The 72,089-nt window shown below is 43.0% G+C and overlaps 3 protein-coding genes and 2 pseudogenes across 3 annotated transcripts; 3 read left to right on the forward strand and 2 right to left on the reverse strand.

Annotated features, from left to right (window-relative positions):
* The first annotated feature begins 63 nt into the window (after positions 1-63).
* On the forward strand, positions 64-1,002 carry LOC115637870 (olfactory receptor 6A2-like). Its single transcript, XM_030539469.1, has one exon. It carries the CDS (start codon positions 64-66, stop codon positions 1,000-1,002), a length of 939 nt encoding a protein of 312 aa, XP_030395329.1.
* A 7,228-nt stretch (positions 1,003-8,230) lies between these two features.
* Positions 8,231-8,803, forward strand: LOC115637871 (putative olfactory receptor 13C6). Its single transcript, XM_030539470.1, has one exon. The coding sequence runs from the start codon at positions 8,231-8,233 to the stop codon at positions 8,801-8,803; it is 573 nt and encodes a 190-aa protein (XP_030395330.1).
* A 5,284-nt stretch (positions 8,804-14,087) lies between these two features.
* Positions 14,088-15,395, forward strand: LOC115637872 (uncharacterized protein F54H12.2-like). The gene is made up of 2 exons (XM_030539471.1): positions 14,088-14,862; positions 14,959-15,395. Exons 1-2 carry the CDS (start codon positions 14,088-14,090, stop codon positions 15,393-15,395), a joined length of 1,212 nt encoding a protein of 403 aa, XP_030395331.1.
* Positions 15,396-31,973: 16,578 nt separating this feature from the next.
* Positions 31,974-32,917, reverse strand: LOC115637874 (annotated as a pseudogene).
* A 10,232-nt stretch (positions 32,918-43,149) lies between these two features.
* Positions 43,150-44,078, reverse strand: LOC115637966 (annotated as a pseudogene).
* Positions 44,079-72,089: the final 28,011 nt, after the last annotated feature.

Here is a 72,089-nt window from a genome sequence, read left to right on the forward strand (position 1 = left end):
TCGTATTTCCAACACCTCTGTCTCTTCTCCAGACTGAATAATAACAGTGCCAAGACCTCCAGCATGCACTGGGACAACCAAAGTCATGTGACCGAGTTCATTCTGGTGGGTTTCCTTGGCATCCTGGAGCTGCAGCTCCTGCTCTTCTTGGTATTCCTTCTGGCCTATGCACTGACTGTGATAGAGAATACGGTGATCATCATGCTAATCTGGGCCAACGTCTCACTCCACAAGCCAATGTACCTCTTCCTGGGGAATCTCTCTTTCCTGGAGATCTGGTATGTCTCAGTCATGGTGCCCAAGATGCTATTGAGTTTTGTAACAAAAAGGAAAGGCATCTCCTTTGTTGGGTGCATGGCCCAACTCTACTTCTTCCTGGCCTTGGCCTGCACTGAGTGTGTCCTCCTGGCCGTAATAGCCTATGACCGCTATGTGGCTATCTGTTACCCGCTGCTCTACTCAGCTATCATGAGCCAGACTCTCTGCATCCGCCTGGTGGCTGGATCCTGGCTGAGTGGCTTTCTCATCTCCGTGTGGAAGGTCATCTTCATCTCGTTTCTGACCTTCTGTGGGGTTAACATCATCAACCACTTCTTCTGTAATGTGTCACCACTGCTCAACCTGGCCTGCACTGACATGTCACTGGCAGCACTTGTGGACTTCCTGCTGGCCCTGCTCATTCTCCTGGGGCATCTCTCCATTACTGTGGGCTCTTACATCTGCATCATCTCTACGGTTGTGTGCATGCCCTCAGCCAAAGGGTGTCTTAAGACCTTTTCTCCATGTGCCCCCCACTTGCTGGTGGTCACCATCTTCTATGCCTCCTCTCTCTTCATCTATAACAGACCTCAAGCCATAAGTTCCTTTGACTCCAACAAGCTGGTGTCCATCATTTACACAGTTCTGAGACCCCTCCTCAACCCAGTCATCTATTGCCTGAGGAACAAGGTGTTCAAGGACACCCTGAGGAAAACAGTGCATGGCATAAAAGTCTTCTTCTAGATATCTTGTATGGGACTTTTCAAGATGGCCTAAGGGATTCCCATTCTTTAACTCACTAATATCCTGTGGCAATGAGTTCCAAAGATCAGAATGATTTTTATCCACTAAACTTACATCAGACCACGTTAATTCCTTTTTATGGGCCTATTAGATCATTCTTGAGGGCTAGGATGGTCTGGGATTTCAAAGAGGGGCTAAGGTAATTAGGTGTCTAATGCTCATTCTTTAACTCAGTACTAGTACAGATAAATTTAACCTGCACTGAAATATTATGGTTTGTTGAACTGAACTGAAATTATTTGTTTCATGTCTGGTGGGCCAGATTTTTAAAGGTGACATGGTATTTTCAAAATCCATTGAAATTAGTGTGAATCGGGAGCACAGATGCTTTTGAAATTTTCCTTACTTGTCTTAATACCTTTAAAATACTTACCTTTTGACATGAAACATCATCTGCCTCAGGTCTAACGGTGCCTCATCGTAGTTGTAGTTCGGGTCTTTCAGTCGTAATTCTTCTCTATGCGCCAGGTTTCTCGGCTGAATTACATCTCCAGACCAGTGGGATGCTTCATAGCAGTGACATGACTGTGTTGCATCATGAGAGATGTAATCCAGTCACCAGGCCTAGTTCTAGGCACCAGGAAAACAAGCAGGTGCTTGGGGCAGCATATTTCCGGGGGTGGGATTTTGGCTATCACTTTTCTTTTTCTTTTACTCACTTCCTCCCCTCTCATAACCCTGCAGAAACAGAGCCAAAGAGCAGCTGGGGATCCAGCATGGAGCTGAGGACCCACGGGAAGCTGTAGTTCCTTGCTTAGCTACCTGCCTATAGAGCCAGCCCTGGATCAAGGAAAGAACTACATTTCCCAGCAGTCCCTTGGTAGCTATAACCAGGAAAGGGAGGGGGAAGGAGTGATGTAGCTGATCCATGCTGCAGCTTGCTGTGAGTCGAAAGGGGCAGCACTGTGAATAGGGAAAAGTGTGCCCAAGGAGTAGGCAGCTTTTCCCCAGATATCCCCTTCAGAAGACATCCCCATACTGGATTAGGTATACTGGAGTGACCTTACCTTGCAGCCCCCAAAGAAGGAATTGGGTGGACTAAATGGACAGTGCCCCTCTCTATCTGAAGCCTAGCAAGGGAGGTACGTGGATCCCATTAGAATTTAAAATGAAAAGGAAGGGAGGGGAGGCTCTGGACCTGGGCAGCTTTAGATACAATACCAGGCATGTAGGAGGATTTCCACTCCTGAGCCATGGAAGCAGAAATTGACTTTTCCTTTCCAGATATGGCTAATACTCAGAAAGAGAATCTAGCACCTGCCTTCCAGATTTGAACACCTCAAAATTCAGGAGTGCTCAAGTTCAGTTTGGGCAGCTGTTACTTCATTTCTCCCAGATCAAATATACTGATCCACTGTAATTTGCTGTAGAAAAAGTAGTAGAAAATTAAGCAAGAAATGCTTCCCAGTGGTTATTAGGACTGGGATTGCTATTTTCAACAGCAATTGCTTTTTTTTTTCTCCAGTTTGTTTAAAAGGACAGTGATAGTGCATTGCAAATTTCCCATAGAAACACAGAGTGAAACAAAAGAATAATAAAGACGCCTCAACTTTTCCTCATTTATGTAGGACAGTCTTATAATATGCATCCAGATATCCTCCAGTCACACAAGCTGAAAATTGGTCCACTTTACTGCAATTCTGTAACCATATGGGAACCAATCCTATTTGTGTTATGTGGACGTCCAAAATTCCTGCTGAATGACCTGCCCTGGGAGTGAGTTACCAGTGACCCTGGGACAGCAGGAGGGTGCAGACTGGGGGGAGAGGCCAGGGCTGGGGCGGCAGGGGGATGGGAGGAGGTCACTGAGTGGGGGGAAAGAGGGAAGCCCAGCGTTGGGGTGGCAGGTGTGTGGGTGTGGGTATAGGGAGAGAGCCCAGGGCTGGAGCAGCAAGGGAGTGCGGGGCAGGCGGAGCCCAGGGCTGGGACGGGGGGCAGCCAAAAAATTTTTTTTGCTTGGGACAGCAAAAAACCTAGAGCCAGTCCTTCCAGTCAGGAAGCATGAAGTGACAGCTCGAGAGACGGCTCGAGGCTGTAGTTTATTGTCCAACTAACCCAAAGACCATTTCCCAAACTGATTTTTTTCCTGCATTTTTCAGTTCACAAAAAATATGAATCATTCAATCCCTTGCTCAAAGCAGGATCAATTCCCAACTAAATCATTCCAGCCAGGGCTTTGTCAAGCCTGACTTTAAGAACCTCTAAGAAAGGAGATTCCACCACCTCCCTAGGTAACCCATTCCAGTGCTTCACCATCCTCCTAGTGAAAAAGTTTTTCCTAATATCCAACCTAAACCTCCCTCATTGCAGTTTGAGACCATTACTCCTTGTTCTGTCATCTGGTACCACTAAGAACAGTCCAGATCCATCCTCTTTGGAATCCCCTTTCAGGTACTTGAAAGCAGCTATCAAATCCCCCCTCATTATTCTCTTCTGCAGACTAAACAATCCCAGTTCCCTCAGCCTCTCCTCATAAGTCACGTGCTCCAGCCCCTTAATCATTTTTGTTGCCCTCTGCTGGACTCTTTCCACTTTTTCCACCTCATTCTTTGTTCTGTGGGGCCTAAAACTGGGCACAGTACTCTAGATGAGGCCTCACCAATGTCGAACAGAGGGGAATGATCACATCCCTCAATCTGCTGGCAATGCCCCTGCTTATACAGCCCAAAATGATGTTAGCCTTCTTGGCAACAAAGGCCACTGTTGACTCATATCCAGCTTCTCGTCCACTGCAACCCCTAGGTCCTTTTCTGCAGAACTGCTGGCTAGCCATTCTGCCCCTAGTTTGTAGCAGTGCATGGGATTCTTCCATCCTAAGTGCAGGACTCTGCACTTGTCCTTGTTGAGCCTCATCAGGTTTCTTTTGGCCCAGTCCTCTAATTTGTCTAGGCCCCTCTGTATCCTATCCCTACCTCCAGCATATCTACCACTCCTCCCGGTTTAGTGTCATCTGCAAACTTGCTGAGAGTGCAGTTCATGCCATCCTCCAGATCATTAATGAAGATATTGAACAAAATCAGCCCCAGGACCAATCCTTGTGACACTCCGCTTGATACTGGCTGTCAACTAGACATGGAACCATTGATCATTACCTGTTGAGCCCGACGATCTAGCCAACTTTCTATCCACCTTATATTATAATCCATTCATCCAGCCCATACTTCTTTAACTTGCCAGCAAGAATACTGTGGGAGACTGTATCAAAAGCTTTTCTAAAGTCAGTAAAGTCACATCCAATGCTTTCCCCTCATCCACAGACCTAGTTATCTCCTCATAGAAGGCAATTAGGTTAGTCAGGTATGACTTGTCCTTGGTGAATCCATGCTAACTGTTCCTGATCACTTTCCTCTCCTCTAAGTTCTTCAGAATTGATTCCTTGAGGACCTGCTCCATGATTTTTCCAGGGACTGGGGTGAGGCCGACTTGCCTATTGTTACCCAGGTCCTCTTTCTTCCCTTTTTTTAAAAATGGACATTACATTAGACTTTTTCCAGTCATCCAGGACCTCCCCCGATTGCCATGAGTTTTCAAAGATAATGGACAAGGGCTCTGCAATCACATCTGCCAACTCCTTTAGCACTCTCAGATGTAGTGCATCCAGCCCCATGGATTTGTGCTCATCCAGCTTTTCTAAATAGTCCTGAACCATTTCTTTCTCCACAGAGGGCTGGTCACCTCCTCCCCATGCTGTGCTGCCCAGTGCAGTAGTCTGGGAGCTGACCTTGTTCGTGAAGACAGAGGCAAAAAAAGCATTGAGTACATGAGTTTTTTCCACATCCTCTGTGACTAGGTTGCCTCCCTCATTCAGTAAGGGGCCCACACTTTCCTTGACTTTCTTCTTGTTGCTAACATACCTGAAGAAACCCTTCTTGTTACTCTTAACATCTCTTGCTAGCTGCAACTCCAAGTGCGATTTGGCCTTCCTTATTTCACTCCTGCATGCCTGAGCAATATTTTTATACTCCTCCCTGGTCATTTGTCTAATCTTTCACTTCTTTTAAGCTTCTATTTTGTGTTTAAGATCAGCAAGGATTTCACTGTTAAGCCAAGCTGGTCAACTGCCATATTTACTATTCTTTCTACACATTGGGATGGTTTGTTCCTGCAACCTCAATAAGAATTCTTTAAAATCCAGCCAGCTCTCCTGGACTCCTTTCCCCCTCATGTTATTTTCCCAGGGGATCCTGCCCATTAGTTCCCTGAGGGAGTCAAAGTCTGCTTTTCTGAAGTCCAGGGTCTGTATTCTGCTGCTTTCCTTTCTTCCTTGTCAGGATCCTGAACGCGACCATCTCATGGACACTGCCTCCCAGGTTCCCATCCACCTTTGCTTCCCCTACTAATTCTTCCCTGTTTGTGAGCAGCAGGTCTAGAAGAGCTCTGTCCCTAGTTAGTTCCTCCAGCACTTGCACCAGGAAATTGTCCCCTACACTTTCCAAAAACTTCCTGGATTCTCTGTGCACCGCTGTATTGCTCTCCCTGCAGATATCAGGGTGATTAAAGTCTCCCATGAGAACCAGGGCCTGTGATCTAGTAACTTCTGCTAGTTGCCAGAAGAAAGCCTTGTCCACCTCATCCTCCTGGTCTGGTGGTCTATAGCAGACTCCCCTACAACATCACCCTTGTTGCTCACACTTCTAAACTTAATCCAGACACTCTCAGGTTTTTATGCAGTTTCATACCAGAGCTCTGAGCAGTCATACTGCTCTCTTACGTACAAGGCAACTCCCTCACCTACTCTGCCCTGCCTGTCCTTCCTGAATACTTTATATCCATCCATGACAGTACTCCAGTCTTCTGAGTTATTCCACCAAGTCTCTGTTATTCCAATCACATCATAGTTCCTTGACTGTGTCAGGACTTCCAGTTCTCCCTGCTTGTTTCCCATGCTTCTTGCATTTGTGTATGGGCACTTAAGATAACTCACTGATCATCCCACTTTCTCAGTATGAAACAGGAGTCCTCTATGAATGTTTTCCGGGTAGGCCAGAAATTCTGATATTGACAGAGCTCTAATTCAGACCATGGTGGATACCCCCACCCACAAACATGTACACTCCTAATTCAGATGAGATATTACACTACTGCAGATAGCCCTCCCTGAGGTAGTCTGGTGACCAGGCTATGCAGTGGCTGTCTCAAGGCTAGGGATTTTCAAAACTGAACTAAATCATGGTAAATAAATGAGGTAAATAAAAACTTGTCATCAAAATTTTTCAGAGGGAAAAAAACTTCACCTCTCGTTCAGCTCTTTGAATTAATCAGAGTGAAGCCTGCATAGCCACTGTTCTGTTTTTTTTTAAATTAGGGCTGGCCCACAGGTAGTACATAGTCGGGAGTACACAGGAGACCTCCACACCACCAGGGGCACTAGATAACCCACATTGTGGAACTTTGGGAGGACTGTGATCTCACCCTCATGTCTATTCCTTCGCAGGTGAAACTCAGCAGTCTGCTCAGGAGGGAAGTGCATAGAGACCCTCCAAAGCAGAGGCCTAGGGGGCACATCTGAGCACTGTCTGAAAAGGAAATCTGCCTTCCCATACACTAAGCTGGTGCATTGCTTTCTAGCACGGGTGTTGATCATGCATATTTAAGTAATACTGGCCCATCATAGCTGTGCCTTGTAAAGCCAAGAGTCTGCAATTTATTCAGCCCCCTCCCCTGTGATGGTAAATGACTTTATCTCCATTGCACAGCTGGGTAAACTGAGGCATAGATCAGGAAAGCGACCTAGCTAAGGACACACAGCCACGAGTGCTCATCATTGACAAGTGGCCTATATGTAGGCTTGAAAGCATATAAGCGTACATGTTTATTTTTTATATTCATCAATTCAGATGTCCACAGCTGTGCACATATATAATGTTTGAGCATTTTTTAATTCTTGCATTGGTTTAAATATTCAGTTGCAAGGGGCTTTTCACTGAAGAGGGGAAATTTAGGTTAGATAGGAAGAAAACATTCTGACTATAAGGGTAGTGAAGCTCTGGAACAGGATTCCAAGGGAGGTTGGGGAATCTCCATCACTGGAGTCTTTTAAGATCACCTTGGACAAACACCTGTCAGGGATGGTCTATGTTTGTTTGCTCCTGCCTCAGTGGACATGAGTTGATGACATCTCAGGATCCCTTCCGGTTTGACATTATGGTGGGACCCACAATAATTTTTTATTGACAGTAGATGCAGAGATTCAAAAATTGTATAACTGTTAAAACACTCCTTGTCAACATCACGTCAAAATATAGAAAATAAATATCTTTCAATAAAACACAAATAAGTTTTCAAGCAGCATTTTTCTTACTTCGCTGATCTCTAAATTGCGATTATTATCAATTTAGATATCTGTAGGTCAGTTTGTGTGTGTATACAGTAAAACAGACATTTAACGAAACAATAAAAATCCAGTCCTTCCTAGCCTGATTACATGAACTGAACTGCTGCACTTCTGGCCACTCCTTTGGTGGCAAAGGGCTAACAACACAATTAGCATTTTGGGAGCTTGCTCACTCATGCCAATATCAATCCAAAGTAACTCTCACACATTAAACATAAGTCTTCGTTTTCAAGGCCCTCTGTGGCCTCTCTCCATCGAACTGATCATCTCTCATTCACTGTCAGAAGGTTGACCCCCTCCTCTGATTGGCTCACCATGCCTGCCTCCATAACCCACTTGTTACATTTTCATTCTTCCCCCCTTGCTGCCCCTCATGTGGGAGGAGCTCCCCACAAATATCCATAAACCTACCACATTAGCCTACTCTCCATCCCCGAACACTCATTGAAATCAGGCCCCAACTCCCTTAGGCTTCTTTGAAAATCTCAGCATTAAATATGCTTCATATTTGGTAAGAGAAAGTTGCATGTTCCAGTGGAGGTATTTCCTGATCTTATATCACAATTCATTGCTCTTAAACCTCTTTGTCCTCTGTTTTATGATCTTTTCTGCCTTTGGCTTCTTCTTATGCTGCTTATTCCCCTTCTCTTTCTCCTCTTTCTTCCCATTCCTTCACCTCCTCCTCCTCCCTCTTCTGCCTATCTTTTTTTCTATTAGTGCTTCCTTTTCTTTTTTCATCTTCATTTACTTTGTTCCCCCTCTGTAGCTCCCTCACCTTCTCCCTCTTCCCCATCCTTTCCACCCTTATCTCCACAGCTGCGAAAGGATGAAGACATGGAAGCCAACAACCGTAGCGTGGTAAAGGCCTTCATCATCCTGGGCTTCTCCAGCATGCCACATCTCCAGGCCTTGTTCTTCATCTTGATCCTGGCTACCTATGTCCTGACAGTGACTGCCAATCTGGTCATTATTTCAGTGGTGAAGGCCAACCAACACGTGCACCACCCCCTGTATTATTTCCTGTGCAGCTTCTCCTTTCTGGAAATCTTATTTACCACCTCCAGTGCACCCAAGATGCTGGAGAGCTTAGTGGAAATTAGGAGCACTATCTCTGTGGCTGGTTGCATAGCCCATCTCTACCTTTTCTTCGCCCTGGGCTCCACCCAGTGTTTCCTCCTGGCCATCATGGCCTACGACTGCTACTTAGCCATCTGTCATCCACTGCGGTACCCAGCCATCATGACCATGTGGATCTGCACTCGACTGATAGGGGTGGTCTTGCTGGGCGGCTTCCTAGCCCCCTTGCTGCCCATTATCTTCATCTCCCAGCTCTCATTCTGTGGGCCCAAGGAAATCCAACACTACTTCTTCGATGCAGGGCCCTTGCTGAGGCTAGCATCATGCTGAATGTGCTGACATGTAATACAGCACTTCACCTTCCTCTCAATATCTTTATTGAACCTTCATCACAAGACATGACTCTGGGTGGCCTTCATTCATACAATGCCAAAATGTCCTTCTTGCAGAGCTTCCAAAACCTGAGATTGGAGGGTGTAATGTTGTTGGTACTCACCACCGCAGTGCCTCTTGCTCGTTGTCCTTGGAAATTAACTCAGTCCAGTGGAGCACCCTCTCTTGGTGGTGTCCCACCCATTGTCTCACCCTTAGTTGGCATCTGAGCCCGCATCACTCTCCAGCTCACGGCGTCCTCTTCCAGACCACTGCCCTCTGGCAGTGCCCCTTAGTCCATCCACACTCCCTTCCGGGGAGGTGTCAATCAGCTGTCTCTTTGTGCCCCAGCCAATGTGGGCAACTGCACCCCCAAAGTCACAGCCCTCTTGGCAGGGGGTTAGTGCAGCTCTAGACGGCCACTCCCGTCAGCTAGGTGTAAAGCAAGGGAGAAGGGGTGGGGGACCCAGGCCCGCCCACTACTCTGAGTCCCAACCTAGGGACACTCTAGTGGCAGCCATCCTACCCTCCTTCTCTCCCTCCATCTGTCCATGCCCCTGGGCCGCTTCCCCTTCAGCCCCTCACACTGGCTAGCCCTTCTCCTCATGGCCTGAAGCCTAGCAGACACCGAGCTGGAGTTTCCTTCTGCTCCTCTGGGCCTGCCCAGCACTGCGCTGTCCCAGGTGCTAGTTTCCCAGCTCTGGAGACAGACCTTTCCCTCTCAAAGGCCTGGGACAGACTGCCTCTCCTCTCCCTGAGCAGCCTTTTTATAGGACTGAGCCTGGCCCTGATTGACTCCCTCCAATCTGGGCCCTGATTGACTCCCAATAAGTCCTTCTTCAATTGGCTGCCCATCTACGCAGGCGCACTGGCCTGCTGCAGTCTAAATTCTCAGGGAGTGGGGCAGCTGCTCCATTACAGAGGGATTATAGATTGATCATTCACATCTCCATAAAATGCAACCACGATTCACAGATAATTCAGATTGATGTGACACAAAGTGTGCAAACTGGGGATTCTTTGGATTCTACACTCTCTTCACAATAGAAAGTACATCATACTGAGATATTTCTTTGTCAATGTCTGTGCTAGTGATGGGTAAAATATCCATCAAATTCAAATAGAACACTTTGTCTGAACTTTCTTCGAGTTGATGAGAACTTGGACATGGCAGATGTAACAGTCCATCAGCATTGCTGTGCAGAGTCCCTTTTGGAAACTGAATAGCATAGTAATGAGCTGAAAGTAACTATGCCCATCTTTGTATATGAGCAGCAGCTAATGACTGAAACCCAAGTTTAGGTCAAAAAATTCACCAATGTGATGCAGCTATGAAAAAAGGCTAAGCAGTCCTAGGATGCATCAGGAGAGAGATTTCCAGTAAAGACAGGAAAGTGTTAGTATATTATATAAGGCACTGAGCAAACCTCATCTGGAATATTGAGCGATTCTGGTCTCCCATGTTGGGAAAGATGAATTCAAACTGGAACAGGTGCAGAGAAGGGCTACTAGGATGATGTGAGGAATGGAAAACCTACCTTGTGAGAGGAGACTCAAAGAGCTTGGCTTGTTTAGCCAAACGGAAAGAGGATTGAGGGGAGATATGAGTAGTATAAGGGCCCTACCATTAATCAAACCCTAACCCCGCCCCTAACCCCGCCCCTTGACCCCTCTAGTCCCTCCCACCTGTCACCGGAAGTCCCACCCTATGGGGGTATTACTTCCGGGGTCAAGATGGCCACATGACCGGAAGCAAAGTGGGTCATGTGACCCCTCTAAGAACTCCTCCCACCACCCTCTACCAATCAGGAGGGGTTTCCTCCCGAAAGGACCACCCCAAGAGGAGATTTGACCAATCAGGGCAACTTCCGGGGGCGGGTGACCTATCTAGAAGTGGGTCATGTGACCCCTCTAAGAACTCCTCCCACCACCCTCTACCAATCAGGAGGGGTTTCCTCCCGAAAGGACTACCCCGAGAGGAGATTTTGACCACCCGGGGTGACCCCTCTAAGAACTCCTCCCAAGGCCCTCCGCCAACCCGAGTGCAGCACCAATACCCCATAAGTACCAGCGCCGAACAGAGGAGGCCATTCTTCTTACCAAGGACACGTGTTTTAGAAAGCGTGGAAAGGCTGCTCAGAGGAAAACATGGACTCCTTTACCACCCCCGTTAGAACTTCGGACTTTGTTTTGGACCCAAGCACCATACTTATGTGGCGCAGGACCTACACCAGCGACAGTTCTGAGGAGGAGGAGGGAACGACCGAGAGGAGCCCTTTGGCCGACCAGTTGATGGATACGTCGGAAACCGACCAGAAACCCCTCGTGAGGCACCCTGAGGAGCCTGATGACCTCTCTTTGTCCACCCCCTCAGATCGCCGCTTGGGAGAGTCACCGGTGGACAAGGCAAATGGAAAAGATGGCGCTCAGGTAAATGAACGATTAAGAAATGGCGGTAGAGGAGGAGGTGGGTAATGAAGCTAGGAACCGGGGGTTTGCATAAATTAAAAAAAAAACCCAGCAGCTGGGGTACTTACTCTGTTTCTTTTTCTGAAAATTTTTCAGGAGCTCGACGATGCCTTTCTGGAGGCCTTTAAGAACTTGCGCGTCAGCTGTTTTTACTGCTATCCGAGAGACAGATCTGAAGCCGAAAATCACAAAATGGAAGAATGAAACAGCTCAGACTCCCTTATGGAAGCAGTTATGGCGTCCATTTTACAGGCGGCTGTAAAAGATCATGTTAAACCAGGCAATTAATAAAATGTATTTAAATGTGTCAATATGAGCGTGTCCCCTTTTATACTTGTGGTAGTAAAAGACGGTACCAGTAACAGTCATGTCTACACCGACAGCTCTGTTAAAGAAAATATATTACAATCCGAGGGAAGTTGGGAGCTTTGGCGGAGTGAACCCTCTTTTTCAAGTGGCCAGAAAGCATAGTAAAACTTTAAATAGAAGACAGGTAACAGCTTGGCTTTCAGACCAGGATGCTTACACTTTACACAAACCAGCTCGAATACATTTTAAAAGAAACAAGACTATTGTTTCAGATGTGGATGCACAGTGGCAGGCAGATTTGGTGGATATGCATCAGTTCTCCAAACACAACAATGGCTTTAAGTACATCTTAACAGTGATAGACATTTTATCCAAATATGCCTGGGCCTTATGCCTAAAAGACAAGACAAGTGGTGAGGTATCCAAGGCCTTTAAAGCTATTTTCAGCGAAGGTCACGTGCCTCAAAAATTACAAACCGATCGGGGGAAAGAATTTTTAAACAAACCTTTAAGTGGACTGTTAAAGCAGCATGGGGTTCACCATTTTCTTACTAATAATGAAGTCAAAGCAGGGGTTGTGGAGCGGTTTAACAGAACTTTAAAAACTAGGATGTGGAGATATTTTACAGCCCATAACACCTTTCGCTACATTGACGTCTTACCTGACTTTATAAAGAGTTATAACCAGAGCTTTCACAGGACTATACGTACCAGACCCATAGATGTTAACCCTTCAAATTCTCTGAAGGTGTGGAAAACGGTTTACGGAGACAGTTTTAAAATAAAACAGGTTGTTCCCCCTTTTAGAAAAGGCGATCACGTGAGACTATCTAAAACCAAAGGCGCTTTTGAAAAAGGTTATGAACAGACGTTTACCGATGAGATATTCATAGTGGATGAAGCCTTAACCAGGGGCCGAAGACCTGTATACCGATTAAAAGATTACGAAGGTGAGGCAGTTACTGGATCTTTTTACCCTGAAGAATTACAAAAAGTAAACCCCAAACGAGACAGGATTTACAGGATTGAAAAAATTCTAGCAGAGAAAGGAAAAGGGAGAAAAAAACACTTACTGGTAAAATGGTTGGGTTGGCCTGATAAGTTTAACAGCTGGGTGGAAGCTTCTCAACTCTGTGACATTTAGAGACAAACCAAAGAGAGGGAAAAAAAAACAAAAAACCAATTCCTCCTGCAAAGACAGATAGAAGAAAAAATAATAATGAGCGACGGAGGGTTTTACATCACTTTGCCCAGCAATGCCAGCTCTGCAGTTTTTCCCCAAAACACCATCTCGAACTTTACAATACGGCTAATTAAGCCCTTGGATCTCCCGGGTGCCTGGGAGGTGGGGTTAGTGGAAATACAATACCCGCACAGCTGGAATACTATCAATGAAGACACCCCTTTTGAAATTACCTTTGAAGATACGAAGTGGAATTTCATCCTACGACGAGGTTATTACTCGACCATACCTGAATTACTAGAGCATATGAACAGCACCATGGCTCGTCACCAAGGACCGCCTGAGATGGTCATGAACTACGACCCTGTAGGTAGAAAAGTGAGACTTAAATCTACCAATTTTAACTATGGGTTTTCTACTGGCGGGGAACTAGCTAACATTTTGGGTTTGGGCCCAAAACGCAACGTCCAAAAATTTTCCTTCTCGGCAGACATTACAGGGGGTTTTAACTCCTTGTATCTGTACACGGATATTGTAGAACACCAGTTTGTGGGGGACTTTTCTGTTCCCCTGTTACGCTGCGTCCCTGTCCAAGGAAGGAACAATGAGTTTGTTACCATCACCTATGATAAACCTCATTACGTTCCTGTTAGTAAACACCACATCGACACCATTACCATTGAAATAAAGACAGATCAGAACAGACATGTCTCATTTCGCTTCGGCAAGGTGATCATCAAGCTGCATTTGCGACCACGGAGAGAGCGAGGTTTCTAAAAAGCCAAAAAAAAACACTATTATGGCAATCCTAAAAAATTATGGCGACCCCACCATCTACAGGAACTATTACAAAGCCCAGGCTGGATACGCCCTTCCTGGATATCATGGGGCCCCCGTGATGTACGGGGCTGGTGTGGGTGGAATATTTCGTAGCCTCTTTCGAAAAGCTGTACCGCTTTTGAGGAGGGGGCTAGAGATTATTAAGCCCCACGTAAAAACCGCCGCTCAAAACATAGCTAAAGATGTGGTAGGTCATGTCTCCCGTGCTGTTCTGGAGAAGGTGGGGAATACAGCTTCACAGGAAGGATCGGGGCTGATGTACATTAAAAGGAGGAAGAAAAGAAAGAGAAATACGTCATACCCGAGACACACAGGTCCCCCAAAACCTTTTAAAAGAAGGGCTTTGACACGCAGAGCCGGCCATAAACGAAAGTCCAAGAAGCAGCCTGGGCAAAAGAGGAGACGCGCTCTGCCTGGTAAAAGAGACATATTTTAATCAATATGGCTTTTGTTCACTGCGGGTCTGAAGAGTGCACCAAATCCGAACTAGATTTGTTTCAAATAGCCCCTACGCAGACCAGCATCGAGAAAAGCATTTACATCGAGGTGCCACCTCTATCGGCCGTTACGGAGTCTGCCCCCATTGACTTTTTTATAGCAGGGAATGGCATAGATTATATGGATTTAAACAACACGCTGCTTTACCTGTGTTGCAAGATTGTAAAAGGAGACGGAACTGAACTTGCTGCGGACGCCGAAGTGGGCCTGGTGAATTACCCCGTGGCCTCTATTTTCAGTCAGTTGGATGTTACACTGGGAGACCGCCTTGTAAGCCAAAGCAACAACTGTTACCCTTACAGGGCCTTTATAGAATCAGTGCTCAATTACAGCGATGATACCCTCGCCACGCAATTTTCTGCCGGCCTGTTTTACAAAGACACTGCTGGACAACATGAAAAAACAGAGTTGGATGGAGAGAATCTAGGGTTTGTGAAGCGTGCAAAGCTGACAGCCCAGAGCAGAACGGTAGAGCTGCTGGGCCATCTACACAGTGACCTGTTTTTTCAAGAAAAACTTTTGTTAAATGGAGTGGATGTGAAAATTAAACTGACACGCAGTAAAGACGCCTTCTGTTTAATGGGCAGTGCGGCTGAAGGCTTTAAACTGCGCATTGTATCAGCGTCCCTTTTTGTGAAGAAAGTACGGGTGGCCCCGGGTGTCCGTTTGGGGCATGCAGAGGCCCTGCTTGCCGCTAATGCTAAATACCCCGTGGACCGTGTGGGAATGAAAGTGTTTAGCATCCCTGCAGGCAGCAGGGTCAGTAACCAGGAAAACCTGTTCTTGGGACAGTTACCCAAAATGCTTGTCCTAGGATTTGTGGATAACGATGCCTTTAGCGGCAGTTACACTAAAAATCCCTTTCATTTTAAACATTACGATATTAATTTTGTGGCCCTGTATGTGGATGGTGAACAGGTACCGACCAAGCCTCTGCAACCGGACTTCGAGGCAGGACGCTGCGTGAGAGAATACATGAATCTGGTACAGACAGCTGGTAAACACATGAAAGATCGTTCTCTGTTAATCGACCGTGAGGAGTTTGCACAGGGTTACACCTTGTTTGCCTTTGACCTGTCTCCCGACCAGGAATGCGCAGATCACTATTCCCTGATTAAAACTGGGAACCTGAGAGCAGAAATACGGTTTGGAAAGGCTTTAACGGTTACCGTCAATATGATTGTGTATGGAGTTTTTGACAATGTCATAGAAATAAATCAGAGAAGAAACGTTCTGTTTGACTACATGTGAACATGGACACCGTGCAGCTCTCACGTGTCTTATCAACGGATCCTTACACAAAAAAGAATTTTTTAGATGTGTTCCCTTGTGATTGGCTCCCTGGAAGCAAGCTGTCTCAGAGGCCCGTAGGTTTGGTGGTGAACACACATCCACACAACCAACCGGGTGAACACTGGCTCGCCCTGTATCTGGCGGAGCATAACCGTGGAGAGTTTTTTGACTCATATGGGCAACCCCCGAACAGCGTGTTGTTTCCTAAAAGCATTATGAAATTTTTAAACAAAATGCCACAGACATGGTGTTTCACAATAGACAATTACAAGACCCCCGCTCCGTCGCCTGTGGCTATCACTGCGTGTTTTTTTTTACATCATCGTAGCAAGGGTTTATCTTTTGACCGGATTTTAAAATTGTATTCTGACGACTTAGTGCAAAATGACCGGATGGTGATAAATTTTGTAAAAAATAAATTTAAATTTTTGGGCATGCCTAGCCTTGCTCAAAACATGTTTCAACAAGCCCAGACATGTGTATCTTGTAATGATTTTTATAGCCAGGTTACCCAATAAAGCACCCCAGGTTAGGGGTTTAAAGAAATTGATGTTTGTCTGTTTTTTTAAATGACCAATTGAAAAAATTACACAGATTTTTTTTAAAAAAATCTAGAAATGTTTTATATAAAGCAAAACATTACAAGTTTTAAAATTTTTAGAATGTGAAAAACGTTACACACTGAGCCATTGGGCTCTTTTAGCCAATCTTTTTTTTTTTTTATAGGGCAAAAAAGGGGTCACGGATTCCTGATCCACCCCAGTGTCAGCAGTCGAGGCCTTGAGGCGTTCCAAAAGGTCTCTGTTGGCTGCATTGCCCATGACAGAAGATGGTACGTTCAGTTCCGCCATGGCATTCATAAACACATCCCATCCTTTAGGTACACATTTGCTAGGTACAGAGCGAGTTTGGGTGACAGCCCTGACTAAGTCAAGCATGTTAGAACCATTAACCACAGAGCCTTTGTACACAAAAGACCCTTTATCATTCCATGAAGAGAGATTTTTATCCTGCCCCAGTTTATTTAGCAATACTATTGCATTTTTTTTATAACGCTTATTCACATTATCCAGCACCTCCTGAGCAACAGAGTCTGAGTTCTTTGGTGTTTCTGGGGGTTTGGCAGTTACGCTTTGTTCCTGTTCCGGTAGAAACAGACTTATTTTCCCTTTATCCGCATCACTTTGCTTCACGTACGTTAGGTACCTTTGAAGCACGGCGCTGTAAAGTTTAGCCTTTTCATATTCGGCCAGGTCAGTTCTTTGAAGAACAGACTTCATTTCAGCGTCCAGTAAGCGAGTTGCTGTTGTTCTGATATTTTCCTCTGCTGGAGGGGGAGCCCTTAATTGCTCCAACTGGTGGCTGGGCACCAGGTACATTTTTTCTGCATACTCCATTATCGATTAGTTAAAAGCCCTGTTATCAGAGGGATAGCAAAACTTAACAGAGGCCCAATAAACCCCCCAGACTGCTTTACCAGATGCTTTTTTCTTTTAAGTGAAACGCTCTTATTACACAAAGTTTTTATAAGCGTGCGTTTCTTTTTCAACACACGTACTTGATTTTGTGTTAAAGGTATGTTTCCTTTTAAGGTATTGAGCGCTATTTCTGAGATGGCCACTACTAGATCGTCAGAGGCCGAACACAGAATAGCCTTCCTTTGCTGCGGGGACGATTTGCTAAGTAATTTTAAAAGGCCCAGGTTTCTCTTCACGCAGCTAGACATGTTTTCAGTCAGCAGTCCCAGCTGTTAAAAAGGGACCTGCCGATAAGTCATTTCTTTTTATATCCAGCTGTTTTTTTTAAAGTATAAACCACTGGCCAGTCTGGAGGGAAAAGACCGGTTCTTAGTCTATAAGCTTCCGGTGTGGAAGCATTTAAATCCACCACCAGGTAGCCATAAGGTCTTTTGGTAGCATCCTCAAAAGCTTCTAGAAAGAATTGAGCTTTGCCAGGGTACATTTGCCGAGCGAGCGTAGCGATTTGTAATTTATCCCTGGGGTTTTTGAACAGAACCATGTACTTTGTGTTTAGGTTAATTGTGCGACTCTTTTTTCCCTGACAAAACACGTTCTGAACTATATACATAATGCTCCGGTTTCTGTGATGCACGTACTTGGTAAAAGCTTTCTCGATTTCATCGCTTTCACAAGCAGAGTTCATCAGATCGTCTATGATAACCATATTTACTTTATTAGTAGGAAACAAACTGTCATCATCCAAAGCATCAGGCAACCCCTCCATAAAATTGATAAAGGGATATTTGCAGAGCAGTTCTTTATACAGAGGTTGCCAACAACTATAACACCACACGATATTCTCAGGCATAACAGATAGTGTTTGTTTGGCATTATTCAACACATTTTTTATAAAGTAACTTTTTCCGCAGTTGCTAGGCCCCGCAAGAATTGCGGAAAAGGGGTGTTTCCACCTCGTATCCATTTTTTTCAAAAGCCGTAGGGCAGGGTTTTAAAACCTTTTCCTAGGACCCTCTTGTTATAAACCACTTTTTGTGTTTTTTTAAGGGTTTTTGTTTCTATTTGCCACTGGTTTTTGTTTCTTACGATAGAGGGCTGCTGCACCTCTATCTTTTTTGAGGTGTTTTCGTTATCTCGCAGGCCCGTGCAGTAGTCCAGGACTAGATCTTTTAAACTTTCAAAGTTGATTTTTTCACAGTTTGCTACGTTTAGGGTAATACCTTTGACTTTTATACAGGCCTTTCCTCCAGACAATTTATACCCATATGTTTTTGGGCCTGCCGACACAAACTCGGTGATGTGTTGATCTGGCGGGAGCTCACTTGTGAGCTCCCCTAAATAATCCCCCAGAGGTGGATTCCAGGCACCCTCCCTTTTCACAAATATCACCGAGTCAGTGTCGTGGTACAGGCACCGCTCTTGCAAACCGTCTAGCAGACTGTATAATTCTAAGCGGGCATAAGCGGTGGTGAAACAGGCTATGACAACATTGGTATTGCCAGAGACAGAGTACCGTTCTTTTGCATGCTTCCAAGACACGCACGCTGTTTCATCATCGATAAACTCGCAGGATGAAACCTTGTAATTGGGGGAAAATAGGTACTGCAAGAGTTCGTCAGGGTCTCTCACGATGCTGGTGTTGGGTAGGTTGGTTCTTTGGCCGAATTTACCCCACAGAGAATTTAAAAACAGTTTAGCGATTTGGCATTTAGCAGGGTTTGATACGATCTCATGTTGGCGTAAACGCACGCCTTCTTTCTGGTAGAAATCGCTAATGTACTTATTTTGTTTTTCCTCGTTGGTGCACCAACTGGGATACCCTGAAGCCTCTTGTTTCTGGCGGAGGTGTAATTTTATGTACTCTGAAAAGAGTTTATTAGATTTTTCATTAAAATGCCAGATTTCATAGATTTTAGCCACCAAGTACCCCTTCGCTATAGCCGCGTTCAATTCCACTGTGCACCAAGTCCCCAGGATGGCCCGCTCCTCGTCAGTATGGGTGCATGTCTCCTGCTGCTCGGTTTCCGCACAGGTTTGGCATAGCGGGAACATAAGCTTGCCACCCACTCTGACAGGTAACAATGGAAAAAAAAGAGACCTCGTGGGGGGTAAACTTTAACTTTTGCAATTCGAAAATAATTTGCCAGGGGTCCAAATTTGTCATAAAGTATATCGGGGTGTCCGATAGGGTATTCTTTGGTTTTGTTTACGAAAGGGTACAGGCTGGTAAAATCATAATAGTGGATTTCTTCCCCAGGGTTAGGCTTGTAATACAGGCGGATAGCGTTTGTTCTCCCCCCAAAAAGAGCATCTCTAGGCACAAGAGGCTGGGGTAACTGGGCTCGGTTTAAAAAGTCTGCCAACTCCCTGTCTGTTTCTTTCATCACCTCCCACTCGTGCTCCCAAAGAGTCCTCACTACAAAACCAAGTCGTTTCAGATAGTCAGCCTTGAGCTGCGTCTTGTAATAAAGAAACCCAAAAGATGTCCCCGTCATAGGATTTTGTGCTTTTTCACAATAACAGGTGACACAGCCGTGGAAAAAACATCCATTAAACTCAAAGGCTGTGCGTAGCCCATCAACATCGGCATAACCGTCTAAAAAGTAGGGTCCTACCTGTAGTTCCCCACCCTGTAAAGCATGCCGTATTTGTATATTTTCTTTGTAAGAGATATACAACAGCCACTGAATAGATGGGGTTGAATATCTTTTTTTCTGCCTGTGATAGTTGTCTGGAGGCAGAAGAGCTACTGTGTTAGGCTCCAAAAACATAAACCTGTACATAGCCATGCAAACAGATGCCAGTGTTATGTACTGGAATGGATCTATGCACAGTTTTACTTCGGTGAATTTACCAGGTTCTTTCTCTACTACATCTCCCTTCTCCGTCATTTTCATGATCTCTTTTCTGTATAGAATACAAGCCTGTCTCAAAATTTTGACATCCTGCTGACAGTAATACGCGAGCTCTTTCTGCAAGTCAAACACCTCAGAACTGTGGTCCTGATACCAGTCGAGAAACTCTGTTTTCTCCCTGGGCATCATGCTTTCTACACTATAGTGTGCCACACTGGGCATAGGTCCCACATAATTTTGATTTTTTACAGTGTTAAAAAAATGTGGAAAATAACCTTTGCACCCTTCAAATCCCAATGCCTGCGGTAGCTTGCTAAGCTTCATGGGCAAGAAGTTTAAAGAGTCTATAAAACGAATCCCCAGGGCCTTCACTTCCACACACATTAGTTTACTACCCTGAGTGATCAGTTCTATGCACATCTTTTCCTTCAGTAACTGCCTAACGATGAAGTACGCATCATAACCTTTGGAATTGTGCGCTAGGAACGTATAGTCGCGAAACTCTTTGCCGATAAAGGTCTTAACAAAGACAGACAGACACTCATCGCCCTTAAATTCCCAGGATTTTTCTGGATTTAAGGACATAGCAAAAATGTAATTGGGAGTGTGCAACCCAGTCTCCTGCATGCATTCAAAATCATAAAAAATATACTTTTCTGAGGATTCAGGCTTTCTAAGGCTATCCATAAAACAAAAGTGACTGTCTACATCACCAACAATCAAACCCTGACACTGCTTACATCGCCTCCCTTTACACTTATGCCGCTTGTTCACGTAAGACTGACACTTATCACACAAAGTTTTAGACAGGCATTCAACTTGGTTTTTTGATGCACAGTCGACATGTCTGTCTAAACATTCTTTGGATCGACAATACAGTCTACAGCTAGGACACCGCAGCTGCACGCCCACGCTGTCTGAGCACGTTACACTCAAGCAGAGGCGGCAACGATACCTACAAGAGTGGTCGTGGCTGTACACCGTGTGGCAAAACTCACAATAATTTTTCGCTCCAAACAACTTTTTCACATCCAGAACTCCATAGTAATGCTCATCATGCAACAGGATGAAATAAGTCTTGGGGTACGTGAGGCCTCCTGTTTTAAAAAAGCCCCAGCCACCTTTTTCCGTATAAAGCACCACGTGTATGTTCACTCCTAAATGCTGTTCAAACTTTGCTACGTCACTGACCAGAATCTTTTTTTGATCTGACCACCCCAGTTTCTCATGCAACTTTCTCGCCTCCGCTAACAATTCCGTGTCCGTAGGTTTACGATCAGACATGACGGCCAAAAGGCCACCAGCAAAACACAGATTGGTACCGGTGTAAGTCAGGTCTACCAAACACTGTCTTTTTTTATGAATAATTTGACTACTAAGGATAGAATTTAAAACTCTACGAGCACCCCCACCCCTGTTTTTTACAACTGTCACAACAAGGCGCAATGTCCCATCGAGATGCAACTCTCTATTGCTCTGTAGCAGCTTTGAGGTCTGATTTAAGAAATCCTCAGCAGATAGCTCATCCCTAGTTCTTCTAACTGAAAACAAAGGGTTAGCTAAATTACGGCTCTCTAAACGTAACTGAACGTAATCATCAGGGCCTACCCTACCATTAACATCATCGAGCACCAACTGTATTCCTTGGTGTATGGCTTCAACAACCTGCTGAGCTGAATTTACTTGCTCAAGATTGACAAAACAAAATTCCTCACAATATACCGACCCCCCAAATCTAGGTAATTCATGTTGCCAACTTCTCACTCTTTCCATATACACCTCTGCATTTTCGGGGTTACTTGGGGGTTCCTCTATGGGATCATTAGAGGGATCTTCTACATCAGATACTATTTGGGAGTCAAACTCTGAGAAGCCTCCATGAGGGTCATTGGAAGTAGAATGGGGCCTGTCTAGAGAGCCCTCTGGGGAATTTGCTAAACCAGAGTCTGATTCCATCTCCCCATTTTCAGAGAAGCCAGTCTGAGAGCCTCCAGTAGGAGGCATCTCTCTTTGTTTTTTTTTCCTCATTACCTCTTTAGCCCTTTTTAAGATTTTTACAGCCACCCTGGCCTGAAACTTTTTGGCAGCCATCCGTTTATCCCTCAAGTGCTGTCCCCCCTTTTGTTTACACATAAGCTGATGTGTACTCTGGAGGGTGCCCCTTTTACCCAGGCCCCTTTCCACGACTAGTCATGCCTGCTCAGAGACACCCTTTTCAGCCCTCCTGTCTTTTAACATTGCTCTGAACAAAGCATCATATTTTTCCCAAGTCTTTCTAGAAGGCCGTTCTTTTAGACTCCCCGAGGATACAGCATCCATCACTTTTCTGATGGAAGCATCAAACTCTTCCCAAACACTAGAACTTGGGGGAGCTGTGGCGAGTTTATGGTTTTGGGAGAATGTTTTGTCAGTGCTCGGTGTTTTATTCACAACCCCTAGAGCGCATGCTCCGGGTTTGTGAACGTGGGCATTTTCTTTCACAGTTTTCTCAGGGCTTGCTGTGGCGGTGGCCGCTGAGGAACTGGAATTGTGTTTGTGTGGTTGCAACACCTTGGCATCACAGAAGCTTCTAGTCCATGGTTTTTTATATGGAGCCCATACATCACATGCTCCAGGTTTGCGCACCTTCAGAACCCCTAGAGTGCGTGCTCTGGGTTTGTGAACGTGGGCATTTTCGCTCACAGTTTTCTCAGGGCTTGGTGTGGCTGTAGCCGCTGAGCAACTGGAGTTGTGTTTGTGTGGTTGCTTTTTACCAGAGTCTTTTGTTTTGTCCTTGGGTTTCACGTATATGAGGTCTGGGCTGCCCGGATGCTTCATCTGCACTTCAGTGCTGTTTTGCGTTGTTAAAGGTCTCAAAGCAGATTTTTGGTTCTTTGGTAGTTCTTCTGGAGGAGGTGTGCTTGTAGTGCTGACTACAGCATTTTCAGAAAGGTTGCCCATGCCTATGAGGGGAAAGAAACCATAACAACAGTTTACAAAAAACTGAATTTTACCATCTCTCTCTCTCTCACCCACACCTGTGTATTTACTTAAAATACAAAACCTCATAGAACAACTAAACCAATAAGCAAAATATATTTACTAGGCTTCATCCGTCCATCAGTCACTGATGCTGGTGAATTTTCCTTTTCAGCTGTCTCCTCTCTTTTTCTTTTGAGTTTGTTTTCCCTCTGGTCATGTTTTGACAGTACTGTGGAGCAAACACATAAAACCATCTTGTAAAACTTAAAAATTATATATATTCATTCAGCAGGGTGTTTTTCTATTTAAAAATCATAGCTTTACAACAAAATAATCATTTCTGGCCCTACAATAAACATCTTATTTTGCAAAATAAAAACCAAAAACTGCTTTTTTAAAAATCCATTATGCACAGTAAAAACCAAATATTTTTTAAAAAAAACCTATGCCTTCACAAATCCCCCTTGCCCCCCTCCCATCCCAGCTTTATAACACACACACACCAAATCATGCTTGCAGCCACACACACTTTTCAAAAACCCACATGCATTTTAAAAACCAGTTGCAGCCCACCCTACCCCTTTGCATTTAAAAGCCCATGTGTTTGGGCCTTTTTCCCCTCAAAGCCCATTTTAAACACACACCACATTATGTACAGTAACAAAAACCTGTTTAAAACAAACCAAATACTTTTGTAAAAAACCTATGCCTTCACAAATCCATCCCCCCCCATCCCAAATCAAGCTTGCAGCCACACACTTTTCAAAAGCCCACATGCATTTAAAAACCAGTTGCAGCCCACCCTACCCCTTTGCATTTAAAAGCCCATGTGTTTGGGCCTTTCCCCTCAAAGCCCATTTTTAAACACACACCACATTATGTACAGTAACAAAAAAAACCTGTTTAAAACAAACCAAATACTTTTGTAAAAAACCTATGCCTTCACAAATCCATCCCCCCCCATCCCAAATCAAGCTTGCAGCCACACACTTTTCAAAACCCCCACATGCATTTTAAAAACCAGTTGTGTAAAAAAAAAAAGTTACCTTTCACTATGGGATAAAGTGTTGCTGGAACATGATTGTTCTGGTTCCCCCCATGTGTGTGTGGGCCTTCAGGTTAAAAACAAGCAAACATGTTAGCATTACCACCAAATCCCTATACTTTTTTAAAATTAACAGTATTAAGCTAACTATAGTTAAAATGGTTTTTACCTTGGCCTGGTGGTAAAATGCAGTTTGAAGTTACTGGTTCCATGCTAAAACAGATCACACTGCAATAAGCATAGGCACCATTATTTACTAAAGACAGCATGGGCAAAAAGTGGCAGTAGTTTCAGAGTTAGAGACAGCAAGCTTACCTCTTTTTGCAGTCCAGCAGTTATGTAAAAAGATTTTCTGTTAAAAGGACAGACTGCAGCATACCTAAGGTTTTTATACCCTCTTAGCCCCATTGTTTCAACATAGTTGCTAACAGGTTAATTTAATCACCACAGCTCTCAAATAATAGATTCTGCAGAACACCCTTTTGTATCTCTGTTGTGGGAACCATTCTATATACACAATAGGGCTTCCTCCACCCCTGTAAGTTAAAATACATTTGTGGCTTTCTTACAGTATTAAACAGTACCCCATTTCCAAGTGCAGGGTCCCCTTTTGCAATATCAGTTAATGTCTTGGGGTTGGTTGTTTCTTTCATGCTTAAAGTTTGGGGGGTGAGGTGTTTTTCTAGCAAGAATGACTCATAGCATTCCACCAACTCCTGGGTCTTTTAAACTGCCCAATAGTGCTTCACCATTACCCCTGGTTACATTTAAACTGTCCAATAGCGTTTCATATTAATCAGAACTCACCATCCAACTCACTAATCAATTGTAACCCTATAGGAACAAAGGTAAGTAATTGCAAACATTGTGGCTATTCAGTGAGGGTGGGGTGTGTGCTTAAACCTATTTATTTTAACAAGCAGGATAGCTCAGTGGCTTAAGTAATGGCTTGGTAAACCCAAGGTTGGGAGTTCAATCCCTGAGAGAGCCACTTAGGGACATGGGATGAAAAAAAACAATATTTGGTCCTGCTGGTAAAAGCAGCTCTCCATAGCAACTGTATTATACTCAAACATGTCTGAACTATCCTGTTTGTTAGTTTTTTAGGATTTTTTCCCCTCCCACAACATGCATTTCAGCTTTTTGCTATAAATGAATGTCTTTTACACACACACACACACATACACACACACACACAAACACAAAAACTAATTCTCACAAAACTATTTATTTATTTTAAAAAGACATACAACTCCTTAAAAACAAACCAAGATGCTTCATTAAAACTTAAGGGCCAAAAGCCTTCTAACAAAACACAGATAGTCACAACCCCCCCCTTTTTTTTTTTAATTTACAGCTGCCAAGTTTTATATCGCATGTTTGCACCCTCACCATTCTCTAACTTAATCCTTTTAGATTTCTTACAAATATTCTTTTTCTTAAGCAGGGTTCTGTAACTTCTTGTGCGAACTAGACGGTCAATATAACGTTGTAAGCAGGCATCTTCCGGCTTGGTCATTTTCTTTAAAACACGGTCAGGGTCTCCACTGAATTGCACAGCATTTATCAAAGTCACTCCTTGTGCTAAATGTTCTTGGGTTAGGCACAGACATTGCATAGCATAACCTATGGCAATAACAGTGTTTAGTAAGCTTTCCAAACACAGCTCAGCACACAGGGCCCGGAGCTTGCAGTTTATATCCACTGAAGTCCAACTCACACAGTCATGGTGCCGTTGGGCTGGCGCATCTATGACACAGCCCTCACAATCTTCAAAAAGCTTTTCCCTAAGGCAGTGTTTAAGGACAGCATAAAGAGCAACGCGTACAATAATCCGCATAACTTTTTTACGCTCACGACGTGGCACTGGCTTGGACAGTTCTATGCCTAGCCTCCTCCTAAACTCTTCAAACCCATCATCCTCGGAGCCCTCTTCAACAATTTGTATTGGTGTTGAGCAAAAACATGGTGGGCCCGGTTCATCTTCGCTGCTTGATGCAACGCTGTCCAGGGGCTCTGGGTCCTCTAGAAAGGCATCATTGATCTGCTAAAAGATTTTTAAAAAAAAACAGTGTAAGTACCTCAGCTTAGGTTTTTTTTTTTAATTAACACAACCGCCCCCCCCGGTTCCTAGTCTTATCACCCCCCCACCGCCTTTTCTTAATCGTTCATTTACCTGAGCGCCATCTTTTCCATTTGCCTTGTCCACCGGTGACTCTCCCAAGCGGCGATCTGAGGGGGTGGACAAAGAGAGGTCATCAGGCTCCTCAGGGTGCCTCACAAGAGTTTCGGGGACGGATTCCGGCGTATCCAACAACGGCTGGGCCAAAGGGCTCCCCGCAGTCACAACCTCCTCCTCAGAACTGTTGCTGATGTAACGTTTTCTCCGTGGACGGTCAAAGACTCTCGGGGGTAAAACAAAGTCCGAAGTTCTAACGGGGGTGGTAAAGGAGTCCATGTTTTCCTCTGAGCAGCCTTTCCACGCTTTCTAAAACACGTGTCCTTGGTAAGAAGAATGGCCTCCTCTGTTCGGCGCTGGTACTTATGGGGTATTGGTGCTGCACTCGGGTTGGCGGAGGGCCTTGGGAGGAGTTCTTAGAGGGGTCACCCCGGTTGGTCAAAATCTCCTCTCGGGGTAGTCCTTTCGGGAGGAAACCCCTCCTGATTGGTAGAGGGTGGTGGGAGGAGTTCTTAGAGGGGTCACATGACCCTCTTCTAGACGGGGTCACCCGCCCCCGGAAGTCGCCCTGATTGGTCAAATCTCCTCTCGGGGTGGTCCTTTTGGGAGGAAACCCCTCCTGATTGGTAGAGGGTGGTGGGAGGAGTTCTTAGAGGGGTCACATGACCCACTTCTAGATAGGTCACCCGCCCCCGGAAGTTGCCCTGATTGGTCAAATCTCCTCTTGGGGTGGTCCTTTCGGGAGGAAATCCCTCCTGATTGGTAGAGGGTGGTGGGAGGAGTTCTTAGAGGGGTCACATGACCCACTTCTATATAGGTCACCCGCCCCCGGAAGTTGCCCTGATTGGTCAAATCTCCTCTTGGGGTGGTCCTTTCAGGAGGAAACCCCTCCTGATTGGTAGAGGGTGGTGGGAGGAGTTCTTAGAGGGGTCACATGACCCACTTTGCTTCTGGTCATGTGGCCATCTTGACCCCGGAAGTACTTCCGGTGACAGGTGGGAGGGACTAGAGGGGTCAAGGGGCGGGGTTAGGGGCGGGGTTAGGGTTTGATTGATGGTAGGGCCGTTATACTACTGATATGATTGCTCTCTAGAAATACATCGGAGGGAAAGGAGTTATTTCAGTTAAGTGCCAATGTGGACACAAGAACAAATGGATATAAACTGGTTAGCAACAGTTTAGACTAGAAATTAGATGAAGGCTTCTAACCATCAGAGGAGTGAAGTTCTGGAACAGCCTTTCAAGCTGAGCAGTTGGGGCAAAAAACCTAACTGACCACTTTATTTGGGGTCAGGAAAGAATTTTCACCAGGTCAAACTGGCAGAGACCCTGGGGGTTTCCACCTTCTTCTGCATCATGGTGTACGGGTCACTTGCTGGTTTAAACTAGTCTAAATGGTGAATTCTCTGGAACTTGAAGTCTTTAAATCATTATTCGAGGTCTTCAGTAACTCAACTGGAGGTTAGGGGTCTTTGAGAGGAGTGCATGGGTGAGGTTCTGTGGCCTGCAATATGAAGGAGGTCAGACCAGATGATCATGATGGTCCCTTCTGGCCTTAAAGTTTATTAAACTATGAGGCCCATAGAGGTATTTAGGTGCCTGAAAAAGCAGCTGGGTGTCCAGAGGGATATTCAAAAGTGCCCAAGCCCCTAACTCCAACTTGCATGCCTTTAAATCTGGGCCTTATGCTCCTAAATCAAATAGGTGCTTCTGTAAATTGCACTTGTTAGCCTCAAGTTTCCCAAGCCATTACAAAGTCCTGGGGTGAGCTGCAGCTGCAGCTGCCATGATACAAACAATACATTATAATAAAATATAGCTGTTTGGCTCAACCTGCCACAATCCCAGTGATTTTCCCAGTGACCATTCCTGCCCAGCAATTCTCAGCTGCTAGATCAGTTGCAGAGCTTCTCAAGGGGCTTTCCCGGTACTTGTGTACATAGAAAACACGCTGAAAGACCCAGCTCGATTCAAATCGCAGGCAGTGCACAAGGGGATAGTACTTTCACACTTAATTCAATTATGGGTTCTGGCCAAGGATGCAGGACCCACAGTGAGAGGTTTATTGGATGTGAAATGACAAGCGAAGGGAGTATCAGTCATTGCAGTTACAGAGACATCAAAGATGGTCCCAGCTTTGTCTCTGGAATGCCCAGCTGGTAAGAACCCCATTCATCTAGTCTAATTAGGCCTCACAGGACATGCACAGCAACACCCTTCCTTGCCATGGCTTCCTACTGTAATTAGCAAGAAGGCAATTATTAACCAGGCTCTAACAAGTCCTTGTAGACCCAGTGCGCTGACTGGGCTTAGGGCCAAGAATATTCTTCACATAATGAAACACCCAGAAAAAAAATTGGCTTTTGATTTTATTCTTTCACAGCTTGGTTCCCAAATAACAAGAGACAGCAGAGAGATGAATCTCTGTTAGCATGCCTCCTTAATACACTAGGTGAAAGCAAGGGGAATAATCACAATACAAGCATAAGCCTATTGTCTTTATTATTAATAAATTGGCCACATATTACAACAATCATTTACTTTTATAGTCTTATTGTTGCCAAGTTTGTGAGTATTGATGATGATCAGAAATAGGCCTATATTCATATGCCTATTGTCATATAGCGATAATAATAATTGGGGTTGTGCTGTCTCTGCACAAGGGATGGAATTTTCAAAAGGACCTAAGGGAGTTAGGCACATTACTCCATTGTGATGCATTAGGATTTGGGTGTTTTAACAGCTTGGGGAATTTCAGCCAAAGTGATATCAAATGCGTGCATTAGACAAAGTTACTCAGTTGAGGAAAAGACAATTTTCCTCTTAACTCTTTCCATTCTACCAATCTTAGGCCTCTGTGTGACAGCTATAATAGTTTATATTTAGGCTCAGAATGATTTGAATTTTATTAGTAAAAGTCAATTTCACCACATACACACAAATTGATGTAAGGTCTGAATGGAAAAGTTACAATCCATCAAATATGATTATCCTGGTTAAATCTATGTGTCATCTTTATAGCTAAAGTAATGAATATTGACTATGCATTTGCATCTTAGATGTGTCTGTTCTTAGGTGACATCTCACAAATAAAAACAACGAGGAGTCCTTGTGGCACCTCAGGGACTAACAAATGTATTTGGGCATAGCTTTCATGGGCTATAACCCATTTCATCAGGTTCATGGAGTGAAAAATGCAGTAAGCAGAATGTATATTATAGCACATGAAAAGATGGGAGTTGCCTTACCAAGTGAGAGGTCAATGCTAACAAGCTAATTCAGTTAAGGTGGCCGCAGAATCTATGAATCGATTAATGTTTTAGGGTTTTTTTTCCCAGTTTTTTCAAAACAAATTCTATGGGAATTGACACTTTCTCACAGAAAGTTTCAGTGTCACTGTGTCAGTGTCAATGGAAAAACATTGCACTGGAAAATTTTTGACCAGCTCCAGTCAAAACCGGCTTCAGTGAGGCACTGACTGCACAAAAGCCTGCACCATTTTAATTGAAGGGGCATTTGTAAACCAATGTCGGGTGATATTTTCCACGGCACCTAAAGGAGTTAGGAACAGAAGCCTAATTGAGATTAGCCTCTCTTAAATCCATATAAGAACATCCATACATGGTTTTACACTGGATCTGCTAAATAGGTTTTAAACCAATTAAAATAGAAACCAATGCAACTCTGAATATGGACAAGGTTGGGCCTTGGCCCTGATGAAATAACATCAAACAATAATTTCACCACACGGGCAGTGGTAAAATTAAAAGGAATGGAGTATATAGATACACATATTGCAAGGCCAGGAGGGACCATTTTGATCATCTAGTCTGACCTCCTGTAGAACACAGGCCATAGACTTTCCCCACAATAATTCCTAGAGCAGATCTTTTAGAAAAACATCCATTCTTGATTTTAAAATTGCCAGTGATGGAGAATCCATCACAGCCCTTGGTAAGTTGTTCTAATGGTTAATTACTCTCGCGGTTAAAAAAGTACACATTTTTTTCCAGTCTGAAATTGTCTAGCTTTAGTTTCCAACCATTGGATTATGTTATATCTTTCTCTGTTAGATTAAAAAGCCCAGCATTAAATATCTGTTCCCCATATAGGTACGTGTAGACTATAATCAAGTCACCCCTTAACCTTCTATTTGTTAAGCTAACTAAATTGAGCTCTTTGAGTCTCTCACTACAAGGCAGGTTTTCTAATCCTTTTATCATTCTCATGGCTCTTCTCTGACCCCTTCTCTAATTTATTAGCATCCTTCTTGAATGTTGGATGCCAGAATTGCTCACAGGATTCCAGCAGCAGTTGTACCAGTGCCACATGGAGAGGTCAAGTAATCTCTCTACTTCTACTCGAGATTCCCTTGTTTATGTATCCCTGGATCACCTTAACCCTTTTGCCCACCACATCATGATGGGACCTCTTGTTCACCTGATTATCCACACCCCACCAAATCTTTTTCACAGTCACTGCTTCTCAGGATTGTGCCCCCCATCCTATAAGCATGGCCTACATTCTTTGTTCTGAGATTTATGTTTATATTTAGCCATATTAAAATGCAAAAGTTCTCCCACATTTGTTCATTGATCTTGGAAGACATCTGCATCCAGTTTGAAAAGTAAAAGATTTTCAGTGGAGCCCAAGGGGGTTGGGTGCCCAAATATAATGTAGAAATACACTTATCTCATAGAGCTGGAAGGGACCTTGAAAGGTCATTGAGTCCAGTCCCCTGCCTTCACAGCAGGACCAAGTAAGGTCACTAACAGAGATAGATTTTTTTCCCCCAGCTCCCTAAATGGTCCCTCTCCCATTGAAATTCAGTTGCCTATGATCTCTGTTCTTAATCCTCTCTGTTCTATAGCCCTTCAGGAGTGAGATGTCTGCATGTTCTATATTAAATATCTGCTGATAGATCACATGTAAGTAATTATAGACTATGATTAAATTACCTCTTAATCTTCTCTTGATTAAAATAAAAAGATTTAGCTCTGGATCTATATCACTATAAGGCATGTTTTCCAATCCTTTAATCATTCAGATCCAAAGAGCATATGTGATTTTGTCAACAGGGATCTGTATAAATGTCGAACATTCCATTCAACATTTGTTTTAAAAAGTGGTCAGTTTTGACATCTTCAGCCTGATCTTCACCAAGACAAGAGGAAAAATGAAAATACTGTTTCATTTTTAATGCTCATATTATGTTTTGATGGCGAGTGTGTGTGATTTTTATATTTCTTAAATCTAAAGGTTTATAGGTCCAGTCAAAATGAAAATCTGTCATGATCTTCTCTATATCATCATTAGCATCCTCGTTAATAAACATAATAATTCATAATAATGGTTCCCAAGTAGAGCTGGTCTAAACTTACCCATCTTTTGTTTTTTAATTCTTTTTAGGAATAGCAGGGTTTTGACACAACAAACATGTTCATGAAACGTGTCTACTTTCCTTTGAACTGTTCAATTTTTCATCAAAAAATTACAACCTCAAAACAAAACAAAAACAATCATTTTAAATCCCCCCAATTTTTCCCCCACAGTTTTCAGCTGTATTCTGTTCAATATTTGGTTGTGAGAAACAAAAACATTTTTGATTTTCAGGTTCTCAATGAGCAGTCAAATTTTTCCACTGAAAACTTAGCCAAAATGACTCCCCCACACCATTTTCACTAAACTTTTCCATACTGGGGAAAAATAAAGATCTGTCTACTGCTATTCACAACAATAGATGTACTAAGCACAACCATAATAAAAACACTAACATCAATGATGTTGTAGAATTCTAGGCACAGCTGTAATACAATTAATAATGACAATGGTCAATTAGAATGGTTCCCTAGAGTGTAATTTCCAGGCAATACTGTAATGCAAATAGTAAAATATCCAATAATTAATATGGCTCAATATAGTATATTTTCAGGTGCAGGATTTTCCCTTACAATATACTGTCGATTTATCCACTTCCCTTGATAATATCAGAGATAGTTTTTGAGTATTGTCTCTACTTTATTCATTTTTCCCAGGGAGAAGCTTTCTTCCCAGTGCTTTCCTCAGGGCAGTTTTCACCTCCTGATTCCTCAGGGTGTAGATCAGGGGTTTCAAAACTGGGGTGATGATGGTGTATATGAGGGTGATGATCATCTCCCTTTCTGAAGAGCCTCTCACAGAGTGTGGCATATAATTGAAGAGGACCGGCACATAGAGCAGTGCCACCACAGTGAGGTGGGAGGTGCAGGTGGAGAAGGCCTTTCTCCTGCCTTCCCATGACTGGACCTTCAGGAAGAGGAAGGAGATGATGTAGAGGTAGGAGAGGAGTGTGATGATGAAGGGAGTCAGAGCGATGGTCCCAGTAACGATGTTGAGGAGGCTCAGGTTAAGGCGGGTGCTGCTGCAGGCCAGGCTGAGCAGGGGTTTGATTTCATAGAAAAAGTGGTGGACACTCTTGCGGCCGCAGAAGTGCAGTTGGGAGGTCATGACCGTCTGCATCAGGGTGTGTAGGAAGCCGGTGGTCCAGGTCGCTGCTGCCAGGAGCAGGCATACCTGTGGGTTCATGACCAGCATGTAGCGAAGTGGGTTGCAGATGGCCACATAGCAGTTGTAAGCCATGACAGCCAGAAGAATGACCTCACTGCTGCCCAAGAAGTGGAAGAAATGGAGCTGGGCCAGGCAATCAGTGAAGGAAATGGTCTGGTACCCTGAGATGAAACCAGCCAGCATCTTGGGCACGGTGACTGTTGAGTAGAAGATGTCCAGACAGGAGAGGTTCCCAAGAAGAAGTACATCGGGGTGTGAAGCCGGGGTTCAGCCATTACCATGGCCATGATGGCCTCATTCCCCAGCATGCTGGCCAAGTAAAGCATGAGGAAAAGAATGAAGAGGAAGCGCTGCAGCTCCTGGACGTTGGTCAGGCCCAGGAGGATGAACTCGCTCATCTCCGTCTGGTTCTCCATCACTGGAATATACAGGAAAAGGAGACAGAATAGCTGGAGGGTGTCTCGTGTCTCACCACATGAGGAGTAGAGCTGAAAGTTTTCTCTTTGTGAATACAAATTTTAAATATTTGATAGAATCACAGAATCAGTTATCATACTGAAGGCTAGGAAATGTTTTCCCTACGCTTTTAAAAGGCCTTAGCAGTGATCCAGAGAAGACAAGTAAGACTAACATATGAGCCTGGTAAAGGGGTTGAAAGAATAATTAGAGATAGATTAATAAAAGTTGCAGAGGATCGTGATTTGATAGTGTCTAAGCAGCACAGATTTTGCAAAGGAAAATTGGGTCTCACTTATCTTTTAGAATTACGTGAATGTGTGACCAAAACAGTGGATAAAGAAGAATGGATTGATATTTATTTAGACCTTCAAAATTCCTTTATGTGCCTCACAATAGGCTGTGAAAGGATCTCTGAGGTCGTGGGGTGAGCAGCAAAGTATAAGATAACAAAGGGCAGCATTAAGAGTCCAATTTTCATTAGGTAACAAAGCTTAGCAGCTCTTCACTCTTTGAATCCATTCAATGGCTTCCCATTGGACTTTGTATCAAAGCTCAGCTTCTAGGCACCAGTTGAAAATCTCTAAGTAACTCTGTCTTTCCCTGTATGTCCTCCCACATCATGCTTTCTGTTGCCTTCGGTTCCTTCCACTCCATCAATACTCTGCTGTGTTGTCCACCATGATCAAAGCTGACTTGTGCATACACTAAACAGTTGGAGAGGGTGCAGAAAAGAACCACAAAAATGATTTGATAAAATGCCTTACAGTGAGGGCTTGTCTACACTAAACCTGTATGTTGACCTAAGTTATGCAGGCCAAGACTATAACAGGGTTCCAAAAAGCACTAGATAAATTCGTGGAGGATAGGTCCATCAGTGACTATTAGCCAGGATGGACAGGGATGGTGTCCCTAGCCTCTGTTTGCCAGAAGGTGGGAATGGATTATAGGGGATGGATCACTTGATGATTATCTGTTCTGTTCATTCTCTCTGGGGCACCTGGTATTGGCCACTGTCAGAAGACAGGATACTGGCCTAAATGGACCTTTGGCCTGACCCAGTATGGCCATTCTTATATATAAGTTACATAACTGAAGTCAACATAACTTATGTCAACTTACAGTGGTGTCTACACCACTCTATGTCAACGGGAGACACTCTCCCACTGACTTACCTTATGCCTCTTGGGGAGGTGGAGTACAGACATTGATGGAAAAGCACTCTGCCATCGACTTAGCTTGTCTTCACCAGACCTGCTAAATCAATACTGCTGCATTGATCACAGCTGTGCTAATTTAGCTATAGACAAATTATGAGGGATCTGAAGAGCTCAATCCATGTACTTTATCAAAAGGGAGCCTGAGAGGTGACTAAGTACTTTCATAGGGAGAAAATACTGGATACTAAAGGGCTCCTTAATTTAGTGGAGAAAGGTAGAACAAGAACTAGTATTTCGAAGTTAAAGCCAAACAAATTCAAACTAGACGGTTAGACTCAATTTCTTTTAACAGCGATGGTGGCTAACCATAAGAAAACACTAATAAGGAAATCACTAACAAGAGATGGATTCTCCATCTCTTGATGTCTTTGAATGAAGACTGGTTGCCTTTCTGCAAGCTATGCCTCAGCCAAACACAAATGATTGGACTACGTACCAAGGTGACAGGGTGAAATGAAACGGCTTGTTCTATAAAGGTGGTCAGACTAGGTAATCTATTGGTCCCTTCTGGATTTACACTCAGTTAAATTGCCTGTTGTTATTCCCCTTTCCCTTTGAATTCATTTGACCTGAGACTATGAGCTCCTTTTAGCAATAACTGTCCTTCCTAAGCATTAGGAAAGAGCATTGCACATAGTGAAATAATTTAAGCACCACAAGGTTCCCTAGAGGAGCCGGTGTCATTATTTTATGTTTACTAACAATCCAGACAAGAGAGTGAACATTGACAGGGACAACATTTTGCAGATGACACAAAACTACGAAGAAATGTGAGAGATGACCGTGACAATGATGATGATGATGATTCTGCACTGATATGGCAGTTTCACCTGGAGTCTGCGGGTTGAAATATTCGGCTGAGAAATATTTTCATACATATTTAAGTTCTTGGGTTATTTCCTTTGCTTAGGCAGTGTCTCTCCAGCCAGCAGCAGCTTAGGAATGCAGGAGGATGGGATGACAATGCTACCCATGACTGTTGCCCTCTACAATGGTCAGATCCTGCACCACTGAAATAACAGGAGGTCTGCCGCTACCATGAATGGATTCAAATCCAAGCTACAAGAGCACAGAAAATACAGCATCAAGAGGAAGTCACTAATGCCGAAGATATTTCTCCCCAACATGCTAGTTTCCAGCAAGAGTTTCCCAATCACTGACTGAACAACTAACCTGAGCTTCCCCCGCTGACTCCCTGAGAGGAAGAGTATTGGGCTGATCTTCCTACCAGGTAGGCCATTCTGCATGAAATCAAAAAGAGACTTCAGGGATGCACCAAGCCACTGGTTGATGGGACTTTCAGCTATATCTGGCTGCAAGATGGTACTGTCCTGTTCTCTGTAGACTCTGTTACCTAGGGTATGTCTCCACTGCAATCAGAAGTGTGACTGCAGCTCAGCCAGGCATACCTGTTCTAGCTTTAAACAAAGCAGTGAAGACACGTTTTCATGGAACCCAGCATGGATTAGGAATGTGGGCACCCTGGGTTTTGGGACCAAGAGAATGCCTGTGCTGCAACTTTACAGCTCTTTTTAGCTGAGATACTCAGATTAAAGATAGTGTATGTATCCAACTAAGCTGCAATCACATCTCCAGTTGCATTGCAGACATATCCAGAGATATGTTTCTGTATGTGTTGGAACAGAAACTAGCACAAGGCAATGGTGATCCAGACTGGAGACTAGAGCCACTGGGTAAATGGCAGAGTTTGCACAAAGAAAACATAAAATTTCAAAATAATTCCTATTGGACACGTTTTGAAAAGGAGCGGTTTATCATTGAGTTCCGTTTTCTGTGATTTTTTTTATTTCTCCTCCCCTCCACCTGTTTTCTCTTCTTCCCTCCTATAACTTTTCCACAGAAAAAGAGAAGTGATAAGTAAAACTGGGTGAAAATGAAAATATACATTTTTTTTAAAAAACTGAGATTTTTAAGAAAAATAAAACAACTTAGATTTTTTTTTGCACAGAAATTTCCACTTTTTGAAGATACAGCAGAACCTCAGAGTTACAAACACAAGAGTTACGAGATGATTGGTCAACCACATGCCTCATTTGGAACCAGGAGTATGCAATCATGCAGCACTAAGGGAAAAAAAGAAGCAAAATACAGTGCAGCATTGTATTATACTTAAACTACTAAAGTAAAGGGAAAACAGCATTTTTCTTCTGCGTAGTAAAGTTTCAAAACTGTATTAAATCAATGTTCCACTGTAAATTTTTGAAAGAACAACCATAGCATTTTGTTCAGAGTTATGTACGTTGCAGTATTTTGAACAATCTCCATTCCCAAGGTATTTGCAACTCTGAAGTTCTAATGTAGATCTTTTTTGTATGAAAATGTTTCTCAGCCAAATAGTTCAGACCGCTATCTTGCAGACTGCAGGTGAAACTGCCATATCAGTGCAGAATCATCATCATTGTTGTCACGGTCATCTCCCACATTTCTTTGTAGATTTGTATTTTTACTACAGCAATGGGGAATCAGGTGCCCAACTCCACTGACATTCAATAGGATGTACTTGGGTGTCTAATTTTCTAGTCCCTAAACCTAGTCTTAATTTGCTGTGCACTGCATCAGTCTCATTTTTATGGAGACAGTCCAGCAAATAAGAGACCTAACTGTGGTAAGGTATCTCCCATAGCCTTGTCTTAGGGCAGTGGTTTTCAACACATGGTACATGGACCCCTGGCTGTCCACAGACTATGTCTAATAATTCCAAAGGGCTACACACCTCCGTTCAAATTTTTTTAGGGGTCTGCAAATGAAAAAAAGTTGAAAACCGGTGTCTGAGGGCATTTCTGCAGTTCAGACTACGGGAGTGTAAGTCACAGCACTCTCTAGCATGATGGGTTATAAATGCCCCATGTACATGTGCAAGTGTGAACTAAAAGGTACTTTATTTGCATTTGCACTCACAGGGTACTCACAGGACAAGTACAGCCCAGCATACTAGTGTACACTGTAATTCCAAACATCAGGAACATACGTGTATTTGTGGTTTTAGAAAATTAGGAGGTGCTTTCCTGCTATTTCCTTCCAGCACCAACCTGAGTGAGACAGGTCCTCTTTCAAGATGAGTTGTTTCAACAGTGACAGGTGACAAAGTGTGTGGTGAGGAAATTGCAGGAATTTCAGTCAGCTCAGACCATATGAGAGGAGCGAGCCCTGGTTGTTCTGAAAACCTTTGATGACTGAGCAGGCAAGAAAGCTTTTTATTATATCCACATTCCATGGACTACCCATGGCATCATCAGGGAAGCAAGATTTCCATTCAGTGGATGGCTCCTCTGGGACAGCATCCATGCACCAATGAAGAGTTACTGAATGAGCAAACAAGCCAAGTGTTCCTTCAAGAAACTGAAGTTGGCATAGATGAGCTAGTTGAATGGTAAAAAACAAACCACAAGGTTACAGCCCTGGCTGAGTCCCACAGGCAGATGCTTTGAAATCATTTGAATCCAAGCAGAGTCCACAGTCTCTAGTTCTGGCCCTTACTCAGTGTCACTCCAATCTTTGTTAATAAACTCATTGCTTTATTAGAAGTAGATCTCAGTGCTGTAACATTAAGCAAAGTGTGACTGCATAGCTAGATCAAACAAGCTGGTGTGTGTCTCTTTGGTGGCAGCAGACTTAGTAATTACTGTGAGCATCCAGTGGCAGGGGCTGGATACTGCAGGGAGCATTTCAAGGGTTCAGAGGTTGTGATGTTGCCTACACAGAGAAGGTGAGGTCTGCAGAGACCTGGAAGACAGAGGCTGTTGATTTCCAGGAGCAGAACCACAGCAGGCATAGACAAAGATTGCTTCATGCTAAAGGCAGTGTCATGGTATAATTCCCCACTCTGAATCTTAGCATCCAAAAGATGGGGTACCAGCATGAAGTCCTCTAAGCTCAATTACCAGTTTAGTACTTGTAGCGCTGCTACCAACCAGGAATTCCAGTGCCTGGTACACTCTGGTCCCCCCAAAACCTTGCCTGGGGACCCCCAAGACCCAGTCCCTCTGGATCTTAACACAAGGAAAGTAAAACCTTTCCCTCACCATTGCCTCTCCCAGGCTTCCCCTCCCTGGGTTACTCTGGAAGATTACTGTGATTCAAACTCCTTGAATCTTAAAACAGAGAGGAAAATTCACCTTCCCCCCTCCTTCTCTCTCCCCTTCACAGACTCTCCCTGAGAAAGTAATCCTAACACAGAGATAAAATTAACCTTTCTCTCCCCCTTCCCTCCTTTCTCCCCACCAATTCCCTGATGGATCCAGACCCAGTCCCCTGGGGTCTCACCAGAATAAAAAAACAATCAGGTTCTTAAACAAGAAAAGCTTTTAATTAAAGAAAGAAAAAACAGTAAAAATTGTCTTTGTAAATTTAACATGGAATATGTTACAGGGTCTTTCAGCTGTAGACACTGGGAATACCCTTCCAGCCTAAGTACACAAGTACAAAGTAAAATCCTTTCAGCAAAATACAAATTTGAACTCCTTCCAGCCAAATACACACTTGGAAATAAAGAAAACAAACATAAACCTAACTCGCCTTATCTACCTAGTACTTACGATTCTGGACATATAAGAGTCTGTATCAGAGAGATTGGAGAGAAACCTGGTTGCTCGTCTGGTCACTCTCAGAACGCAGAGAGAACAACCAAACACTAACAGCACACACAAAAACTTCCGTCCCTCAAGATTTGAAAATATCCTGTCCCTTGATTGGTCCCCTGGTCAGGTGACAGCCAGGCTCACTGAACTTGTTAACCCTTTACAGTCCAAAGAGACATGAAGTACTCCTGTTCTATTAACCCTTAACTATCTGTTTATGACAGGCAGGCAGTGGCAAGGCATCTCACAACCCTGACTACCTCTGGGAAGTGCCACACACAAACGTCAGAAGGGAATAATATTTTTTTTGGTGAGGTGTCCTATTATACCCAATATCTCAGTGGTTAGAGCACTCCTTTGGGATGTGGGAGACCCATAGCCCTGGATCTGCCCCCCCACCCCTCACCTAATTTGGAGGTAGCTCTGTGTGACACTACACCCCATATTCATTATAGTGGTGTCATTATGATAGATTATGACATAATTATGAAGCCTCCTGTACCAAATGTGTCATGTGAAGTGTCTATAAAAAGGTATGATTTGCTGAATATGATTATCCTATTTGTGTGCATGTATCATTTTGTATCTGAAGTTATAAATATTCACTATGTATCTGTGTTTCAAATGTACCTACTCTGGAGGTAGACTAGGGTCTTGGAACGAGGGAGGAGAACCCAAACTGCAAGGCAGATGCAGCGTGTGCCTCAAGAATCTGCAAGACTGCTTGTATCATCAGACAGGGTGAGATAGCGCTGTATAGTTTGTAAAATAGAGCTGTATAGCTTGTAAAAGTTTTAGTTTGTTTATCATAGGAGATTAGGGTTGAAAGAGACCTCAGGAGGTCATCTAGTTCAACCCCCTGCACAAAGCAGGACCAATCCCCAACTAAATCTTCCCAGTTAGTGTTTTGTCAAGCAAGGCCTTAAAAACCTCTCTGGATGGAGATTCCACAACCTCCTGAGATAACCCTTTCCAGTGCTTTACCACCCTCCTAATGAAATGTTTTTTTTCCTAATAGCCAACCTAGATTTCCCACACTGCAACTTGAGACCATTGCTCCTTGTTCTGTCATCTGCCACCACTGAGAACAGCCTAGTTCTATCCTCTTTGGAGCCCCCCTTCAAGTAGTAGAAGTCTGCTATCAAAGCCCCCCCTCACTCTCTCTTCTGCAGGTTAAATAAGCCCGGTTCCCTCAGCCTCTCCTCATAACTAGTGCCCCAACCTGCTAATAATTTCCATTGCCCTCCGCTGGACTCTGTACAGATCCCTGTGCAGTGCAAGATGGTATGCTTAAATAGGGGTACAAGGCTGGGGAGCTGGGAAGCTGGCTGGGAGCCCCCTGTTTGTCCATGAGTGGGTTAAATAAAGCACTCAATTAACTCAATTGTGTGTGTGGCACCACCTGCTGTCATGCTGGGTGATAACAGGGCCTGGAAAGGCTGGCTGAGTCACCAGAAGAGCAGTGTGAGAATGGAGGCAGTATTCCAACCACTTCCAGGGTGATGGGAATCACAGTCTGAAACCCATTTCTCTTGGCTCCCAGCAGAATGCCCTAACCACCAGGCTATTGGGTGGAATGAGATCTCTTTCTGGTTTTGTTTGTGTGAGGAAGGGCTGAGCTGGTATGACCCACCCAACCTGGATAACACAAGTACCCAGAATAATTCCATTTGAGAGCAGGAATGCCTAGCAAGTCCAGTCTGTTTTCACCATGGCACTCCCATCTGTGGATAATACCACATCAGATAAATATGCAAATTGGGACAGTCGTGGATGCCTGTACCCTGAATTGCTCCAGTCTGGAAGAAAGAAACCATGGTGTAGCAAAGGGGCTCGGACTAAAAAAAAAAATCTAAATATTTATAAGAGGACAATTTGAGAGTTATTGAAGACTCCTCATAAAGCTAAACATAATCTTATTATTACAGCAACACATGGGTACTATGAAAACAAACATATAATAGTATTTAACATAGAGATTTTTTCAGTACTAGACCGTGGTACTGATTTGGAGTTAATGTTACCACATCGTCCTGAGCTGAATAAGCAGCAATGGCCTAGTTCTTTGAATAGGCTGGTGTCCTTATCCTTGGGCTCATCTTCTTGCTTCAGTTTGTAAAAGCAGGCCTGTGAGCATCAGTCTTCCCTGTAAGCCCATATGCACACACCCCCTCTGCCCTGTGCCTGGGTTACAGATTCTTCTGCAAAGAATCCATCAGGTACCGAAGGCAAAGCCCTTTGGCTTGCTGCTCCTGGTACTGACTCATCAAGAGACACCTGAGCCATTGACTCTAGTGTCCCCTCAGAGACTGTGGGATCTGGATAATCTTTGACATAGCAGTCTTTCCTGATCACTGCAGGTCCCCAGACCACGTTAGTACTATGTCAAACGCTTATCCTGTGGCTAGCGACTTATTCTACCTGCTGGTATTGCTCTCCCCTTTGCTTCAACGTGAAGACCCTCATCTGGCAAGCCTTCTATATTGTCTGCACTGGGTTGCTTGACCATGGCATCACGTTCCTCTGGCTCAGTACCTCCCCTTTCCACAGGACCAGCTCCAGATCCCCACCACCACATGTTACTGGCAGCCAGGAAGATGCGCATTCTGCCACCAGTGCTGTGCTCCTGGCATGGGTTCTTTTCAAGGTCTCCATGTACCCTTCCCAGCATTGCACCACCCTTGTTCTCCAGGTACTCTGAGTCATCACTGGACTGTCAATCTGACTCTTGGGTTTCCCATACCGAGTGCCTAGAGTTTACTCATAGAATCATAGAATCGTAGGACTGGGAGGGAACTCAATAGGTCATCTAGTCCAGTCCCCAGCACTGTAGCAGCACTAAGCATTATCTAGACCATCCCTGTCAGGTGTCTGTTTAACCTGTTCTTAAAAACCTCCAATGACAGATATTTGACAATCTCCCTTGGTAATTTGTTCTAGTGCTTAACCACCCTAATTATTTCCTAATGTCTAATCTAAGTCTCCCTTGCTGAAATTTAAGGCCATTACTTCTTATCCTGTCATCAGTGGTTCCAGAGAACAATTAATCACTTACCTCTTTATAACAACCTTTTACATACTTGAAAACTGTTATCATGTTTCCCCCTCAGTCTTCTCTTCTCTAGACTAAACAAACCCAGTCTTTTTCAACTTTTCCACATAGGTCATATTTTCTAGACTTTTAGTCATTTTTGTTTCTCTCTTGTGAACTTTCTCCAATATGCCTTTGTGTATCTAGTCCAAAGCCTTCTCTGTGAGGAGCCTCAACTGTAGAAGAAGCTCCACCATACTTCTTCCTTTTAGATCTAAAATAGCCCTGTTCTGTTGTCCTTCATGGCACATTGCAAGGAACAACTATTTGTGTGTGCTATTGAGGGTGGGGACCTATGGGAGCTTGATATAGATTAGATCTGTGTGGGATCTCGATGTTTTGTAGGGCTTCAGTTCTGCAGTCTGTTGGGGGCTGAACTTGTTATTCAACTGTATGTAAAGGCTGAAATTTTCAAACGTACTTAAGGGTGTCCAACTCGAATTAACAGCAAATGGGACTTGAGTGTCTTATTGCACCAGACACCTTTGAAAATCCCAGACTCCACCTACAGATGCAAATGAAGAAGGCTTCTTAAAAGAGATGAGTGAATTTTTCCATCAAAACTTTTCTGATGGAAAATGGGTTTTTCAACATACTTTTTTTTTGACAAAACAAAAATTTTTGTGCTAATTGTCTGCTTTTCTAAAAAAAAAAATCACTCGGAAACCAACACCCGTGAAACAGAAAAATCCTTGGTTCTAGGCAGCACACTTTTGAGTTTTCACCATTTTCATTTCTTCCATGAATAATCAAGATCTTCTACTGAAAATTCTGGCAATGGATTTGTTTGTTTCTTTTTGTAAAACAAAAAGTTTCCCCACCAATTTCCAGCATATTGTTTATTTCCACCCAGGCTTCTTATTCCCTAAGGTCAAATTTCTGCTGCCCATGGCACAACTAATGTCAAGAGTGAATTCTCTGTAACTTGAAGTCTTTAAACCATGATTTGAGGACTTCAGTTACTCTGCCCGAGGTTAGGGTCTATTACAGGAGTGGGTAGGTGAGGTTCTGTTGCCTGCATTGTGCTGGAGGTCAGACAAGATCATCACAACGGTCCCTTCTGACTTTAAAGTCTATGAATTCTCCCTTACTATTAACCTCAATTTTCCAGTTTAGGAAGGTTATCTACAGCCTATTTCCCAGTGCCCAATGCATAATGACTCCCTACAAACTAATGGCCAACTCCCAGTGCACAGTAGACTCAATGAGAGAAAGCACATTGTATTGTCCATTACCCACTCTCGTTCTCAGCCTCAGAGACAGAGAAAAACATTCAGTTTTTTTCATGTCCTTCCAGGGAATAGTTTTCTTCTTACTGCTTTCCTCAGGGCAGATTTCACCTCCCAGTTCCTCAGGGTGCAGATCAGGGGGTTCAATGCTGATGGTGACAATGCTGTACATGAGGGTGGCTATCATGTCCCCCTTTTGGGAGTTCCCCAACATAGTTAAAGATAACAGGCACGTAGAGTAAAGTCTCCACTGTGAGGTGGGCAGTGCAGGTGGAGAAGGCCTTCCTCCTGCTCTCCTGTGACTGTACCTTCAGGAGGAGGAAGGAGATGATGTAGAAGTAGGAAAGGAGTGTAAGTATGAATGGGCCTATCATGATGCCTCCAGTGACAACGGTGAGGAGGCTCAGGTTGAGGTGGGTGCTGCTGCAGGCCAGGCTCATCAGGGGTTTGATGTCACAGAAGAAGTGGTGGACATGATTGGGGCCACAGAAATGCAGCCAGGAGGTCATGACCATGTGCATCAGGGCGTGCAGAAAACCACTGGACCAGGTGGCCACTGCCAGGAGCAGGCAAACCCGTGGGTTCATGACCAGTCTGTAGTGCAGTGGGTTGCAGATGGCCACATAGTGGTCATAGGCCATGACGGCCAACAGCACGGCCTCGCTGCTGCCAAGGAAGTGGAAGAAATGGAGCTGGACCAGGCAGCTGGTGAAGGAGATGATCTGATGTTTAGAGAGGAAGCCAGCCAGCATCTTGGGTACAGTAACTGTGGAGTAGGAGATGTCTAGACAGGAGAGGTTGCCCAAGAAGAACATGGGGGTGTGGAGCCGGGGCTCGGCCAGCAACACGGCCATGATAGCCCCATTCCCCAGCACACTGGCCACATAAAGAAGCAGGAAGAGAATGAAGAGGAAGCAACACAGCTCCTGGAGCTTGGCTAGACCCAGGAGGATGAACTCGCTCACCTCCGTCTGGTTCTCCATCTCTGCAGGGGGAAGAGGAAATGCCATAATAGAATGAAATGCAGCAATCTCTGTGATTTTTATTTCTATATGTACCTTCCATCTAAGGGCCCCACAGTGCCTGACAGTTATTAATTAACACTTCCCTTGGCGGCTGTGGGGCAACATCCCAATTTCACAGATGAAATAATGGGGCTAAGAGGGATAATGCGTGGTGTATATTTATAGCTACATTGTGGTATTGAGGACTGTATTGGAATTGCAAGGTATCACTTTAAGTGTGTTTGTGCATGGGGGTGTTTTTTCTTGCCATGCTCACATGCTGGGGGAGAGGATTCAGTAGGAAAGTATATGAGAAGTAGCTCAAAATACAGTGTGATGACTTGTGCCGCTCTGCCTCAGGGAGCAGCTTGTTTTCTCTCTCTTTGTTTTTGGATTATTGTATGTAGATATTCTACATTCCAAGAAATAAAATAGTGTTATGCTGCAACCTAAAAAAGCTAGCTAAGGAGGTCACTGGGTATCTAATATTGATTTTACTTAACTTTTGGGACACTGGGTTAGTTCCGGAAGACTGGAAGAAATCTAAACGATGGGCACATTCTTAAAAAAAGACAAATGGGATGACTCGTGTAACTATAGGTCTCTCAGTCTGACATAATTTTCAGGCATGGAGTGGCTGATACAAGATTTGATTAATAAATAATTAAATAGGGATAGCATAATTTATTCCAATATACATGGGTTTATGGAAAATAGATTGATAGCACAATTTTGGCTGATAAAAGAAATAGAATTCATGCAATATACTTAGACTTCTATAAGGTATTCGATCTGGTTGTGCAAGACAATTTGATTTAAAATCTAGAAAGAGACAAAATGAATATGGCATATATTAAATGGATTACAGACTGGTGATATGATAAGTCTCAGAATCTCACAGTAAACTGGGAATTATGATCAAACAGGTGTGTTTGTAATGGGATCCCGTAGGGCTAAATTCTTGTCCATATGCTGTTGAACATTTTTATCAATGACCTGGAAGAAAACATAAAGTTTTCAGATGACACAAAAATTGGGGGTGTTGCATGTTTTAATTTAATAATGATTCAAGATTGTCAAATAACAAGTTCAAATGGCATTATTTAATATATGATTATTAATCAAAGACTAATACAGTAGTATGCAGAATACGGAAAGTATAGACACTTTACCATCCCCTGCAGATGGTGAAGAAAAGGTAGTTTGAGTTCTTCCTCTGTACTTGAATGCTGACAGTGTTCATACTCAATCCACCTTTGCTCTTATAGGGTATCAGACAACTAAATTCCTTTTTTGGGGGAAAATCCTTTCCTGAGCTTAACTCCACCATGAGTTCTGTTCTGTTTTCCTAATTACTGATAGACTTTCATTTATAGTTCTCAGTTTACCTGACTGACGAGTAAAAAGGAATCTCTAACCCGTACATTATTACTAAGAGCTGTGACAACCGACAGTTCTCAATAACTAAAAACATCTTTCAATGGGTCATTACTTTCCTCCATGACAGAACCCCTGTGCAATTACAACTATCCCTTATCAACCAGCCAGTTTTCTTTATAATGTACCTTTGTAGACATTTTCATTAGTTTGAGGGGTTTTTTTTCCCTACACACCTGGACTGTATTAGTAAAGACAGAGTAAAAATGTTACATATATTCCGTTATAGAGACCATTTTCCCTTCACCCATCAGGTTAAATTGAAGGACAAGGAACTTCTTTTCACTGAAATATATATAGGGCAATAAATATATGGATACACAACATGAAAAAGGCTGTTGGCTTTTAAAAGAATTCTCATGGTTTAGCATAAAAAAGTTATAAAAAGCGGCGTTGTAAATAATGAAGAAGACAGGTTGCGGATACAGAGTCATCTGGATCAGTTTGCAAACTGGGTGGATTTTTAAGTTGCAAAGTCAAGCCAGATGGTATACACTTGCCCGTGCAGCCATAATTCTGTCCCTTGTGCATCCATCCTATGCACTGAACTGCACAGGTCTCTTGTGGAACAAAATAGCATATGATTAAGCAACGAAAGAGTGTATCATAATGCATACGCAAAAGGGTGCAGCGTTAAGGTTGCACAGCCATTGTAGAATCTGGCATTTCCCAGCTGCTGAGTGTAGTGTTCGACTTCACAACTTATATAATGTTCTTTTGTGCATTAACTATTCTGTGCAGCTATAAAAGCCCCCCTTCATGCCTCCTCAGAGGGGTTTAACCCTGAATCCTGAGCTCTTACCACTTAAACTACACAACAAATTACATGAGCTGGCAGCAGACGGCTGCTAGTCAAGAGATCAGGGGAATGGGAGAAGACAGGAGCTTCCCAGTAGCTCATCTGCCTTGGGCGGTTCTTTCTACTCTGCTGTGGATCAAACAGATGTAGGGCATCTGTGACACAGCCAGAGAGCTACTGTGTGCTAAATATGGATTATGGGCTGGAAGTTAGGCACCTATGTCCCTGTGACTTTCAATTTGAGGCTAGCACCGAGAGGTCTTAGGCCTTTTTGAACGTCCCAGCCTATAAGCTTATCTCAGTTTTGGGAGGTTATCTAATGCCACATATCATCATAGTTTCTTTTGGTTCCTGTGATTGAACATCTTGTCATGGAATCAACTGCCTGAAGGCAATGAATGCATCAGATCTGTCTGTCTAACAGCCCCTCTTTGCATGAATTTGTCCCCCATATCCTCCTTCCTTGCTGCCCCACACTCCCTCCTCTCAAATGAAAGTGTAACAAAAAAAACAAGCCTTGCTAAGAGGGCAAGATGATAGAAGGACATTATTCACATGCTTCCTTCAGCAAGGCTGTTGCAAACTGACAGTAACTCCGCTCACCGTATTGGAGGTCAGGTGGGGTTTCCAAAGGAGCCTAAGGGAGTTAGGTTCCCAAGTGCCATTGAGAGGGCTATTTTCAAAGACTCAGGTGTTGGGTGCCCAAATCCTCTTGAAATCCAATGGGAGTTGGATAAAAAACTCCATTGGACTTCTTTGAATTCCAGCATATAGCAGAGATAAGAGCTTGAGTTGAAGCAGAGTGTTTCCTCCTTGGTATCTAGAAAATGACCTGGTCAGCAGGATGGGAACGAAAGAAAGAAAGAAAGTCCAATTATTTTACCTATGGAAGCACGTAGGGCCCCATTGTGCTAGGCACTGCACAAACGCAGAGTGAGACAATCCCTGCCCTGAAGAACCAGCCTAAACAAAGAAGACTGAGAAAGGGGAAACAAGTTTTCCAAGGTCTTACACCAGCTAGTCATGGCAGAAGGGAGGAACAGACCCCAGCTCTCCTGATTTGTAACCCTGTGCTCTACTCACTGAGCGAGGCTTCTTGCAAGCATTGGCTGTTATGGCTACTTTCCTTTGTGGAGTCAGAAGCTTTTCAAAGGAGTCTGAGGCAGTTTGAAAATCTTACCCTTGGTGACTCTCTCATGCTGTTTCCTTAGAGCTCAGCCAGGGTGGTGTTGGTCCTCCTTGTAATGGAAACAATAACAATCACTGGCATGAAAAGGCACTGAGGAGAAATAGCAGGAATTTCTGTCTGTTTGGAAAGGAAGAGAGATGGGAGCTCCTGTTGACTTGAATATCTGGACGGTTGTGCTGAATCTGTGGAACAAATGAGCCTTTTTATCATATTCACACCATGGGGGGAAACCAATTTCCATTCTCTGGATGGGTCCCCTGAGGCAGAATGTCTGAACAACATGGGGGTTACTGGTCTGTGAATAACAAGCCAAGCATTCCTTACAGAGATGAAAGTCAAAGATTATTGTACAGACAAGAGCTGCTGGGAAAATAAGTAAACAAAGCAGTGATCCTAAGGGAATTAAGTGGTCAAATCCCTTTGAATATGTTTGAATGTCTCAATAAAAAAAATAAGACTCTGGTTTGCAAATATTGTACTTTATTTATTTATTTATTTATTTCCTTTTACTGGAACCACTGAATTTGGTCCACAGTAATTCTGTGTGAGGTTCCTTATGATTCATTATCCCATTCAGCCATGGAGGGTTAAAGCAGATGTAGCAAATTAGAGGCAGTTTTCAGACGGTAATAGTATCTATGAACAATTTGGCTGGAACCCCATCCTGGTTCAGTGGTGACATGAAGGAAGCAGAAATAATTTTTTTAATGGAAAAAATGAAGCAGATGGTAGCAATCAAAGTAAAGTAGAAGTTCTTAATGTAGAAATTTGATAAGGAAAGCTAAATCCAACTGGAAAGAAATTAGAGTAGAGTATAAGAGCAGAGGTGATTTTCCATCTGTGGACTTCAATGGTGAGATCGATATTTGAATTCTGCATACAGTTCTAGTTGGAGGGCATATTTTAAAAAAGGACGTTGAAAATCTAGAGAGGGTGCAGAGAAGACCCATGAAGTATGTCTGAGATCTGGAGATACACCTTACAATGATAGACTTAAAGAGCTCAGTCTGTTTAGCTTACCGAAGGGGAGATTGATAGAAGACTTGATTACACTGTAAAAATTCCTTCATGAGGAGAAAACAACAGGGCTCTTTAAGCTAGTAGGGAAAGGTAGAACCAACAACTAGTATCTCAAGTGAAACAAATTAAAAGGAGAAATAAGGAACCCATTTCTAACAGTAAGGTTGATTAACTGCAAGAACAAACCCCAAAAGGGAAGTGGTGGATTCTTCTCTTTTGGATCTCAATTCCAAAAAACAACAAGTGCTCAAGTGAGGCCTAAACGCTCTACTGGAACAGCATCCAGCACTTTTTTTCTGAGAGCTACAATGGAATTCTGGTACTTCTTTCAGGGACACAATGAGAGCTCTGATTGGAGTATTGGGGAAGTGTTGGGTCCTCACCTTCCAGTCCACAGCATCAGAACTTTGGCAGAGGCTTCCAATTGGGCAGGGATGCTGTTTCTCCTGTGCGGGAAATGGGTCCTGGGGACTTGTTGAGTCTGGGTGGAAGAGGAGATGGCTGCTGGGTCTGCATTCAGAGCTAGGTAAGGAAGGGGGCCTGCCCCTCATAGTGCCGCTATTCCTGGCTCTTCTGTGGTAAGAAGGAGGCACCCCTTCTTTTACTGCTGCTGAGAGTGAAGGGACATGTAGAGATGGATGAATCAAATCTGAGTGGCTTTGTAATGATGCCATTCAAATTTGGCCCTCTGTCCCTCTGTCTCCATCTGTGGAGGGGCGGACGCACCAAAACTGAGTGGCACTGTGACCACTTGGGCCAGGTCACAGAACTGTGAATGGGGAGTCAGTCTCAGTTCCACAGGACAGGAACTGCCTCTGGGGTCATGGGCTTCATTCCAATTCACAATTACCATGAACACTATGATATCTGTGCCAAAATTGTAGCCTTAATCATCAGGCATCACCAATCAGCACAAGAAAATCAAAACTTTTTGGTACTCTACCTTCCCCATGGATGTTGAATCTAGTTATATTGTGATGTCTGTTACTTAGTGGTTCAGCCACAGTATACTGAATTAGTTCTTCGGTATTAATTTGAATGGAAATCATAAGGAATAAGGGCCAGGTTTTTTATGCTATTTAGACACTGAATGGGGTTTTTAATAGCATCTATGCACCTAACACCCATTGAAATCAATTAATTGTGAGAATTTATATGTTTTTGAAAATCCCACTAGGCAGCTAAATACCTTTAAACATCTGGCCCTAAGGTACTAATCAATAGGTAGAATTTTCAGAAGTGCCAACATAACCTAAAAGCCTAAGTCCAATTTTCTGATCTAACTTGGGTACTTGGAAATCTAGGCCTCAATTAAGAACAATGGGATTCTTGCTTCTAAGTCATTAGACACTTTTAAAAATGTAATCCAGTGAGCATCAGGATGAAAGATGCTGTTTGAGACTCGGGGGAGCTGCCTTATCTGACATTAAGTATGTCTGGTAAGCTACCAAAGGAGGATGCACATGGAAAACCCCCAAACCACAGACCTACAGGTGTTCACTGACAAAAATAGCCAAGTGCTCAATAACAAACCCTTATATGGCAACAATGGTCATGAGTGAGGGCAAACATAAACAGGGGATGGGGTAGATTTAGCAGGGAAATTAGAGGGAAATTCTTGGGCTGAGACTGAGACCAGAACTGCTCACCTTGGGAGGAGGGAGGGCTGATGATTACAATAAAGGGGAAACACAAAAGGATCTGGGTGCTCAATCCTTTGGATGAGGGGAGGTAAATGAGTGGTACAGCTATGCCTCAGCTGGGGAGTTGGGGATGAAATTCAATAAGGACAAATGCAAAGTGCTTCTCTTCCAAAGGAACAATCAGTTGCACACATACAAAATGGGAAATGACTACCTAGGAAGCAGTACTGCAAAAAGGGATCTGAGGATGATAATGGACCATAAGCTAAATATGAGTCAACAGTGTAATGCTATTGCAAAAAAAGAAGTGAACATCATTCTGGTATGTTAGGCAGAAGTTCTGTAAGCACGACATGAGAAGTAATTCTTCACTCTACTTTGCACTGATTAGGTCTCAGCTGGAGTATTGTGTCCAGTTCTGGGTGCCACATTTCAGGAAAGATGTGGACAAATTGGAGGGAGTCCACAGAAGAGCAACAAAAATGATTAAAGTTCTAGGAAACATGTCCTATGAGGGAAGATTGAAAAAAAATGGGTCTGTTTAGGCTGGAGAAGAGAAGACTGAGACAGGACATGATAACAGTTTTCAAGTACATAAAAGGTTGTTACAAGGAGGAGGGAGAAAAATTGTTAAATTGCAGCAAGGGGGGTTTGGGTTAGACCTTGGGAGAAACGTCCAAACTGTCAGGGTGGTTAATCATTGGAATAAATTGCCTAGGGTGGTTGTGGAATCTCCATCTTTGGAGATTTTTAAGAAGAGATTGGACGAACACCTGTCAGGAATGGTCTAGATAATCCTTAGTCCTGTCATGAGTGTAGGTGACTGGACTAGATGACCTCTCAAGGTCCCTTCCAGTCCTTTGAGTCTATGATTCTATACTGCAGGGGTCGGCAACCTTTCAAAAATGGGGTGTCAAGTTTTAATTTATTCACTCTAATTTAAGTTTTCTTGTGCCAGTCATACATTTTAATGTTTTTAGAAGGTCTCTTTCTATAGGTCTACATACAACAATAATTTTGTCATATAATATATAGTAAATAGGGTTTCTAAAATGTTTAAGAAGAATCATTTAAAATTAAATTAAAATGCAGAGCCTCCCGGACCGGTGGCCAGGACCCAGGCACTGTGAGTGCCACTGAAAATCAGCTTGTGTGCTACCTTTGGCATGCATGCCGTAGGTTGCCTAACCATGCTGTACTGTGACATTCCACAGGATACAGTCTGGAATGTTGAACAGCTGTGTCCTCTCAATTCTTCAGCCTGGGGTGCCTTTTATACTGCTTTTCCATGAGAGCAACCACTCCTGGTCTGCACAAACACAGCCTCCAGCAGGTAAATCACTCCTGGCTATGCTATTTGTGTATTCTAGCCAGCTACTTATGAATTATGCCATGGAGCGACACCAGTAAATTCCCACTCCCAGACTTGTCCCCAGAAATATGTCTCTTGTACTGTTCAGCACCTCCCTGGACAATACACACTCATAGAAAGTCTGTCATTTCATTAATAGAAAATTATATGCTCTGATTTGTTATCTCAAATCAAGTTCCCCAAACACTTCAATCCAAACATATACTGGTGTTGATAAAACAATAAAACAAGTTTATTAACTACAGGAAGACAGATTTTAAGGAACTACAGCTAATGAGGCATAAAAGTCAGTATTGGTTACAAAGCAATAAAATGTAAAGCATACGCTAATTCCTAACTTAATAAGCTAAATGAATTCAAAGCAAGGATTTATCTCATCTCATGCTTTTGCAGTCGTACTAGCTAGATGCCTTTCAGCCAGGACCCCTCCTTCAGTGAAATGCTCCTTTCCTTATCTTTCGGGTGTTGTTAACGTGGTGAGCAGAGAGAAATGGAGGAAGAATATTTAGGAGGGAGAAGGCATCTGTTCCCCTTTCTTATAACTCCCTCTCAGTTTGAAAATCATTTCAGTTGACAATAACTCTGTGGAGATGAGAAGCTTCAGCTGTTTCTGCCAAGATGTAAATTTCTTGCTCACACCCTTCTTCCTGCCAAAGAATGGTCACTTGGTCACATGATAGACCATTGATTTTGTTGATGCCTGGCTGAGGCATCATCTTGCTTTGTTCTAGAAACCATTTGTGACTGTTTCCCAAGGTTTGAAATATACTTTAGTTTCATCATACAGTAGAATCTTACAACTTTACATACAATGTTGCCACACACACTTGACCAGAACAATAATGTTCAGCAAATGATGAATTTTCAAATGATATCTCACAAGGCATAAGAGTGCAGGCTGTCACACATACTTATTGTTTATTTCTTGATATTGAAATGTTCTTTAGTATAAAGAGTTGTTTCAACAGAAAACATTAATGCCACATATTTTATTTTGATAGCTTGGAATCCATTTAGGGTCTTGTGCTCTTTCTAATCATGCATGATTATTAAGTTGGAAGGTTTAGATTTTATCGGTAAATGTTGGAAGATATTGATTTCACTGTATGCACACAAACTGATGAAAAATATTTCCATCTATAAAAATGGAAATGTACAGAGAGATAAAGTATCAAAAATGCATCTTGAAAACTTATTACAGTTTGATTTAAGGATAATTAGATTGCATATTGTGACATTTTGTTGATAATTTGTGTTTTAATGGTTATAAAGTTTTAACTTTTTGACTCTCAAATATACTGTCATTAAGAATTATTGGGTGCACTCCCCATTGTCTCTCCCCCTCCCCAATTTCCTACAATTCTAAAAATCTGAATCAATAACAATTGCAAAAAAAATGCTTAAAACCCATAATTTTGTGCAAATCTGAAAATTTAAATAGCTAAAATATAAACAATACATCAAAACAAACACCATTATCTGTCTAAAATATATTTTTAAAAATGAATTTTGCCAAGCCCAATGAAAACACATATTAAAATATGAAAATCATCATAATTGTCCCCAATATAAAATTGCATAGGAAGCCTTGACACCAAGATGAGAGGCAAAAATATTTAATAAACCAAACCTACCCACAGGAATTGAATTCCAGTGCTTACTCAAAAAGGAGAGTTCTCTCAACCCAATCAGAGCAGAGAAGCAGATGAAATATGTAACTAAAATCTCAAATTTCACTGTGTGGAATGCAGAACACATGAAAGTTATGTTTGCAGTGAGGGCAGTATAAACCTGCGAATGGGAATGAAGCCATCTCAAAGCTTAGTAAGTCCTCACATGCCCCAAGAAAGCTCCCATCAGCATGAGGTAGGAACAGCCTAGATGTTACTTCCATTGCTATTTAAGCCTAACTGATTCATTCCCAAATCAGTGACTCCATTGTAATTCATGTGAGCACCATACATTTACGGACAACTTTTCTCAGGCCCCTCTTGACCTCCTTGTTTCTCAGGCTGTAGATGAGGGGATTGGCCAGGGCAGTGTAGGAGAAAGAGAAAACTTTGTTAAAGTCTCTCAATGTTTGGTAACATGTACACTATCTTTAGGGTCCCATAGAAAATTGTCACCACTATAAGGTGAGAGGCGCAGGTGGAAAAGGCCTTTTGCCTCCTACTGGTGGAAGAGATTCTCAGGATGGTGCTGATGATACAAATGGAGGATATCATGGTTAACAGAAATGGAGAGAGGGCATTTAGGGAAGTGGTTATAAGACTAAGCCCTGTGATCAGGCTGGCGTCACTGCAAGCGAGTTTTATGACTGGGGTAAAATCGCAAAGGAGATGGTCAATTTCATTGGGGCCACAGAAAGTTAATTGTGTTATTAATGTATAGTCTGGAAATACATTTATCCAAGACTAGGTGAATGGCTGGAGGGAAAACCTGCCATTCATAAGGGCTGCATAATGGAGGGACTCATATATCTCTTAATACCAATCATCTGCTACGAGACACATTCTGCAGCTACCAGACAACCAAAGCAATTGTACAAGATAGCCCCCAACAGAAATGGTTCTGTCACCAGTTATGGACTGGCCAGCACCCTGGGCAGGATGGTGGAGGTGAAGCAGGTCTCCAAGTAGAGAAGTTCCCCAGGAAGAAGTACATGGGGGTGTGAAGGTGTTTATCAGCCACAATTAGCACAATGACGAGGATATTCCCAGTCATAGTCATGACATAGATCACTAGAAAGAGTAAAACTTGCAAGTTCAGGGAGATTCCCAAATCCCAAGAGGATGAATTGAATGATGAAAGTTGAATTGTGCCATTCTTCTTTCTCTCTTTTGAAAAGGAAATTCCTCCAACTGATCCTCTGTCCCACAAATGATTCATATTTTGCTAATAGGATGGGATGGATCACTTGATGATTACCTGTTGTGTTCATTACCCCTGAAGCATCTGGCATTGGACACTGTCGGAAGACAGGATGCTGGGCTAGATGGACCTTTTGGATGACCCAGTAAGGCCATTCATAGGTTCTTATTAACTCCCACATGAAGCTGTCAGGTAGAAACCAACTGGTGTGAAGAAGTTAGGACAACCAAGAGAAATTTAAGAAGAGCTCTTAGTTGGTTGGGGTAGAAAGTAAACCTCAGTGCAATAGAGAACAAAGAATCAACAGCAGCAAATGAGAGAGATGAATGGAACAGACTGGTTTCCGTCCTATACACCAACATTGGCACAGGAAAGATGTTACAAGAAACAATGCTTAAGGTCTGTAAGAGGCATCTCTTGCACATTGCAAACCTAGCTAGTGCAACTATGAATATTCATTCATTGCCTAGTGCACTGACCCTCACAATCGGGGCGGCTCTAGGCATTTTGCCACCCCAAGCACACGGCAGCTTGCCTGTGGAAGCAGCCTGCCTGCCGTCCTCGTGGCGACTGGCAGAGTGCCCCCAGTGGCTTGCCGCCCCAGGCACGCACTTGGCGTGCTGAGGCCTGGAGCCACTCATGCTCACAGTGATAGGAAAACTGACTCTGGGCACAAAGGGAACACGCCCAGCCCCCAGGCAGACAAACACAGAGATGCTTCTCACTCCCATTGATTCAGTGACTCACCTAGGAATCTTCACACACATTCCACCCTAAGTCACACCCTGTAACACAGCTGATGTCTGTGAATCTCTGTTTGTGGGACTTAAAAGACATCTGCTGATGCCCTGCTGCAACAGAGCAGCCATACCTCAGTTTTCCCAGCCAGTCTCTCCAGGGTCTCATTTCAGCAGCATTAAGAGCTCTAGCTGCTCTCCTTTCAACTACGTTGTGTTTTCCAACCTATGAAAGATTGTCCAGGAGTTGACCCTGGAATTATCAGATTTATTTTAATCCTCAGCACAATGCACCATCCTCTCCACTGATGAGTGTAAGAATCAGGATCTGCTTTCCACCCTCATAGTGTCACACACTCACATTTCTCTGCAAAGATACCTTCAGCTTGCTGACGGGCTGCTCTGCTCTTACTTGATTCATGCTCCTGTGTATATCACACAGAACGTTAATGCCCCCTGCCCTATTCTTACAGAGTTTGTAGGTTCTTGTGGCAGTCGGGATATCCCATGAAGCTGCTGGTAGGATCACTTTTAAATTACCTGCAGGGGGGAATTATCACCAGCTTCCTTGTTAAAACTAGTGTAAACATCAAAGCCATTGCAATCTCCCTACAAACCTCATAGGAAATCTTCCTCTTTGTCATTTCCTCTGTGTGTGTGTGTAGAACTCAATGAGTGAGAAATACACATCCATCACTGTATTGTTCTGACCACCTATAAGGCCATTTTATTTCATAATTCTCAATGTACTTCTCAGCAGCAGATAAGTGTCAAAGTTGCTGTTTTACAGGTGGGTAACTGAGGCACAGAATGTGGCCCAGACTTGGGATCACCCAGCAGATTGAGGCAGAGCCCGGAGCAGAATCCAGGGGTCCTGACTTCAAAGCATGTGGCATAGTCACACAACTATGAAACACATTAGTTTTTGTTAAGAGGTGATGCCAAGAAAAACAAAAGATAAATAGACATTTCAGATATAAGCTATGCAAAATACCAATACAAGATGAAGAAAGCAATCAGAAGAAATATTTTGGCCGGCCCTATTCATGTATCCTTTTCACACCATTGTAACTGAAGTTACCTTGCATATTTCCTGGACATTCTCCATCACAGCTGCAGGACTTCAGAAAGCTACCAAGCCCACAGAGCTTTCAATTAGTGATGTGAAACTAAGGCATGATGGAACAGGGCACTAGGGTGGGGTAATTGACGCTGTGACATATGTACATACAACAGGCCAAATCCATTTGAGTTGAGTAATATATTTACAGTTATTTTATTAATTAAACTTGATATCTGAATTGTGGATCTGACACCTGACACACTCTCAAATGTTAGCAACAATTCTCTGCCTTGATACCATGTTGTATTCCAGGCACCAACTCCACTCCTCGGTACAGTATCATTCTCTCAAAATATCACTAGTTATACACGTAATATTTATAATCCCCCAAATGTGTAGCCTCCCATATATAGATACTCTAGACACCCAGGACAAAATTAATACTGAGTAGGATGATACTTCTAGAGTTACTCCTTTGAAATCAATGGAAATATGGATGCAGTTAGGCACTACTCAATCTGAGTATGTTATTAGCACTTGACTCTCAGCTACTGTGGTTATGAAAGCCATGGAAGTACTTAGATTAGATAGATAGATAGATAGATAGATAGATTTGAGTATAGAATTATAGATGAATTGATGTGTATGAGAATAAAGAGAGAAAGAAGTGTTTGAGGAACTATTTTATATATATGAACATAGGAACATAAGAAAGGCAGTACTGGGTCAGACCAAAGGTCCATCTAGCCCAGTATCCTGTCTTCCGACAGTGGCCAGAGAGAATGAACAGAACAGGAAATCATCACGTGATCCATCCCCTGCTGCCCATTCCCAGCTTCTGGCAAGCAGAGGATAGGGACACCATCCCTGCCAATCCTGGCCAGTAGCCATTGATGGACCAATTCTCCATGAACTTATCTAGGTTTTTTTTTAACCCTGTTTTGGTCATGGCTTTACAACATCCTCTGGTAAAGAGTTCCACAGAATGAATGTGCATTGTGTGAAAAAAATACTTCCTTTTATTTGTTTTAAACCTGCTCCCAATTAATTTCATTTGGTGACCCCTTGTTTTTGTGCTATGAGAAGGAGTAAATAACACTTTCTTATGTAATTTCTCCACACTTAGTCATGATTTTATATAGGGAGAGGTGTGTGTTTATGGTGATAGATAAATAGATTGATGGAGGGCTGGATAGAAGGATGGATGGGTGTGTATGGGAAAAGTGAGAGAGAGAGAGAGAGAGAGAAAGAGAAAGAGGTGTTTGTGTATGGATGGATAGATAGATGGGTACCTATTGATGTAGATAGGTGGTTTGATGTGTATGGGATTGGATTGCCAAATATTAGAAGTGAGAAGATACATTATTCTATAACTGATAACTCCAGGTTTTAATGCACCTTCCTCTGAAATATCTGGTTCTGGCAACTGTCAAAGAGAGGCTACTGAGCTAACTGGAGCACAAGTCTGGTCCCATATGAGTAATTGCACGTTCCTTTGAAAGTTCCACCCAAAAACTGAAGGCAGAAGCCTACTTATTAGAGGGTTTTATCTTGGCAAGATCCCATGACATCACTGCTCTGGAATCTAACCTGACTGCCCAGTGTTGTCAGAGTAGGATTACAGGAGTTAGACATCAATAGCTTGGGATCAGCCTACACGAGAGATCACCTGTGCCTCTGAACAGTATTGTCTGAGTTGTAATCAGAAGAAGCAATTAGTTTGGGACCATCTTGATATGAATGAGAGGGACTGCTTGAGGAGTATTTTGTATAAGCAGCTCTCTGTTATGAGTAAAGCTCGGTAAATTACCTAAATACGTTAAGTGCCAGTCTCATGTGTAAAAGTGACTCTCACACTTAGGATTCTAAGTCCCATTGACTTTCAACAACACTTAGACCCCTAACTGCCTAAGTCCCTTTTGAAAATGGAACATGTTGTCCTTGGTCATTTGCGAATGGCACTAAGAACATAAGACTGGCCATGCCATGATCAGAACAATGGTCCATCTAGCCTAGTATCATGTATTCTGATAGTGACCAATTCCAGATGTTTCAGAGGGAATGAGCAGAACAGGGCAATTATTGAACGATCCATCCCCTATTGACCAGTCTCAGTATCCAGCAGTCAGAGATTTAGGAACATATGGAACATTGGGTTGTGTTTCTGGCCATTCTGACTAATAACTATTGATGGACCTATCCTCCAAGAAGTTATCTAGTTCTTTTTTGAGCCCAGTTATACTTCTGGGCTTCACAACATCCTCTGGCAACAAATCCACAGGTTGACTGTGAGTTTTGTAAAGAAATACTTCCTTTGGTTTGTTTTAAACCTCCTGCCTATTAATTTCATTAGGTGAAATTCTTGTGTTATGTGAAAGGATAATTAAAACTTCCTTTTTCACCCTCTTCACACCATTCATGATTTATGGACCTCTAGCATACTCCCCTTAGGCATCTCTTTTCTAATCTGAACACCAGTCTCTTTAATTCTCCTCACATGGAAACTGTCCCAGAAAGTCTTTGACAAGGTCCCTCAGCAGAGACTCTTAAGCAAAGTAAACTGGGTAGACTGTATAGACTGTCGGTCTTTCATCAGTTAAAACTGAGCCGATCACAACACGTCTTGCAATCTTCTCTTGCTCTGGCGATCCTTCACCGCGCTTGTTCATATCTCCTTGTTAGGAAATCATCCCACGTCTTTGGAGGCCGACCGAGTAGCCGTTTCTGTTCTCACGAATACCTCTCGGATATAGCTGCAATCCATCTGTTGTCTCTGAGTTGGGCAAAGTAAACAGTCATGGTGTAAAAGGGAAGGTCCTCTCATGGATCCATGACAGGTTAAAAGACAGGAAACAGAAGGAAGGAATAAATGGTTAGTTTTCACTATGAGACAGATAAATGTCAGGAACTCCCAAGGATCTGTATGCTAGCCAAAATATTAATTAATGATCTGAAAAAAAAGTGAACAGTAAAGTGGCAAAGTTTGCAGATTATAAAAAAAATTATTGTGGTTATTTATTTCCAAAGCAGACTACAAACAATTACAGGGAGATTTCATAAAATTAGGTGACTGGGTAACAAAACAGCAGATGAAATTTAATATTGTTAAGTATCGAGTAATGCACAGCTGGGGGAAAATAGTTCAAAGTATACATACTTAATGATAGGTTCTAAATTAGCTGTTGCACCTCAGGAAAGAGATCTGGGAGTCATCAAGGATACTGTGGAAAAAGTGAATAGAGAAATGTTATCTACCCTTTCCCACAATGCAAAAACCAGAGGTCACCTGATGAAATTCATAGGCAACAGGTTTAATACAACAAGAGGAAATACTTTTTTTTTACACAATGCAAAATTAACCTGTGGAACTCATTTCCATGGGATAGTGTACTGGCCAAATGTAAACCTGTGTTCAAAAAAAAGGTTAATGAGATTACCAGTTGTGTATCTATATAATATAGCATTCCAAATGTGTACTATTGTAAGGCTGTTCCACTCCATTAGCTTTTTATACACACTGGCCTGGTTTGAGGTTGAAAAATTTTAGCTATATCATTTCGTTCCCTCCCTTCTATTACAAATTTTAAGAAATACTGACTTCTTTAAGGAACAATCCAGTCTTTGCATTTACATGGGGCATCCTGCTGTGTGAGAAGATGATCATGGCATCTCTTCTTACTCATTCTCTTCTCATAACACTGTGAGCTAGCCCGTGCATCAGGATCAAACCACACTTAAAACAATTTGGATAGAAAAAAGTGTTAACAAAAGTTAAAGATAAAATACAATGTAATGGACGGGCCTTTTTTTGATTACATATGTAACAAATATCAGCTACCACTGTCTCACAATTTCTTCTTTCAGTGGCTAAACTCAAGATTTCCTAGAAGGATAGTGGGCAATTGGTCTGTTCCTATTCTATCACCTTTAAGAGCACGTTAAGAAATATGGAAACAGAAGTCCCTTTGTAGGAATGACTTGTAGGTGGCCTAATGCTTTGCATTACCCTCTCAATCTCAGGCTCAAAGAAAAAAAATGAGGAAAGGAACATAGCTGTACTATCACTAGAGAAAACTGATACTTCAAGTTATTTGTCCTTGCAATTCTTCTAGAAAAATATCTTAAACAGGTTCTCCTGGATTCCAGAACATTCGTTTAAACCTAGATTGGCAACAAACACAAATGTTGGAGGCGTCAAGCCCATGCCAACCTTCCGCATGTCCTCTAAATGTTATACTTAAGAAGCACATGGGATCTTTATAAGGGAGAAGGCAAAAACACCACATTTATTGAGAATACAGCAGTTAGCATGTGCTTTTTAGTTGTACACACACACACAGAGTGTTGCCAGCTGATGTGTATAGTTACCAGTCCAGTGTCTGGATCAATCTAGTGGCCAGCCAAATAGGTTGCAGATCGGAGCAGGGATTTTACAGTCATGATCCGATGCTCCTGGAGTGTGGCAAGATGAACCCAAAGTCCCATGGCAAAGCACTCTCTTCTTACAGTCTTTTTTATCTGTTGAAGTCTATGGATTTTGTTGTGTTAGTTTATGACCTGTTACTCCTTTATTGGTGGTATCTTTTTATATAAACATTCCAATATACCTCTCAGAGGGTCATCCTGTCCATAGGGGTGCTAGCCTTCACCTCAAGGTCGTCAATCTGCCCTTCCTTCATTATGGATGCGCATTGATAGTTCTCTGATGTCCTTAAGTCTCTTCACTCTTTCTTCCTTGAGCATCTGGGTATAACAATGGCCTTCACACCTTATTTTTTTCCTGATGCATACATTCCTCATTCACATAAACAGTCTTTTACAGAGGCCTTCAGATAGGATAACATTTTGGGAAGGATTATATGGTTAACCTTACACAACTCAGTTTGCAATGCATACAAGAAGCAAGACCTTATAGGAAACACTGTAATAAAATCTTATCCTAAAAAAAAAGGTGACCATAATCAGCCATAAGGACTATTCTAGTCTATTCCTGCCTTGAAATTAAAAAGGGTGTCTGGCAGGATCAAATCAAATCACATATTAATTCTCATAGTACAATTATAAAATCCTGCTCCTACATATTCCTCTCAAAAATGCATGTGTTCTGGAACATTCTAACTGTCAGGGTGGTCAAGCACTGGAATAAATTGCTTAAGGAGGTTGTGGAATCTCCATTATTGGAGTTTTTCAAAAGCAGGTTAGACAAACACCTGTCAAAGATGATCTATAGCCCTGTCATGAGTGGAGCTCCTGAGATCTCTTCCAGTCTTATATTTCTATGATATAGTGCTCTTGCAAAAACTTAAAGATTTTTCCTTCTGCAAGTTTGTTTACTTTGGGGGGTGCTGGTGGAGTTGATACTACCAGGCAGTAGTTATTATAGTAATCAAAGAATTATTTTGAGAAAATGCAAATTTGCAATTTCTCCCTACTACACAGACAGGCTTACTGAGCTCTCTATGATGGTATTAATGGAAAAATGACTGTTTCATAGGGCATGTCTACACTTACCTCCGGAGTGATCGATCCAGGGGGAGCGTTAGCAGTCAACCTACCGCGGTGAAGAGACCGTGTTAAGTACCTCTAAATACATCAATGTCAGCTACACTATTTTCATACACCGACTTAGCTTGCCCCCACCCCCTGGCGTCTGTGTAGACCAGACCATAGAAACATTTGGAAAACATATAAAGGTATCTGGTCACACATGAAACTATTGCATACTTCTGCAGTTTAGTATTTATTAGTCTTCAATACTCAGAGGATATGTTCTCACATATTTACCTATTTAGTCACTTTGATAGTTGATGCCCTGGATGACCTCTGCAGGTTCAGGGTTTTTCTTTGTTTATTTGTTTGGTTCCAGGTTTACCAAATAATGAACATTGAATTTAATTATTTATATGCTATTTCCATCTCAGGCACATATTTATAGATGTTTTGTTTTATCTGTTTATATGTAATGTCAAAACAATAAAATTAAGGGTTAAAGAAGGCTCATTCATTCACACCATGGCTACCCACTATCACCATTCTTCCTATTTCTCATTGCAAAGGGGGAACCACTGGCTATTAGGGTTAGAGAGACTGAGATAAGATAGGGAATAACAACCAATGCAGCTGTGTCAATTTACACCTGATAAAGATCTGCCCAACTTACCTAAATAAATTCAACTGACTAGGAGATGCAAATGCAAAAAATGCTAAGTATCTTCTTGCTATAACTCAGGAGGACTGACAAGGTCATTTCAGACTAGAACTGATTTATTACCATATCAATCACCCTCTCTAAATCCTACATTTCTGGAGAGCTCTCCTCAGCACCTCCTTGACCTCCTTGTTTCTCAGGCTGTAGAAGATGGGATTGATCAGGGGTGTCAAGACAGTGTAAAGGACAGAAAACACTTTGTTGGCAGCTCTGAGTGCACCGCTGTTGGGTAACATGTAGACAATCATTAAAGTCCCATAGAAGGTTGTAACCACAATAAGGTGGGAGGAGCAAGTGGAAAAGGCCTTTTGCCTCCCAGTGGTGGAAGGGATTTTCAGGATGGTGGAGATGATATAAACATAAGATGTCAGGGTCAAAAGAAATGGAGGGAGAGTGTCTATGGAGGAGAATATGAGGGTCGCCAGGGTAACCAGACTGGCGTTGCTGTAGGAGAGTTTAATGACTGGGGTGATGTCACAAAAAAAATGATCAATTTCATTAGGGCCGCAGAATGCTAATTGCAACACCAAAGATATTACTATAGTAATAAATATGAATGAACTTATCCAAGGTCCAGCTGCTAGCTGGATACAGAACCTGCCATTCATATGGGTGACATAGTGCAGCAGTTTACATATTGCTAAGTAGCGATCAAAAGACATCATAGCTAGCAGATAACACTCAGTGGTCAGTAGCAACAAAGCAGTAAAACTGTGTGATGCATTGGCTGACAGAAATGGTATTGATTCCTGTCAGGAGACTGGGTAGCACCCTGGGCAGGATGGTGGAGGTGTAGCAGGTCTCCAAGCAGGACAAATTTCCCAGGACGAAGTACATGGGTGTGTGCAGGTGCTGATCAGCCACAACTAGTGTCACAATGAGGATGTTCGCAGTCATGGTGACTATGTAGATCACTATAAACAGCAGGAAAAAAAGAATGCGCAGTTCAGGGAGGTTCCTGAATCCCAGCAGGATGAATTCTGTGACAGATGTTTGATTTTCTCTTTCTCCTGTCTCCATGAGGTATATGTCGGTTTCCTCTTTCTCCTCTCTCCATGTGACATATCTAGTGATGGAGAAAAAGTAATAGTTAGTTAGGACACATACTGTACCATGAAGCTGGATGGATTTCGATCCCTTTGATTCCATAATAATTCACACTACCCAGTGGGTTTATATTCTCTCATAGTCAAACAAACAAACAAACAAAAACCTGTGTCACATTCAAACTTTTCACAGAGATTTAGAAAGAGAATTTCCCTGACTACACACACACACACCTGCCCAATAAAGCAACAACACAGTTAATTGATCACTTTCAACCCTTGTCCACAGGTTTTTGGCTTTTTTCATGTATGGATTAATAGATTTTAAGGCCCCAAAGGGCTATTAGGTCCTGTATAACACACAGCGTGGTTTCCCCCAGTTTCCCCCACATTGAACACAATAACCTGTGTTCGGCTAATGAAGATCTTCTAGAAAAGCGTCCAGGGCCAGATCTTTAAGGCTATTTAGCCACTTAGTAAGAATTTAAAAGAATCTAGGCTCCCAAGGAGTAGCACCTTCAATGAGTGTTTGCCATCTCGATACCTTTAAAAATCTGACCCTCCGTTTTGATTGGATGGCATCAAGAGACCACCACCGACCTTGGTACTTTGTCCCACAGGATAATCACCTGCACTTTTAAAAATGTGTGCTTATTTCTCATTTAGATTCATCTGACTTTAACTTCCAGCTGTTGGGTTTTGTCCTTCCTTTGTCCACAAGTTTCAAGGGCCCTTTAGTACTTGCTCCTTTCTCCCTATTCCCTGTAATCAAGTCAGCTTTCAGCCTTGTTTTTGATAAGCAAAAGAGTTGGGCTCTTCGAACTGCTTCTCACTTTGAAGCATTTTCTCCAGCCCGGCATCATTTTTGTGTCTCTTTGAGTTACAATCATCTGTGATCTTGCAACATTCTTCTTAAAATGCGAACCCCAGAACTGGGTGCAGTATTGCATTGCCTGTTTCACCAGTGCTGTAGAGAAAGGTAATTACACTTTCCTGCTCCTTATTCCTCTGTTTATCCATCCAAGGATCACATCTGTTCTTTTAGCCATGGCATCTTAGGGGGAGCTTATTCTGAGTTGCTCTTCAACCTATGACTCCTAAACTTATTTATTGGGGGTTAAGGTCCTACAGACAGACACTCTAGGACATGAATGTGATTGTATCCAGCTAGTGCCTGAAATGAGGGCAGAATACTGATCAGCAGCACAGAAAACAAGAGACTGTATAGAGGTTCCTGCCCAAAAGCACAAAGGAAACCCCCCAAGCAGGCACACATGCGGACTCTTCTCACTCTTGTTGCCTCAGTGACCAATAAAGGCCTCTTATTATCGGTCATGAATTGTGAACTATTAGTTACCCATCAACTATTAAAGGTTACTGATTAATTCCTGGCTATATGTGTTCATGGTGATCCCATGGCATTAGGTCCTTCAAGGAGCTGTAAAAACTTGCAACCAATTATTAGCTGTCAGCAGTTGCTTGACTGTCATGAGTCTATTTGGGTGGTACTGCAGACCAGCTCTGTGTAGAAAAAAGCGCTGCAGTAACTTAGTATACTGGGCCACTCTCTCTGTTCAGTAACGTCAGGAGCTCTAAAGGGATATAGTGGAGGGAAGAAATGAATGTGTACCCTTATAAGGTTCTTAGATAACCCCATTACAGCACCACACCTCATAATGTCTCTGTGAGGTACAGCAATGCTGTTATCCACATTTTATGGGTGGAGAGCTGAGGCAGAGAGCGAAAGAACTAGATTTTGTGCCTAGTGCAAAATTCAAAGCAGCCAATGTCTAGCTCCCAACACACTAAGCACTTAAATACATTTAAAAATTGGGCACAGAGTGACTTGGTCAGTACTAAAAGTTTGTTATCCAGGTGTCATTGCTTCCCAATCTGTAAGGAATGCCAAGCTCCATTCAGTGCATTTCTAATGTGAACCCCTTTCATCTGTAGTGCTCAGCACCTCACAGGAAATGTGAAGCAGCTTAAACTCCCATTGTAATCCATGGAGAAGATTCTCAACAAGAGACATGTAGCATCTCCCAGGACTAGGCCGGGCAGGTGAATCCTGAGAAAATAATGGGCTGCCAGGCAGAAAGAGAGAAAGACAGACAGAGAGAAGATAAAAGAAAAAATATATTGATAGAGGGATGTGTAAGGAGAAGGGCAGATAGGGTGAGGCTTTGGTCTCAGAGACAGGTACTTGTTCAATGGTTAGATAGATCTGTAAAGAACTCAAAAGAGAGATGAACCGATTAATAAGTAGACAGATAGAGGGATGAGTAATTGTCTCAGTAGATTAGATAGATAGATAGATAGATAGATAGATAGATAGATAAGGAGCTTAAGACATAGATCTTTGTGTTTCATCCATTTCTCTAGCAGTCTCATGATGAGATGCTTAAGTTCTTATTTAGGCAAAACTGCCAAGAGGTGAGGATTCTGTCTACTAAGAGTGTTCTTTTTGGTGAGGTAAAGTCTGAGGAAGAGTTTGAGGATTTGCCCTGAGGCTGGTAACACTCACTTTTAATCCTGAGCATGAAGCAGCGACGTCTCCATCAACAATGACTGGGCTTGGTCTCACAGTCAGACTTGTCCTCTGCTCGGGAGATATTTATATGTTGTGGGTGGATGTCTCTTTCTCCTGTGGCCCAGCATGATTGTTGGCTTCACTCAAGGCCTTTATGACTCCCGCTCTGGATCCCTGCAGGGTTTATCAGGTACAGCAGCCTCCCCCTGGCCCTTCCTGCTGCTGGGATCTCCCTGGGGCCCTACTGCTGGTTATCTTTCACAATTACTGTCATAATGGAATTAACACTGTGCTGTTGGTTAAAACAGTGAAACACCAACGCTGATGCCATGAATATTCGAATCCCAGAGGAAATCTCCCCTTTCCCCATGTGTGCTGTGTCTGTGCCAAGAGCCCCAGAGAATGGGAAATACATTTCTATCCCTTTAGTAATAACATCACGCTCTAACAGACCATTTGCCATCCATAGATCTCAAAGCACTTTATATCACATGGCCAGTATCTTTATCTCCATTATACAGATCTGGAAACTGAGGCACAGGGAAAGGAAGTGATTTCCAAAGGATTGTGAAACAGGACATTGGCATAACTGGGTACAGCTTCCAGGTTTCTTCAGTCAAAGTGTATCTCTGTGACTGCTGGACCAGACAGTCTCAGAGCCTTTGTCTATTAACGTTCACAGATTTCCATATGTGTCGCATGGATTTGTATTGCTGCCCATCACTGTATCATCTGAGAAGATTCAACATAAAGTTGACATTAACAGCAAAATACCTTTATATTTAATGCAGACTCTGTATCTTCTCGCTTTTTGGGGTGGAGTGGGGATGAAGCCCTCTGCTTTGGACTGGAGATTTTGGTATTGACTTTTTTGATTATATTAATTCTCTTTTTCTGTGTGGAGATTTGGTTGGGGTTTTGGGAGTACAAGGCAAAGTCATTTTATATTGTTAAATACTATGGAATCATAGAATCATGGAAGATTAGAGTTGGAAAAGACCTCAGGAAGTCATTTAGTCCAACCCCCTGCTCAAAGCAGGAACTACCCCAACTAAATCATCCCAGCCAGGGCTTTGCCAAGCCTGACCTTAAAAACCTCTAACAATGGAGATTTCATCACCTCCCTAGGTAATGTCCTAGTCAGCCCCTGCAGCAACCAAACGCACAAGGGGTATTATAATTCACTATGGTGACTCCTTAAGGACTCAAATATACACAGGATCCCCATTGTACTGGGTGCTGCACACACACAAGGAGATAAACTCCCTGCCCCACAACATTTCCAACTGAAATAGAAAAAGGGGGAGTTGGGAAAAGAGAAGCCAATGGCTTGGCTGAAACCCCACTTGAGATCAGTGTTCTGATCTCTAGCCCTGTGCCTTACTTGCTGGAGCACAGTGTAAGACATGTTGGATCACATAAACTCTCCATAGCTTAAGCATTAGAGCACTGGTCTTGTAAGCCAAGGGGATCTCGACAATTTGAGACATTTTGCGAGGACTAATGGAGAATCCAAGGAACACAGACAACAGGCTGTCACAAATGCAATAGGCTTCTGACAAGGTCAAACGATTATTTAAAATGCATTGAGGGAATGTGAGAATGGGGAAAAAATCTATTATATAATAACTGAATACATAACTTTTTTTTACTGGGCTGGTTGGTCACTTGTTAGCTGGTTTGATTTTCTGCAGGAAAAGTAGATTCTGAAGAGATTACACATAGTGAATCAGTAGTTTGCACCAGAGCCCCCTTAAATCCAGCATTTTTCAGACTGAGGCTTTTCACTTTTTTGGAAAAAATCCTGGTTTCTTTTAAATTGTCTATTAGCAATATATATTGTATACATACTTGAGGGGATTAAAGATGGTCGAGATATATATCATGCATGACTTATCCTAAACAGACCCCTGCCTTTGTTTAATGTGAGACTTTCAGAACATTTTTATAAGACAGGAAGAATTAAAAGGGAAATCTAATAAATTCAAAATAGAACATTATTAGGATTATATCTCAAACTACCTTACAAGTATTCAGAAAATGTTTGAAGAATTATTTAAAAACACTCAAGAGGAAAACAGAAAAAAAGAAACCAATTTATTGCCACTTAATACTGAACAGTTCCCGGTCATGCCAGCTGTTAATTTTTTAGTTCATTTGTTTTGTTCTGGGAAAGGTTGTGATGCACACAGGAAGAGTAGCCTGATGCAGATCCCTTTTAGGTCAATGGGAACCTTTCCCTTGATCTCAGTAGAAGTTAGTCTTGGTCCTCGATTCTTCATTGAAAACTCTCAAAACTCAACTCATGGTTAATGTAAACAAATACTTAAAGATAGAGGCAAAGATTTTCAAAGCAGCATAGGAAAAGTAGAAACCAAATCTCAATGCAACTAAACAGCTCTTTCCTGGTATGCAGGAGGTGCTGGGCAGAGGGGAAGGAGTTGATAAGTGGGGCCCACAGACCCCCTTGGATACCCTCACGGACCCCAAGGGTCCATGGATCCCATTTTGAGAAAGACTGACTAAGATGGTTCCCTTCTGACTAGTGAGATGATTTATTCCAATTTCAATCAATTTCTCTGAATTCATAGGAAAACCCTACAGTTCGGCAAAGCTCTCCTTAGGGCTTTGTTGACCTCTTTGTTTCTCAGGCTGTAGATGAGGGGATTGATCAGTGGTGTCAAGACTGTGTAGAAGAATGAAAACACTTTATTTGGGGCTCTCAGAGCCCTGGTTTTTGGTAACATGTAGACAGTTATTGGGGTCCCATAGAAAACTGTCACCACGATAAGATGGGAGGAACAGGTGGAAAAGGCCTTCTGTTTCCCAGTGGTGGAAGGGATTCTCAGGATGGTGGAGATGATATAAACATAAATGACAGAGTCAAAAGAAATGGAAGAACGATGTTTATGGAAGAGAAGATGAGGGTCGCCAGGGTAACCAGAGAAGTGTCACTGCAGGAGAGATTAGTGACTGGGGTGAGATCACAAAAGAAATGATCAATTTCATTGGGGCCACAGAAGTCTAATTGTGACATAAAATATATTAATATGGATAGAACGATGAGTGAAATTAACCAAGATCCAGCTGCTAGCTGCATACAGAACCTGACATTCATAAGTGTTGCATAGCGCAGAGGTTTACATATTGCTAAGTATCAATCATAAGACATCACAGCTAATATAGAACATTCAGCAGTTGCTAGGAAACCAAACCAATAAAACTGAACCATGCAGCCCATAACAGAAATGGTTCTGTCCCCTGTCAGGAAAGTGGCCAACATCCTGGGCAGGATGGCCGAGGTGTAGGAGATCTCCAAGCAGGACAAGTTCCCCAGGAAGAAGTATGTGGGAGTGTGAAGGTGTTGATCAGCCACAATTAGAGCTACAATGAGGATGTTTGCAGCCATAGTGACTATGTAGATCCCTAGAAACAGGAAGAAGAACAGAATTTACAGTCCAGGCAGATTCCTGAATCCCAGCAGGATGAATTCTGTGATAGACGTATGATTTTCCCCTTCTGCTTTCTCCATTCTCCATGTGCTGCAACTAGTGATTAAGAAAAAGTACTGATTTGTTAATGAGTTTGCTGTACAATGTTGTGGTTTCCCTTTATCTCATTTATTATAAACTCAGAGTGCCAAAGAAGACCAGGGTTTATATTCCCCTCAACTGAGAAATGGCTTCTCATCCAGGTGTTGCACAGAGATGATAGATTTTCCCCATCATCCCAGCCAAAGAGTAGGAACACAGTGAATTTCTCATTTTTCTACACCTTTTCTCAACTTCTTTCATTCATCTGTTCATGAAGTTACAGGCTAAAAGAGACCATTAGCTCATCTTATCTGACATCCACTACAACATATACCAAAGAATGTTCCCAGTTAGTCCTGCATTGAGCTCAGTTATTTGTGTTTGGCTAACATATTTTAAAAAAAGCAGCCAGAGCCAGATACTTAATGGTATTTAGAGGCCTAGTGGGATTTTCAAAGGCATCCAGGTAACTAAAACTCATTGATCTGAATGGGTGTTAGGCAGGTAGCTATTTTTGAAAATCCAAGTAGGCACCAAAATACCTTTAAAATTCTGGCCCAAGGTGACTTGCTCAATGCTATACAGAAAGGCAGTGGTAGAGCAGAGAACAGAACTCAAGTCTAGTCTAGAAACCAAATGACTAACTAGATCAGGGTTTCTCAAACAGGGGTAACCGCTTGTGTAGGGAAAGTCCCTGCTGGGCCAAGCCGGTGTGTTTACCTGCCCCATCTGCAGGTCCGGCGAATTGCGGCTCCCACTCGCCGTGGATCACTGCTCCAGGCCCATGGGAGCTGCTGGAAGTGGTGCAGACAGAGGGATGTACTGGCTGCTGCTTCCAGCAGCCCCCATTGGCCTGCAGCGGTGAACCGTGGCCAGTGGGAGCTACGGTCGGCTGAACCTGTAAATGGGGCAGGTAAGCTCACCAGCCTGGCCCACCAGGGGCTTTCCCTCCACAAGCGGCAACCCCTGTTTGAGAAACCCTGAGCTAGTGTCTTAACCATTGGGATACCCTTCCTCTTGAGAGCTAAGATGGAGCATTAAATGACCAGAGAAAGTTTGTTCCACTGGTGCCACTACTTAATCTCTAAGGATTTCCAGTCTCCATGCATTTCAAATGTAGAGCCCTTTCCTGTGTGGTGCTCAGACACACAACAGAAGATACATAGCATCTCACAGGTCTGGTGTGGGCAGGCACATAGGAATCTGCACTACAGGAAGGGCTGGGTAGGCAGCTGAGGAACAGTTTAGAAACTGAGGAGAAAGGTGGAGAAAGGCTTCTGAGAAAGTGAAGTGTGCAGGGTAGGGAGACAGACAGATGTGTAAGGTGATTGATGGACAGACAGAGGAGTTTATATGGGAACTATCAGAAGTTTAAGGAGATAGATAGATAGATAGATAGATAGATAGATAGATAGATAGATAGATAGATGTGTAAGGGACTCAACAGAGCTTTATAGATGTCTAAGTAAAAAGATGGAGAGATGTGAAAGGGATTTGGTAGAGGGAGAGATAAAAAGACAGAGAGAGACTGTAGAAGAGTCTTGATATAGGGATAGATTTAAGAGCTTAGAAGGGTGCATAAATGGCTTATTAGAGAGAGAAAAGTGAGGGGTGGTAGGCAGATCTCCTTTGTCTTTCATCAGTTTCTCTAGTGAAAAATCATTATCACGTTCTGAAGTCCTTACTCAGGCCAAGCTCCGGTGAGTGAAGACACTGACCAAGAGGAGTGTCCTCTGAGGAAGAGATTGAAGGTTTGCCCTGTGACTTGTCTCACTCGCCTTTAATCCTCAGCATGAAGCAGCGACCTTTCCATCGACGGTGATAGGGCTGCTCTCACAGTCAGTCTTGTCCCCTCGGTTCTAGGAGAGAGAGCTGCATGTTGCTGTCAGGATGGGTGTCTCTCCTGCTGCTCAGCATGCCAGTCTGCATGACACAAAACATTAATGTCTCCTGCTCTGGATTCTCACATTCTTTATTGGTGAAAACAGCCTTCCCCGGGCCACCTCTGCTGCTGGGAGCTCCTTTGGGCCTCATGCTGGGGATCACTTAGAATTACCTTCACAGAGATAGAATTAACACTGTGCTGTTTTGTTAGAACAGTGTAATACCAAAGCTGATGCCTCTGGTATTCTCATCCCAAAGAAGTTTTTCTGTTCCCCCATGTGCTCTGTGTGTGTCAAGAACTCAAGAGAATGGAGAATAATAGAATGCCTTTAATAGTAACATCTAGTTCTTACAGGCCATTTTCCATCCATGGATCTCAAAGCACACTACTCTGTATGGCAGGATATTTATCCCCAATTGACTGATGAGGAAACTGAGGCACAGAGAATGGACATGATTTCCAAAAAGTTATAAAACAGCCACTGGCATAGCTGGAAATATCCCCCAGGCTTCCTCCACCAATATGTTATCCCTGGCTGCTGGGCCGCACAGATTGAAAGCTTTTGTCTATTACTATTCAAAAATTTCAGTGTGTATCTGAGGGATTTTTATCGCGGCCCATCACTATTGTATCTGGATAACTTCAACATCAAATTAA

The sequence above is a fragment of the Gopherus evgoodei genome, chromosome 21 (genome assembly GCF_007399415.2).
Source record: "Gopherus evgoodei ecotype Sinaloan lineage chromosome 21, rGopEvg1_v1.p, whole genome shotgun sequence".
Lineage (NCBI taxonomy): Eukaryota > Metazoa > Chordata > Testudines > Testudinidae > Gopherus > Gopherus evgoodei.

Coding starts and splice junctions, on each gene's coding strand:
- LOC115637871 (XM_030539470.1), top strand. CDS start 8,231: ATGGAAGCCAACAACCGTAGCGTGGTAAAGGCCTTCATCATCCTGGGC.
- LOC115637872 (XM_030539471.1), top strand. CDS start 14,088: ATGGCTTTTGTTCACTGCGGGTCTGAAGAGTGCACCAAATCCGAACTA. Junction 14,863..14,958: donor TGCTAAATACCCCGTGGACC/GTGTGGGAATGA, acceptor TGCTTGTCCTAG/GATTTGTGGATAACGATGCC.
- LOC115637870 (XM_030539469.1), top strand. CDS start 64: ATGCACTGGGACAACCAAAGTCATGTGACCGAGTTCATTCTGGTGGGT.